The sequence below is a fragment of the Amblyraja radiata genome, chromosome 6 (assembly GCF_010909765.2).
Source record: "Amblyraja radiata isolate CabotCenter1 chromosome 6, sAmbRad1.1.pri, whole genome shotgun sequence".
Taxonomy (NCBI): Eukaryota; Metazoa; Chordata; class Chondrichthyes; order Rajiformes; family Rajidae; genus Amblyraja; species Amblyraja radiata.
The window spans coordinates 9,498,190-9,570,278 of NC_045961.1; the positions used below are offsets into that span (position 1 = coordinate 9,498,190).

The 72,089-nt window shown below is 50.4% G+C and overlaps 1 protein-coding gene across 1 annotated transcript; it reads right to left on the minus strand.

Annotated features, from left to right (window-relative positions):
* Positions 1–30,519: 30,519 nt before the first annotated feature.
* cnga4 (cyclic nucleotide gated channel subunit alpha 4) lies at positions 30,520–52,848 on the minus strand. Its single transcript, XM_033023403.1, has 6 exons — positions 52,594–52,848; positions 50,380–50,396; positions 46,378–46,482; positions 37,015–37,121; positions 35,031–36,107; positions 30,520–31,495 (listed from the first exon to the last, which is right to left on the minus strand). Exons 1-6 carry the CDS (start codon positions 52,846–52,848, stop codon positions 30,912–30,914), a joined length of 2,145 nt encoding a protein of 714 aa, XP_032879294.1. The 3' UTR covers positions 30,520–30,911.
* Between the last annotated feature and the right edge of the window lie 19,241 nt (positions 52,849–72,089).

Here is a 72,089-nt window from a genome sequence, read left to right on the forward strand (position 1 = left end):
AGTTGCTGCCTCACAGCCCCGGAGACCCGGGTCCCATCCCGACTACGGGTGCTGTCTGTACGGAGTTTGTGCGTTCTCCCCGTGGCCTGCGTGGGTTTTCTCCGAGATCTTCGGTTTCCTCCCACACTCCAAAGACGTGCAGGTTTGCAGGTTAATTGGCTTGGTAAATGTAAAAATTGTCCCCAGTGGGTGTAGGATAGTGTTAGTGTGCGGGGATCGCTGGTCGGCGCGGACCGAAGGGCCTGTTTCCGCACTGTATCTCTAAACTAAACTAAACTATAAAATAGAGGGCCTAACTTTAAGGTGAGAGGGGCAAAGTGTAAAGGAGATGTGCGGGGCAAGTGTTTTACACAGAGGGTGGTGGTGGAGGAGGCAGATATGATAGTGGTGTTTAAGAGGCTTTTAGACAGGCACATGGATCTGCAGGGAATGGAGGGATTTGGATCACGTGCAGGCAGAGAGGATTGGTTTCACAGCATCATGTACAGCACAGACATTGTGGGCTGAATGGCCTGAACCTGTACTGTACTGTTCTGTGTTTTATGTTTGTTTTCAGCAAAAAATAGATGACTAAGGTTGTCAGGGATTTGGGGAAAAAGGCAGGAGAATGGGGTTGAGAGGAAAAGTAAGATCAGCCATGATTGAATGGCGGAGTCGACTGGATGGGCCGAATGGTCCGATTATGCTCCTATGACATATTTGTATTCAAGTAAAGTATTATCTGAATTAATCGGAGAGCATGCAAACGGAAGCTTTTCAGTGAACTTCAGCGATCGCGACAATGATAAACGTTAACCCTCCACGCTGACCACCCCGCACCACCCGCACCACCCGCACCACCCCCGCCACCCCCGCCACCCCGCACCACCCCGCGCCACCCCCGACCACCAGCCACCCCACACCACCCACACCACCCCACGCCACCCCACACCACCCTCGACCACCCACACCCACCCAGCCACCCCACACCACCCACATCACCCCGCGCCACCCACACCACCCCCGACCACCCACACCACCCAGCCACCCCGCCCCAAGCCACACCACCCACACCACCCCGCGCCACCCACTCCACTCCCGACCACCACCCACACCACCCACACCACCCACACCACCCCACACCACCCCGCACCACCCACACCACCCCCGACCACCCACCACCACCCCGACCACCCACACCACCCCCGACCACCCCCGACCACCATCGGGAAGAAGGTACAGGAACCTGAGAACCAAGTTCAAGACCAGCTTCTTCCCAGCAACAGTTGAACATGGCACAACACTAACCTCAGCAGCTGTGATCTTCTGTGGACAGTGTCTTTGCCACACAATGCTTTTCTCTTCTCTCTACCTATTGTATTTACATCTCCAACCCGAAACACCACCTATCCATGTTCTCCCGAGATACGCTACAATAGAACTTTATTTATCGCAGGAGGAAATTTGATCTGCCAACAGTCATAGAAACACAAGATACATGAAATTAAAGTGACAAGTGGAAAGGATTGGGGGATGTGCAAAGATTGGGGGGGAGAATCAGTCTCAGTCTATCCCACGACAGAAGGGGGAGGAGTTCTACAGTTTGATAGCCACAGGGAAGAAGGATCTCCTGTGGCGTTCTGTGCTGCATCTTGGTGGAACCAGTCTGTTGCTGAAGGTGCTCCTCAGGTTGGCCAGTGTGTCATGGAGGGGGTGAGCTGTGTTGTCCAGGATGTTCCGCAGTTTGAGGAGCATCCTTCCCTCCAAGACCAAACCTCCCGTGAATCCAACTCCAGCTCCAGCCCCCAGGACGGAGCTGGCCTTCCTGATGAGTCTGTTGACCGTGTTGGCGTCCGCAGCCTTCGCCCTGATGCCCCGGCACACGGCAGTGACGAAGATGGCACTGGCCATTGGTAGAATATCTGCAGCATCTCACTGCAGACGTTGAAGGAGCGGAGCCTTCTCAGAATGTACAGCAGCTCTGTCCCTTCTTGTTCAGGTCCTCAGCGTTCCTGGACCAGTCCAGTTTACTGTCCAGGTAAACGCCCACATATTTGCACTCCCAGGTAAACTGCACATCCACACCATTGATGGAGACAGGGGACAGGCTCGGTGTTCCTCTCCTCCTAAAGTCCACCACCAACTCCTTAGTCTTGTCGTTGTAGAGCTGCAGGTGATTCAGCCCACACCAGTCAACAAAGTGGTTGACGACACCTCTGTATTCAGCTTCCCTCCCCTCACTGATGCAGCCCACAATGGCAGAGTCATCTGAAAACTTCTGCAGGTGGCAGGACACGGAGTTATATCTGGAGTCCGAGGTGTAGATGGTGAACAGGAAGGGAGAGAGGACCGTCCCCTGTGTTGCTCACCACCATGTCCGAGACACAGTTCTGTAGCCTGACGTATTGTGGCCGTCCAGTCAGGTAGTTGGTGATCCGGGACACCAATGGGACATCCACCTGCATCTTCATCAGTTTGCCCAGCAGTGCAGGCCGGATGGTGTTAAAAGCACTGGAGAAGTCAAAAAACACAACTCACAATGCTGCTTCCCGGCTTATCCAGGTGAGCAATGGGACGATGGAGCAGGTGGATGATGGCGGCCTCAATCCCCATCTTTGTTTTGTTTTACAGGGGGTCAAGGTAGAGTTTAACCAGGGGTCGCAGGTGAGTGAGCACCAGCCTCTCCAGGGACTTCATGATGTGTCACGGGTCTGTAGTCATTGGAGAAGTTGGGGAATGTCCCCTTTGGTACAGGAACCAGGCAAGATGTCTTCCACATCACAGGAACCCTCTCCAGGCTCAGGCTTTGACCCGCTGAGTTAACGTCACCTATCCATGTTCCCCACAGATGCTGCCTGACCCGCTGTGTTGCTCCAGCACTCTGTGAAACGTCACCTATCCATGTTCTCCACAGATGCTGCCTGACCCGCTGAGTTACTCCACTTCAGTTGATTATGACTCTTCCAACAACAGCTCAGTCTTCCACCCTACCTCACAGCGAGCCTTGGACTATTTCCTCTGGCTCTGTTACAGTATGCAACAATGCTCTCTATATTCTGCGCCTGATATTTGTGTCTGTCTATGTTCATTCCCACCAGGAAGGAGAATGGCAGATGGCAAGTTCGTGTATAGATGCCGTACATGCACATCTTGCCCAGAGCAGGGGAATCGAGAACTGGAGGACACAGGTTTAAGGTGAGGAGGGGGGGGGGGGGGGGGGGGGGGGGGGGAGATTTAATGGGAACCTGAGGGGCAACCTTTTCACATAGAGGGTGATGGGTGTATGGAACAAGCTGCCAGAGGAGGTAGTTGATGAAAGGACTATCGCAACATTTAACAAATATGTGAAGTAATAACGATCGCCCAACCTCCGCATAGTCTCACCGATGTAAGACGGAAAGTGCCACCCCCTCCCCGGGCACTTTCCGTTGCAACCGCAAGAAATGCAACACCTGCCCCTTCACCTCCCCCCTCGACTCCATTCAAGGACCCAAGCAGTCGTTCCAGGTGCGACAAAGGTTCACCTGTATCTCCTCCAACCTCATCTACTGCATCCGCTGCTCTAGATGTCAGCTGATTTACATCGGTGAGACTAAGCGGAGGTTGGGCGATCGTTTCGCCGAACACCTCCGCTCAGTCCGCAATAACCTACCTGAACTCCCGGTGGCTCAGCACTTCAACTCCCCCTCCCATTCCCAATCCGACCTCTCTGTCCTGGGTCTCCTCCATTGCCAGAGTGAGCAACAGCGGAAATTGGAGGAACAGCACCTCATATTCCGTCTGGGGACCTTGCGTCCGGATGGCATTAACATTGAATTCTCCCAATTTTGCTAGCCCTTGCTGTCTCCTCCCCTTCCTTAACCCTCTAGCTGTCTCCTCCCACCCTCCCATCCGCCCGCCCTCCTCCTCCTCCTCCCCTTTTCCTTCCTTCTCCCCCCCACCCCCCATCAGTCTGAAGAAGGGTTTCGGCCCGAAACGTCGCCGATTTCCTTCGCTCCATAGATGCTGCTGCACCCGCTGAGTTTCCCCAGCAATTTTGTGTACCTTCGATATTCCAGCATCTGCAGTTCCTTCTTGAACATTAAAAGTAGGCATGCAGGTGCAGCAGGCAGTGAAGAAAGTGAATGGTATGTTAGCATTCATAGCAAAAGGATTTGAGTATAGGAGCAGGGAGGTTCTACTGCAGTTGTACAGGGTCTTGGTGAGACCATACCTAGAGTATTGCGTACAGTTTTGGTCTCCTAATCTGAGGAAAGACATTCTTGCCATAGAGGGAGTACAGAGAAGGTTCAATAGACTGATTCGTGGGATGTCAGGACTTTCATATGAAGAAAGACTGGATAGACTTGGCTTGTACTCGCTAGAATTTAGAAAATTGAGGGGGGATCTTATAGAAACATAAAATTCTTCAGGGGTTGGACAGGCTAGATGCAGGAAGATTGTTCCCGATGTTGGGGAAGTCCAGAACAAGGGGTCACAGTTTAAGGATAAGGGGGAAATCTTTTAGGACCGAGATGAGGAAAACATTTTTCACACAGAGAGTAGTGGGTCTCTGGAATTCTCTGCCACAGAAGGTAGTTGAGGCCAGTTCATTGGCTATATTTAAGAGGGAGTTAGATGTGGCCCTTGTGGCTAAAGGGATCAGGGGGTATGGAGAGAAGGCAGGTACGGGATACTGAGTTGGATGATCAGCCATGATCATATTGAATGGCGGTGCAGGCTCGAAGGGCCGAATGGCCTACTCCTGCACCTATTTTCTATGTTTCTATGTTGGTAGGCGTGGGCAAGTTGGGTTGAAGGGCCTGTTTCCCTGCTGTGTCTCTAAACTAAATACACCAGCAGAATGAAACTGGAAACATTCATTAAGATTCACAGAGTCCGTGTTTACAGTTCGATCTTCACCGAATGAGTCAGAGAGTTTTGTAATCAGGTTTAGTCATCATAGAGTCGTGAGTCACACAGCACGGAAACAGGCCCTTCGACCAAACGCATCTATATCGACCATCATGCCCCATCTACATTAGACCCACCTTCCCGCATTTACTTCACATCATTGTAAACCGTTATGTACGTACATTTGGAATATTGGGAGCAATGTTGGATCACATATCTGAGGAAGGATGTGCTGGCTCTGGAGAGGGCCCAGAGGTTTACAAGAATGATCCCAGGAATGAGTGGGTTAACCTATGATGAGTGTATGTCGGCACTGGAGTTTAGAAGAATGAGGGGGAATCTCATTGAAACTTACCCAATAGTGAAAGGCTTGGATAGAGTGGATTTGGAGAGGATGTTTCCACTAGTGGGAGAGTCCAGGACCAGAGGGCACAGCCTCGGAATTCAAGAATGCTCCTTTAGGAAGGAGATGAGGAGTAATCTCTTTAGTCAGAGGGTGGTGAATCTGTGGAATTCTTTGCCACAGACGGCTGTGGGGGCCAAGTCAGTGGATATGTTTAAGGCAGAGATAGATAGATTCTTGATTAGTACCGGTGTCAGGGGTTATGGGGAGAAGGCAGGAGAATGGGGTTAGGAGGGAGAGATAGATCAGCCGTGAGGTGGGGTAAACTTGATGGGCCGAATGGCCTAATTCTGTTCCTATCACTATCACAGCTGTCCAATTGTCTTTTAATGTTATTTTAGTCCTAACCTCAACTACCTCCTCAGGGGGCTCGTTCCATACACCCAGACTGCGTGAAAACATTGCCCCTCAGATTCCTATTAAATCTTTCCCCTCTCACCATGTCCTCTGGTTCATGATTCTCCCTCCCACTCTGGGTAAAATACTGTATTCCTCTCATGATTCTATACATCTTTATAAGATCACCCCCCCCCCCCATCCTCCTGCGCTTCCAGGAATAAAGTCTTCGCCTGCCCCAACCTCTCCCTGTAGCTCAGGCCCCTCGAGTCCCGGCTACATCCTCGTGCATCTACTCCGCACTCTGCCCAGCTTACAAGAGGGAAGTTTGTTGTGTTGATCCGACGAGTGTTTCACTGAGAGCCCCTGAACACTTGGAGTTGAGGATTTATTCCACTCTCAGACCATCTGGTGCGTAGCTCCTTTGTTTCAGGCAGGGGAGTTAAAGAGTCACGTTGCAGTCTGATACTTCATCAATGGTCCAGGGATGATAAGAACCTGTAATTCCTTTAAAGGAGAGATATGTAATTTCCTTAAATTGCCTCTGCACTCATCCACTTCCCCTGGGCGTTTAATAAGAGCAAGATAATTCATTTATAGACACATATTAGCAGGCTGCAATCAAGACAACCACGCACAGTTTAATCTCAATTGGATTTGTATCAGAACCGTGCTGGCATCTTCACCAAGATTTATCTTTCTACTAATCAAAATATTTTAGGATTCCTGAAGGAATTGTCCAGTTCGGGCTGATCCGTGCATCGAGTTAACGGCTCAAGACCAGCCCTTCGACCCTCTGCTCCATGCTGCCCTCTCTGCTTCCCTCCAGTCTCCTTCCATCCCTCCTCGTCTCCCCTGCCCAAAACACCTCCTAACCTTCCCCTCCCCATAAATCTCTCCTCTCCACCTCCCTCATCCCTCCCCGTCTCACCTCCCCTCCCCATCCATCCGCCCATATCACCTCCCCATCCCCCTTCAAATCTCCTTCGCCATCCCCCCCCCTCACCTCCCCATCTACCCGTCATTGTGACGACAGATGGCACAATGGGCTAAGTGTTCGGCTGGCGACCGGAAGGTGGCCGGTTCGAATCCCGCTTGGAGTGCATACTGTCGTTGTGTCCTTGGGCAAGACACTTCACCCACCTTTGCCTGTGTGTGAGTGATTGGTGGTGGTCAGAGGGGCCGTAGGCGCAGATTGGCAGCCACGCTTCCGTCAGTCTGCCCCAGGGCAGCTGTGGCTACAGAAGTAGCTTACCACCACCGAGTGTGACTGAGGAGTGAATGAATAATGCGATGTAAAGCGCCTTGAGTATTAGAAAGGCGCTATATAAAATCCCATCCATTATTATTATTACCCTCCTCCCCTCCCTATCCTCCTGCCCATATCACCTCTCCTTCATCATCTCCCCATCCTCCCATCTCCCCTCCTCACCCCATTCCCCCGCCCCACATCAACCCACCTCTCCATTGTTCCCTCCTCTCCCCCCCCCCGCCCCAATCCTTCTCTTCCGTATGCTTATCTCCCATCTCCGAGTCCCCCATTATCCCTCCTCCTTCCCCTTCCACCGGTCTCCCTCCCTCCAGCTTTACATTTCATTTCCCTCCGCATCTGACGCCCGTTTGTCTCTCTTTTCACCTCCAGCCTTTGTCACTTACTCCACCGCACCTGTACCCACCTATCACTCGACAGGCTTCGTCCCGCACCCACCTCACTTTTCTAGCTTTCTCCCCCCCCCCCCCCCTTACTCCATCAGTCTGAAGAAAGGGCCTGACCCGAAACATCGAGTCCATTCCTTCCACCGACGCTGCCTGACCAGCTGAGTTCCTCCAGCACTTTGTGTTTTGCTCAGGATTCCAGCGTCTGCAGTTCCTTGTGTCTTCTTAGAATAAAGGGGAGGTCATTTAAGACTGAGGTGAGAAAAAACGTTTTCACCCAGAGAGTTGTGAATTTATGGAATTCCCTGCCACAAAGGGCAGCGAAGGCTAAGTCACTGGATGGATTTAAGAGAGAGTTAGATGGAGCTCTAGGGGCCGGTGGAGTCAAGGGATATGGGGAGAAAGCAGGCACGGGTTATTGATAGGGGGCGATCAGCCATGATCACAATGAATGGCGGTGCTGGCTCAAAGGGCCGAATGGCCTCCTCCTGCACCAATTTTCTATGTTTCTTTCCCTGGATCTACCTGGACAGGTTCTACTCCAGGTTCTCCTACACATCCTCCTCTGTCATGCTGACATACTCCTCCATGTCTCTGTCCCCTCCCCTCAACTCACCAGCCCAAATGTCCATCTCCACTGTAAATACAGGTTTCATTCAAGACCTTGCCCATCCCCGCCATCTCCACAGGACCATACTCTCTCTCTCTCTCTCTGTGTGTCTATCCTTGTACACACTCTCTTTGTTTCTCTCCCACCCTCTCATGATGGGAAGAGGGAGAGAGAAAGCAAGGGGGTGAAATAGAGTGTGTGAGACATTTGGAAGAAGACAGAAAGAAAAAGTCAAATAGAGGAGGGCACTGATAGAAAGAATGGGGGCAGAGAGTGAGTGGGAAAGGAGGAGTGTGTACAAGGAAATGGACAGACGACATTTCAGGCCGGAATCCTTCTGTCTATTCCCTCGCCTAGACAATAGGTGCAGGAGTAGGCCATTCGGCCCTTCGAGCCAGCACCGCCATTCAAGCTGATCTGCCTGAGCTCCTCGAGCACTTTGTGTTTCACTCTTAATGTTGTGTTTTAGTGTCGAGGGCACTGACTGTCAGCTCTCCCATGGAAGTGGCCCACCTTGTGGGACCGTGTTTGGACCAAATCCACGATGGGGTCTGGAGGCCGCGATGTCCCGGGAAAGGACAAATGCTCCAGACCGGGGACAGACGCATCTGGCAATACAGCGGCTCGTTGCATGGGGGTTGCATGCTCCAAACATTGGGCAAATGGTGGTTGGATGGAGTGCTGGTGAAGAGAGGTAAGAGAGAAGAAAGGAGAGAGAGAGGACAGATGGGAGAGAAAGAGAGGGAGAAGGAGAGAGAGAGAGAGTGAGAGGAAAGGAGAGAGTCGAGGGGAAGGAGAGAGAGAGAGAGGAAAGGAAAGAATTATAGAGTGGAAAGAAGAAAGTGAAATACAGAGGTTGGGAGAGAGAGAGATAAAGAGAGACAAATCTGATGGAGGAGGAAGAGAGAAAGATTGTGTGGGAGAAAAAGCAACAAAGAGAAATAGAAAGGATTGGAGGGAGAGAGAGAGAGAGAGAAAGATGATGGGAAGGTGAAATAGAGTGCGTAAGAGAGAGAGAGAATGAGATAATAGGGAGGAGAAAGAGAAAGATGAAATGAAATAGAGGACAGAGTAATAATAAGGGGGGCAGTGGCAGAGAGTGATGGAGAGACTGTGTGAATGGAGGAGTGTGTGCAGAGGGCAGAGACCCAGTTGGAGCAGGCTGTAAAGATGTGAGTGGGTGCACACACGTCCTCTCCCCCCCCATCGCCTCCCGCCTCCTCTTCACATTCCTGGCTCATCACACAGCCTGATTCTTCATGGCTTTCAGGTAATAAAAGAGAGAAACTGCTGCCATAAAACAAAGGCACAAACAGCAATCAATCCTGTCAATGTGAGGCGTTGAACAGCAGGGGAGGGAGGGACGGAGGGGGGAGCGGGGGGAACTGTTTATTTATTGTCACGTGTACCGAGGTACAGCGAAAAGCTTTTGTTGCGTGCTGACCAGCCAGCGGGAAGACAACGCATGATTACAGTCGAGCCGTTTACAGATGCACGATAAGGGAATCACCTTTAGTGCAAATTCTGATTAAAGATAGTCCGAGGGTCACCAATGAGGTAGATAGTAGTTCAGGACCGCTTAGTTGTGCAGAAAGGGGAGAGAGTGGGAGTGGGGGATGGAGAGAGAGTGGGAGTGGGGGATGGAGAGAGAGTGGGGATGGAGAGAGAGTGGGAGTGGGGGATGGAGAGAGAGTGGGAGTGGGGGATGGAGAGAGAGTGGGAGCGGGGGATGGAGAGAGAGTGGGAGTGGGGGATGGAGGGAGAGTGGGAGTGGGGGATGGAGAGAGTGTGGGAGCGGGGGATGGAGAGAGTGTGGGAGCGGGGGATGGAGAGAGTGTGGGAGTGGGGGATGGAGGGAGAGTGGGAGTGGGGGATGGAGGGAGAGTGGGAGTGGGGGATGGGGAGAGAGTGGGAGCGGGGGATGGAGAGAGAGGGAGTGGGGGATGGAGAGAGAGAGTGGGAGCGGGGATGGAGAGAGAGTGGGAGTGGGGGATGGAGAGAGAGTGGGAGGGGGGATGGAGAGAGAGTGGGCTTGGGGATGGAGAGAGAAGTGGGAGCGGGCTGGAGAGAGAGTGGGTGGGGGATGGAGGGAGAGTGGGAGGGGGGAACGGAGAGAGTGGGAGCGGGGATGGGGAGAGAGTGGGAGCGGGGGATGGAGAGAGGGAGTGGGAGTGGGGGATGGAGAGAGAGTGGGAGCGGGGGATGGAGAGAGGGAGTGGGGGTGGGGTCTGGAGAGAGTGGGCGGGGGATGGAGAGAGAGTGGGAGCGGGGGATGGGGAGAGAGTGGGAGCGGGGGATGGAGAGAGTGTGGGAGCGGGGGATGGAGAGAGAGTGGGAGTGGGGGATGGAGGAGAGTGGGCGGGGGATGAGATAGTGATGGAGCGGGGGATGGAGAGAGTGTGGGAGTGGGGGATGGAGGGAGAGTGAGAGTGGGGGATGGAGAGAGAGTGGGAGCGGGGGATGGAGAGAGAGAGTGGGAGCGGGGATGGAGAGAGTGGGAGTGGGGGATGGAGAGAGAGTGGGAGTGGGGGATGGAGAGAGAGTGGGAGTGGGGGATGGAGAGAGAGAGTGGGAGCGGGGATGGAGAGAGAGTGGGAGTGGGGGATGGAGGGAGAGTGGGAGCGGGGGAACGGAGAGAGAGTGGGAGTGGGGATGGGGAGAGAGTGGGAGCGGGGGATGGAGAGAGAGTGGGAGCGGGGGATGGAGAGAGAGTGGGAGCGGGGGGGATGGGGGGGGAGTGGGAGGGGGGGATGGAGAGAGAGTGGGAGAGGGGGGGGGATGAGAGAGTGGGAGCGGGGGATGGAGAGAGAGTGGGAGCGGGGGGACGGAGGGAGAGTGGGAGTGGGGGATGGAGAGAGAGTGGGAGTGGGGGATGGAGAGAGAATGGGAGTGGGGAGTGGAAGCAGAGGGGGAGTGGGGAGCAGAGAATGGAGGGATGGTGGAGTTTCTTCCCGGCTGTTATCAGGCAACTGAACCGTCCTCTCACCAAACAGAGAGCGGTCCTGACCTCCCATCTACCTCATTGGAGACCCTAGGACTGAGATGAGGAAAAACGTTTTCACCCAGAGAGTAGCGAATCAGTGGAATTCTCTGCCACTAAAGGCAGTGGAGGCCAATTCACTGGATGTTTTCAAGAGAGTTAGATTTAGCTCTTAGGGCTATGGGAATCAAGGGCAGAGCCGGCCTTAGGAGGTGCGGGGCCCAATTGGGAATTTTTTCCGTAGAGATATAAATAAATAATTATAAATGAGTCACGTGTCGTGAATAACGTGACAATTCGGGGGGGAGAGTTCCTTTCACAGCGTGTGGGGAGTTTAGCCAGGGATAAAGTTGCGGGAGCGTTGAGAAGGAGGGGGTCGGATTCATGCCAGTAACACTCACTCACCGCTGCCGCAGCGCTCCGGGCGCGGAGCCACCGCATTGTGGCCGGAGAGGGCAGGAGCGTTGAGAAGGAGAGGGTCGGGTTCATGCCAATAACACTCACTCACCGCTGCCGCAGCGCTCCGGGCGCGGAGCCACCGCATTGTGGCCGGAGAGTGCAGGAGCGTTGAGAAGGAGAGGGTCGGGTTCATGCCAGTAACACTCAGCTCGCGTGGCTACGAGCGGCTTCCATCACCGGACAGCGGAACCGACTGCCATCTCAGCGCCTTCTGCCGGCCCGCTCACATCTGGCAGTGCTCTCCGTCTGAACAGTGAGGGGACCAGCTCAAGAGCAAAGATCATAGAGCGGAGCGGGTCAGTGGGTGATGGATAGATGTTAGATGAAAGATTTGTTAGATGAAAAGTATTAAAAGTTTACCATTTAAATAATCGTAAACTCTCAATGCGTTTGGAAATCAATTTTACTCAGATGCAAGCTTACGATTATTTAAATGGTAAATGGAGCTGCAGAAGCGTGTTCATTTTGCATGTTAAAATCCACCCGAGAACCATGGGCGATTTTGCAATTTTACTGAAGGATTTCTAACTTTTAAAACTTTTCATATAACAAATGAATAAAGATAAAAAGTAAATAATGCCACTTTTGATGAAATGCAGCGAGCAAACGCGATAATTCCCGATATTTTGGATCTTTAAATCTCCACGACAAATGTCCGCTATCAACTACCGCTGTTTTTGCACCTTCAGCTCCCTCTTGTATTTACCTTAGTTTCTATCTTTTTTTTGGAATGTAAATTTAGGTAGCTGTTCCTCACGGTCACCCCGACTGGCACAGTAAATTGCAGCTCAAAACCTGGCCGTTTTCGATGTTTTTAACGGGTGTGAAAGTGCGTGTTTTCCCATTCACTAACATGTACCGGAAGTGACGCTTGTCCCCCAGTTAATATTTTCGGTCACGTGAGTGGGGATTTACGTTCCAGTGACCTTTCGTGAACTCACCCTATAAGAAGGAACTGTAGATGCTGAAAAATCGAAGGTAGACAAAAATGCTGGAGAAACTCAGCGGGTGAGGCAGCATCTATGGAGCGAAGAAAATAGCCGGGTCTGAAGAAGGGTTTCGACCCGAAACGTCGCCTATTTCCTTCGCTCCATAGATGCTGCCTCACCCGCTAAGTTTCTCCAGCACTTTTGCCTACCGCAAAACGTCAATGATTCTGGGAATGGCGAGAGTTAGAGAGAGAGGTGGGGAACAGGAGAGAGAGAGGAAGGGAGAGACCGAAAGACAGAGAGACACAACGTGGGTTGGTAGGTAAATTGAATGACTAACCTGCTGCAGACCAAGAAAAAGTTCTCACTCATGATGGTGAGTTTTAAGAAATTTTCAATGTGTCATTAATGCATCAATCTACATTCCTCAGTATAATGTAATTATGTTTTGAAAAAGTGCTAATGACGCCGCGTGAATTGTATTCAAAGGAACGCAGCATCATTAACACTTTTTCTAAAACACAATTACACATTTACTGAGGAATGCGGATGCATTGATGACGCATTGGATAACCACTTGTTAACTACTGGCTGTTAACGCAACTGGCTGTTAACGCAAGTGCTACAGTCGCCAACACATCGTTTGTGTCTGATAGCCGTACAGCGCTTGTATTCCATGTACAAAACCATGTACGTTTGTAAAAAAAAAAACGTATTGCGAATGTTTAAAAAAAATCTTTATTTAACAAAACGAATTTGAGTTTCCATATGAAATACGGAAAATTAACACGGGGGGGGGCAATTTGGAAAAACCGGTCCAATCGGCCTAGGGCCGGCCCTGATCAAGGGATATAGGGGGAAAAGCAGGAACGGGGTACTGATTTTAGATGATCAGCCATGGCCTACTCCTACACCTATTTTCTATGTTTCTATATCATTATTCAGGCAAGAGACTAAAACTGAGCAGAGTTTGGCACAAGGTGCTGGAGTAACTCAGCGGGTCAGTCAGCCTGTGCCCTTTTTTTTGTAAACCAGCATCTGCAGTTCCGTGTTCTAAACTGTGCGGTTGCTATATGTAAACCAGCATCTGCAGTTCCTTCCTACACATTGTCTGCTCCACTGCGAAATCGCAAGGTATGATGTAATTATGTATGCCTGCTTTGAAAAAGTTCTCATTTTCTCTCTGACATGAGCTCTGCAACGTCCTCTCTAACCTTTGCAAACCTTGTTTCCCTCCCATCCCACTCTGTCTGATGAAGGGTCTCGACCCGAAACGTCACCTATTCCTTCTCTCCAGAGGTGCTGCCTGACCCGCTGAGTTACGGCAGCGTCTTGTGTCTATCTTTGCTGTACAACGGGAAGATCACCCTTGCTCGACCTCTCCATTTCATACTCGCCCCCACGTGTCCCTCCTTCTCACGCTCCCCTCTCCAGTCTATGCCACTCGTTCCCCTCCCTATCCCCCTCACTCCTCCCCCCCCCCCCCACCACCCTCGCACAATCTGTCCCTCCGCATACTCTGCAGTTTACACACAGACCTGTCAGAACACACGAGACATACACACACTGATAACTCTGGAATGTAAACACTGCTCAGTTAATCTTGAGTTCAACACCTTAAATAATCAGAGAACAGCAATATTTTGAAACACCGAAGATAGAATAAAGGGGTAAGGCATTTAGAACGGAGACGAGGAAACACTTTTTCTCACAGAGAGTGGTGAATCTGTGGAATTCTCTGCCTCAGAGGGCGGTGGAGTCCGGTTCCCTGGATGCTTTCAAGAGAGAGCTAGACTGGGCTCTTAAAGATAGCGGAGTCAGGGGATATGGGGAGAAGGCAGGAACGGGGTACTGATTGGGGATGATCAGCCATGATCACATTGAATGGCGGTGCTGGCTGGAAGGGCCGAATGGCCTACTCCTGCACCTATTGTCTATTGAGATGCTGGAGTAACTCAGTGGGACGGTCAGCATCTCTGGATAGAGGGAACACGTGACGTTTCAGGGTCAAGACCTTTCTTCCAGAGGTCTGAAGATTTGTCTTGGCCCAAAACGTTACCCATTCCTTCTCTCCAGAGACGCTGCCTGTCCCGCTGAGTTATTCCAACATTTTGTGTCTATCTTCAGTGTAAGCTCCTTCCTACGCAATATTTTGGAACAGTTTGCCAACATGAAGCTGTAACGCCCCGATACAGAACAGGCACACAGAATGACTGGGTAGACAAGGGACACTGAGTGACGGTGTGGACATAGTCTTTAGTGCAACCAGACACAGTCCACAGTAGATCACAGTTGCTGAGGTTAGTGGCGTGCAGTGTTCAACAGCCTGATAGTTGCTGGGAAGAAGCTGTTCTTGAACCTGGAGCTCACGGTTTTCAGGCTCCTGTACCTTCTTCCCAACCGTAGTAGTATCGAGATGAGTGTGTGGCCAGGGTGGTATGGGTCTGACGATGCCGGCTGCCTTTTTGAGGCAGCGACTCCTGTAGTTCCCTTGATGGTGGGGAGGTCAGTACCTGTGATGGACTGGGCAGTGTCCACCACTCTCTGTAGATCCCTTCGATGGTAGGGAGGTCAAATTCTTAAGGATTTAGATCGGCTAAATGCTGGAAAAATGTTCCCGATGTTGGCGGAGCCCAGAACAGTTTAAGAATAAGAGGTAGACCATTTAGGACTGAGATGAGGAAAAACTTTTTCACCCAGAGAGATGTGAATCTGTGGAATTCTCTGCCACAGACGGCAGTGGAGGCAAATTCACTGGATGTTTTCAAGAGAGAGTTAGATTTAGCTCTTGGGGCTAAAGGAGTCAGGGGGATATGGGGAAAAAGCAGGAACGGGAACAGAAAAAGCAGTAGGCCAATCAGCCCTTCGAGCCAGCACCGCCATTCAATATGATCATGGCTGATCATCCCCAATCAGTACCCCGTTCCTGCCTTCTCCCCATATCCCCTGACTCTACCTTTAAGAGCCCTATCTAGCTCTCTCTTGAAAGTATCCAGAGAACCGGCCTCCACCTGAAGCAGAGAATTCCAGACTCACAATTCTGTGTGAAAAAGCGTTTCCTCATCTCCGTTTTAAATGGCTTACCCCTTATTCTTAAACTGTGGTCCCTGGTTCTGGACTCTCCCAACATCGGGAACATGTTTCCTGCCTCTAGCATGCATAAATCCTAATAATCTTATATGTTTCAATAAGATACCCTCTCATCCTTCTAAACTCCAGAGTACACAAGCCCAGCCGCTCCATTCTCTCAGCATATGACAGTTCCGCCATCCCGGGAATTAACCTTGTAAACCTACGCTGCATTCCCTCAATAGCAAGTATGCCCTTCCCCAAATTAGGGGACCAAAACTGCACACAATACTCCAGGTGTGGTCTCACTAGGGCCCTGTACAACTGCAGAAGGGCCTCTTTGCTCCTATACTCGACTCTTGTTATGAAGGCCAACATGCCATTGGCTTTCTACACTGCCTGCTGTACCTGCATGCAACCAGTCAGTGTGCTCTCCAACCGGAGAAGTTGGAAAGAGAATTTGTCCATATACAGAATCTTCTCAATCCTTTAATGAAGTGGGGGCATTGATGAGATTGCTTTATGATTGTATCAATTTGCTGGTCCAAGGACAGATTTTCATAAATATGCAGGGCCAGGAACTTGAAGCTGTTGACTCTCTCCACCGCTGTCCCATCAGTGAAGACACGTGCATGGATCCCCGGCTTTCAACAATCAGCTCCTTGGTCTTGCTAACATTGAGAACAAGGTACATCTTCTTTCACCATTCAATGGGATTAACAATCTCTTGGATCTGAAGAAGGGTCTCGATCCGAAACATCACCCATTCCTTCTCTCCAGAGATGCTGCCTGTCCAGCTGAGGTACTCCAGCTTTTTGTATCTATTATCAATATCTCCCCTGTGTTGTAGCACATTATCACACCCATTATTTGTCCAACAACCATGGGATTGTTGATAGATAGATAGATAGATAGATAGATAGATAGATAGATAGATAGATAGATAGATAGATAGATAGATAGATAGATAGATAGATAGATAGATAGATAGATAGATAGATAGATAGATAGATAGATAGATAGATAGATAGATATAATTTATTGCCACACAACCAGGGTTGGTGGAAATTTGGGTTGTCAGCAGCAGTACAATAATAAAGAACACACAATAAAACTGTAACACAAACATCCACCACAGCATTCATCACTGTGGTGGAAGGCACAAAAATTTGGCCAGTCCTCCTCCATTTCCCCCCCGTGTACGGGACCAGAGTCCAGTCAGTCCAGGATCGGCTCTTCCTCACCGGAGACCGCGGCTTTAGATTGTTGTAGGCCGCAGGCCGGCGGTCGAGATTTAAAGTCCCCGCCGCAGCCAGAAGCACCGTAGACTGCAGGGCCGGCGGTCGAAGCTCCCTTCCAGGGGTGATGGTAAGTCCATGCCGCACCCGCGGTAGAAGTTGGCCGCGGGCCGGCAGTGATGGCTTCTTCTTCCCCCGGGTCCCCAACGTGAGATCCCGGGCTGTAGATGATTTAAAGATGGCGTTGGACCTGTATCTGGCTGCAGTCATGGGTACAGCAAGAGTAGAGCACGGACTGAGGACTCAGCTCTGAGGTGCTCCTGTGTTGACGGTTGTTGAGGAGGAAATGTTGAAACATCGAACAGTACAGCACAAGAACAGGCCTTTTGGCCCACAATATCTGTGCCGACTATGATGCCAAGACCATGTCTCATCTACCTGCACGCGATCCATATCCTTCCATTACCTACATATCCATGTGCCAAACTAACCGCCTTTTAAGCACCACTATCGTATCTGCCTCCACCACCACCCCTGGCAACGAGTTCCAGGCATTGTGTAAAACACTTGCCCCGCACATCTCCTTTAAACATTGTCAGTCTCACCTTAAAGCTGTGCCCTCTAGTCTTTGACACCCCCACCCTGGGGACAAGGTTCTGACTGTCTACCCTATCTATGCTTATAATTTTATATACTTCTATCAGGTCTCCCCTCATCCTCCGGCGCTCCAGAGAAAACAAAACAAGTCTGTCCGACCTCTCCCTGTCTAATCCCCTCTAATCCAGGCATCATTCTGGTAAACCTCTGAGACACCCTTTCATAGAAACATAGAAAATAGGTGCAGGAGTAGGCCATTCGGCCCTTCGAGCCTGCACCGCCATTCAATATGATCATGGCTGATCATCCAACTCAGTATCCTGTACCTGCCTTCTCTCCATACCCCCTGATCCCTTTAGCCACAACTAACTCCCTCTTAAATATAGCCAACGAACTGGCCTCAACTACCTTCTGCGGGAGAGAATTCCAGAGATTCACCACTCTCTGTGTGAAAAAAGTTTTCCTCATCTCGGTCCTAAAAGATTTCCCCTTTATCCTTAAACTGTGACCCCTTGTTCTGGACTTCCCCAACATCGGGAACAATCTTCCTGCATCTAGCCTGTCCAACCCCTTAAGAATTTTGTAAGTTTCTATAAGATCCCCCCTCAATCTTCTAAATTCTAGCGAGTACAAGCCGAGTCTATCCAGTCTTTCCTCATATGAAAGTCCTGACATCCCAGGAATCAGTCTGGTGAACCTTCTCTGTACTCCCTCTATGGCAAGAATGTCTTTCCTCAGATTAGGAGACCAAAACTGTACGCAATACTCCAGGTGTGGTCTCACCAAGACCCTGTACAACTGCAGTAGAACCTCCCTGCTCCTATACTCAAGTCCTTTTGCTATGAATGCATTTGCCTTCTTCACTGCCTGCTGCACCTGCATGCCTACTTTTAATGACTGGTGTACCATGACACCTAGGTCTCGTTGCATCTCCCCTTTTCCTAATCGGCCACCATTCAGATAATAATCTACTTTCCTGTTTTTGCCACCAAAGTGGATAACCTCACATTTATCCACATTATACTGCATCTGCCATGCAATTGCCCACTCACCCAGCCTATCCAAGTCACCTTGCAGCCTCCTAGCATCCTCCTCACAGCTAACACTGCCCCCCCAGCTTCGTGTCATCCGCACACTTGGAGATGTTGCATTCAATTCCCTCGTCCAAATCATTAATATATATCGTAAATAGCTGGGGTCCCAGCACTGAGCCTTGCGGTACCCCACTAGTCACTGCCTGCCATTGTGAAAAGGACCCGTTTACTCCTACTCTTTGCTTCCTGTCTGCCAGCCAGTTCTCTATCCACATCAATACAGAACCCCCAATACCGTGTGCTTTAAGTTTGTATACTAACTCTGATGGCGGTCTGTTGAAGATGTTAATGAGGTTCCAGTTGCAGAGCGAGGAGCAGGGACCCAGATCCGAGTTTGATGACAGGTTTGGAGCGGAACCAGCTACAAATGTTCTTATTGTAGAGGTCCAGTGCAAACTGGAGCTAATGAGATTGCATTCACTGTATCGCCCCTCCCATAGAGCTACGCTCCCTCAGTGCTGCCCCCCCCCCCCCCACAGCGCAGCGCTCCCTTACCCCCGCCCCACAGAGTGGCGCCCCGTCACCTCCCCCCCTCCCCCCCCCAGTATGGCTTTATCTCTGGAACTGGTGCGCTACAATGCTGAGAACTATATTTGATAGTGTCAGTATCTTCCCCTTTGTTCTACCTATTCGACAAATCTGACAATTCTATTTATGCTTAGTACATCAGATATTATGCATACCAAAGCATTTCACTGTACCTCAGCAGGACCTTTTTAGGGTGCATTTGAAAGATTGTGTGCAGGTCTGCCCACATTACAGAATTGAATAAGTTTATTGTAGCAATATTACAACATTTTGAGATTTGAAATATCAAGTCGGCAATTTATCCCATCAGATAAAGCATAAAAAGAAGTTTAATTTTACTCCTAATTCACTTTCATATCTTCAATATTAAAACAGTTATGGCCTTTTTCATACTCTGAAATTAACATCTTGTTCCTTATTGCTTTTCCATTGACTTACAGTGGCTTGCAAAAGTATTCATACCCCTTGAACTTTTCCACATTTTGTCACGTTACAACCACAAACGTAAATGTATTTTATTGGGATTTTATGTGACAGACCAACACAAAGTGGTGCATAATTGTGAAGTGGAAGGAAAATGATACATGGTCTTCAAATTTTTTTACAAATAAAAAACTGAAAAGTGTGGCGTGCAAAAGTATTCAGCCCCCCTTACTCTGAAACCCCCAAATAAAATCCAGTGCAACCAATTGCCTTCAGAAGTCACCTAATTAGTAAATAGAGTCCACTTGTGTGTAATCTAATCTCAGTATAAATACAGCTGTTCTGTGAAGGCCTCAGAGGTTTGTTAGAGAACATTAGTGAACAAACAGCATCATGCAGCCCAAGGAACACACCAGACAGGTCAGGGATAAAGTTGTGGAGAAGTTTAAAGCAGGGTTAGGTTATAAAAAAATATCCCAAGCTTTGAACATCTCACGGAGCACTGTTCAATCCATCATCCGAAAATGGAAAGAGTATGGCACAACTGCAAACCTACCAAGACATGGCCGTCCACCTAAACTGACAGGCCGGGCAAGGAGCGCATTGATCAGAGAATACAATATACAATACAATACAATACAATTTATTGTCATTTGGACCCCTTGAGGTCCAAACGAAATGTCGTTTCTGCAGCCATACATTACAAACAAATAGACCCAAGACACAACACAGTTTACACAAACATCCATCACATCGCTGTGATGGAAGGCAAAAAAAACTTATCTCTCCACTGCACTCTCCCCCCCGATGTCAGAGTCAGAGTCAAAGTCAAAGCCCCCGGCTGGCGATGGCGATTGTCCCGCGGCCAATAAAGCCACGCCGGGTGATGCAAGGTCGCACACGGGGTCTTGGTGTTAGAGCCCCCGGCGTGCGCTCGCAAAGTCCCGCGGCCATTACAAGCCGCGCGGGGCGGTGCTGTAAGGTCCCGCTCCAGGTGCTCTTCAACCCTGCAACTCGGGCGGGAGAAATCGCCGTTGCGGAAGCCCCGAAAAGCGGTCACCCAGCAGGGACCCGCGGGCTCCCGGTGCTGCCGTCCGCCAAACCCGCAGTTGTAGCCTCCGAAACTCCGGGGGTCGGGTGGCAGCAGCGCTCCACCACAGCTCTACCCGCTCCGGACTCGGCCAGCCCCGTGACGGTGAGTAGTCGGCAGCTCCGCAACTGGAACCCCAGGTCGTTCCTGTTGGAGGCCGCTCCACGTTGCAGCCCCAACGACAACGGAGACCCGACAAAGAAAAGGTCGGGTCTCCCGTGCAGGGGAAAGATTTTAAAGTTACCCCCTCCCCCCCACACACATACCCCAACAAAAAAAATAACAAAAACTACATAAAAACGAGACAAAAAATAATAAAACACAGACGGACTGCAGAGGCTGCTGCTGACGAGAGTCGTGCCGCCCACCGAGAAGCAGCTAAGAGGCCCATGGTAACTCTGGAGGAGCTGCAGAGATCCACAGCTCAGGTGGGAGAATCTGTCCACAGGACAACTATTAGTCGTGCACTCCACAAATCGGGCCTTTAATGAAGAGTGGCAAGAAGAAAGCCATTGTTGAAAAAAAGCCATAAGAAGTCCCGTTTGCAGTTTGCCACAAGCCATGTGGGGGACACAGCAAACATGTGGAGGAAGGTGCTCTGGCCAGATGAGACCAAAATTGAAGATTGTGGCCTAAATGCAATACGCTATGTGTGGCGGAAAACTAACACTGCACATCACCCTGAACACACCATCCCCACTGTGAAACATGGTGGTGGCAGCATCATGCTGTGGGGATGCTTTTCTTCAGCAGGGACAGCGAAGCTGGTCAGAGTTGATGGGAAGATGGATGGAGCCAAATACAGGGCAATCTTGGAAGAAAACCTGTTAGAGTCTGCAAAAGACTTGAGACTGGGGCGGAGGTTCACCTTCCAGCAGGACAACTACCCTAAACATACAGCCAGAGCTACAATGGAATGGTTTAGATCAAAGCATATTCATGTGTTAGAATGGCCGTCAAAGTCCAGACCTAAATCCAATTGAGAATCTCTGGCAAGACTTGAAAATTGCTGTTCACAGACGCTCTCCATCCAATCTGACTGAGCTTGAGCTATTTTGCAAAGAAGAATGGGCAAAAATTTCAGTCTCTAGATGTGCAAAACTGGTAGAGACGTACCCCAAAAGACTTGCAGCTGTAATTGCAGCGAAAGGTGGTTCTACAAAGTATTGACTCAGGGGGGCTGAATACTTTTGCACGCCACACTTTTCAGTTTTTTATTTGTAAAAAAATTTGAAAACCATGTATCATTTTCCTTCCACTTCACAATTATGCACCACTTTGTGTTGGTCTATCACATAAAATCCCAATAAAATACATTTACGTTTGTGGTTGTAACGTGACAAAATGTGGAAAAGTTCAAGGGGTATGAAAACTTTTGCAAGCCACTGTAACTCGAAAGCTGTGATCGAGGACAGTCAAAAGCCCATAACTTTCTTAAAAATTAGGAGAACTGAATGAATTTTTCAGTTATTATAGATTGAAGCATTCTGAAACAAATATGAAACAATCTTACTTGGATGACCTGAAATTAAAGCATATAATTAGTTAGTTACCTAATTGTAGCTAATTACAAAATTCAATTAATAGATCTAAACATCTATCCATTTCTTAAGAAAAGGTTAACATTTTTAAATAGCCTAAGTGGCCAAATAACATTCACACAAGAATTCACAATATAACATGATTTTTAAATCTCATTGTCATGATTTATAGGCCAAATGGAAGGAATTTAGTGTTTAATTCCAGTAAATTAATGGGCATTTTAATTGTATTGTATTCAAATTTATTGTCATTGTCTCAGTTAGAGACAACGAAATGAATTTCCCTTACAGGCAGTATCATAAAAATAAAAATAAATAAATAATAATAAATAATAAAACATATTAAAAATAAAATAGAATTTTAAAAAAAGCACAAACACTGAAAGTCCACGACACAACATAACACAGTGGCACCAAGGTGAGGAAGGCACCATAGTCCAGCCAGCCTCCCCTCCGTTCTTCCCAGATGTTCACCCGTGGTCGAGGCCTTCCTAGCACCCGCAGTCGCCGCACCGGGTGGCCCGATGTTCAGGCCCTCACGCCGGGCTGGTGGAACGCCGACGCCGAACCCCGACGGTGAACATCCTCCTCCTCAGCGGCCTGGACCCCCTGATCAGCCGCCTCCCGCAGCCGGAGTCCGCAGCTCCCGAGCCGGGCAGAGTCGCAGGACCCCGCGCTGTTGATCAGCGCCGCCCGCGTTGGGAGCCCGCAAACCGCAGCTCCATGATGTCGGTGCCGCAGGTCCAGCACTCCGGGCTCCAGACGGCGACCCCCGGTAAGGCATCGCCAGCCCCGCGATGTTTCAGCGCTGTCCCGCCGCTGCTGAAGCTCTGGTCGATCCCGGCAGGAAAGGCCGCGCCAATCCAGTAGGTAGGCCGCTGGGGGGGGGGGGGTCGGGGGGGGGGGGGGGGGGGGTCGAGGAACCGACTCGAATAATAGTTGCGTCTTCACCAGGAAGCGGCTGAAGGACGGTATCCCCCGCAACGTACCCTCTTCCCCCACATCAAAACACAAAAAAACCACAAAAAAACACACTTTTACATAACTAAATAAACAAAAAAACAAAAAGATACCGGGCTGTAGGTGGAGGCTGCTGGCACCAGCGCCACCGGAAGTACAACAACATCTTGCGAGTGGGTTTTTGTGGAACGCGATCGATTGGAACGTTGCGGTTTGCGGTGAATTTAAACCCCATATCGGCAGGAAAAACACTGCTGGTTCGTAAATTTACATCATGACATTTTCGCCGATGAAATTTTGATTAAAGTAATCCTAAGGAGCAAGTTTGTATGTAAAATAGACGACTTACCTTATGTTTTGTCCCGTACGTGAGATCTGTCCCGTTGTTGGCGTTGACGGCATTAGAAGTCGCTTTTTTATTTTACTCCAGCCAATAAATTGTCCCGCGGTTTGTTTTTATTAAATTCCGAGAACGGCAGTCGGAACGATTATTCAGCATCAGGTAGAAGCACGAGATAAATATATCTCGGACAGGCAGGAGAAAGTGGCATTTGAATCCCGACCCCCCCATAAAGGCGCCAAAGTCGCGCACACGGCCAGTGACAGAACTGCAGCGCCGCTGAAGGTAAGTTTTGTAACATTCCTACTCATTGGCCAAATATTCACATACAATTTGCCTTGGTGCTCCGCCCGCAAGTGACTACATGACATACAGTGAGTTAGGAATGACACATAAAACATTAATAATAAAATTAAATAGGGAGGATGTAGAGGCTTTTAAAGTGTCCAGAGGAGATTCACTAGAATGATGTTTCAATTAGCAGTTATTAGCTACATGGAGAGCCTGAACAAACTGGGAATAAATTACTGGCCTACACAATCTCTCCCTGTAGTTCAGGCCCTTAAGTCGTGACGACATCCTTGTAAATCTCTGCACTCTCTCCAGCTTAACAATATCCTTCCTATAGTAGGGTGAGCAAAACTGAACACAATACTCCAAGTATGGCCTCATCAATGTTCAATTGATTCAGGGTCAGTTCCTGTGGATTATAGGGTAGCTAATGTTATCCCACTTTTCAAGAAAGGAGCGAGAGAGAAAACGGGGAATTACAGACCAGTTAGCCTGACTTCGGTGGTGGGAAAGGTGCTGGAGTCAATTATTAAAGAGGTAATAATGGGGCATTTGGATAGCAGTAAAAGGATTAGTCCAAGTCAACATGGATTAATGAAAGGGAAATCATGCTTGACTAATCTCTTGAGGATGTGACAAGTAAAATGGATGAAGGGGTGCCAGAGGATGTAGTGTATCTAGACTTTCAGAAAGCCTTTGGTGAGACTGGTGACTAAAATTAGAGCACATGGTATTGGGGGTAGGGTGTTGACATGGATAGAAAATTGGTTGGCAGACCGGAAGCAGAGTAGGAGTGAACGGGTCCTTTTCAGAATGGCAGGCAGTGGCGAGTGGAGTGCCGCAAGGCTCGGTGTTGGGGCCGCAACTGTTTACCATATATATTAATGATTTGGAAGAGGAGCAACACTAGCAAATTTGCGAATGACATAAAGCTGGGTGGCAGTGTGAGCTGTGAAGAGGATGTTAGGAGGTTGCAGGGTGACCTGGACAGGTTGTGTGGGCAGATGCGTGGCAGATGCAGTATAATATAGATAAATGTGAGGTTATCCACTTTGGCGGCAAAAACAAGGTCGCAGATTATTATCTCAATGGGGTTAGGTTAGGTAAGGGGGAGGTGCAGCGAGACCTGGGTGTCCTTGTACACCGGTCACTGAAAGTTGGCTTACAGGTACAGCAGGCAGTGAAGAAAGCGAATGGAATGTTGGCCTTCAGAACAAGAGGATTTCAGTATAGGAGTAAAGAGGTTCTCTGCAGTTGTATAGGGCTCTGGAGACCACATCTGGAGTATTGTGTACAGTTTTGGTCTCCTAATTTGAGGAAGGACATCCTTGTGATTGAGGCAGTGCAGCGTAGGTTCACGAGATTGATCCCTTGGATGGCGGGACTGTCATATGAGGAAAGATTGAAAAGACTAGGCTTGTATTCACTGGAGTTTAGAAGGATGAGGGAGGATCTTATAGCAACATATAAAATTATAAAAGGACTGGACAAGCTAGATGCAGGAAAAATGTTCCCAATGTTGGGCGAGTCCAGAACCAGGGGCCACAGTCTTAGAATAAAGGGGAGGTCATTTAAGACTGAGGTGAGAAAAAAACGTTTTCACCCAGAGAGTTGTAAATTTATGGAATTCCCCGCCACAGAGGGCAGTGGAGGCCAAGTCACTGGATGGATTTAAGAGAGAGTTAGATAGAGGTCTAGGGGCGAATGGAGTCAAGGGATATGGGGAGAAGGCAGGCACGGGTTATTGATAGGGGACAATCAGCCATGATCACAATGAATGGCAGTGCTGGCTCGAAGGGCCGAATGGCCTCCTCCTGCACCTATTTTCTATGTTTCTACCAACACCTTGTACAACTGTAACATGACAGCCCAACATTTGGACTCAATACTCTGACTGATGAAGGCCAATGTGCCAAACGTCTCTTGACCACCATATCTAGCTCATCTATTGCATCCGCTGCTTCACATCGGTGAGACCAAGCGCAGGCTTGGCGATCGTTTCATCCAACACCTCCGCTCGGTTCGCAATAATCAACCTGATCTCCCGGTGCCTCAGCACTTCAACTCCCCCTCCCATTACGATCTTTCTGTCCTGGGCCTCCACCATGGCCAGAGTGAGGCCCACGGTAAATTGGTGGAGCAGCACCTCATATTTCACTTGGGTAGTTTACACCCCAAGAACATAGACTTCTCCAATTTCAGGAAGTTCCTGCTTTCTCCTTCTTTCCCCTCCTCTTCCCAGCTCTCCCACAGCCCACTGTCTCTGCCTCTTCCTTTCTTCTTCCCGCCCCCCTCCACCCCCACATCAGTCTGAAGAAGGGTCTCGACCCGAAACGTTGCCTATTTCCTTCGCTCCATAGATGCTGCCTTACCCGTTGAGTTTCTCCAGCATTTGCTCCAGTCTACCTTCGATTTTCCAGCATCTGCAGTTCCTTCTTAAACAACCGTATCTAGCTGTGACACCACTTTCAAGGAACAATGTACCTGCACTCCTAAACTTCTGTGCTCTATAACACTCCCCAGGGCAACCCGGATCTGCATTAAACTCCATCTGCCTACTTTCCCAGCTGATCAAGATCTTGCTGTAATTTTTTATAAATTTCTTCTCTCTCTGATAACACCCACTTCATTGCCATCTGCAAAGTTGCTCATCATCATGCCTTGCACATCCTCATCTAAATACAACTACAGCTTTGCCCTCATCAATCCTGTTGGTGACTTCTTCAAAAAAAAATCAATCAGAATCATGAATCAGAATCTCCCACACACAAAACTATGCTGACTATCCCAAATCACACGCTGTCTTTCCTGATGTGTAGGAAGGATCTGCAGATGCTGGTTTAAACCGAAGAAGCTGGAGTAACTCAGCGGGACAGGCAGCATCTCGGGAGAGAAGGAACGGGTGATGTTTCGGGTCGACACCACTTTCAGGGAACTATGTACCTGCACTCTCAAATCTCTCTGCTCTACAACACTCCCCAGGGGCTGAAGAAGGGTCTCGACCCAAAACGTCACCCATTCGTTCTCCCCAGAGATGCTGCCTGCCCCGCTGAGTTACTGTACGCCAGCTTTGTGTGTCTATCCCGTCTTTCCTAATGCATGTATATCTTATCCCTCAGAATCGTCCCTGTAACGGCACAGTGGCAGAGTTGTTGTCTTACAACTCTTTCAGCACCAGAGACATGGGTTCAATACTGGCTACGGGAGCTTGTCTGCAAGGCCTTTTTGTACCTTCTCCCAGTGACCCACAAGGGTTTTCTCCGGGTGCTCCAGTTTCCTCCTTTGCTCCAAAGTGTACAGGTTTGTAGGTGAATTAGCTTGGTACAAATTGTTAAAATTGTCCCTAGCGTAGGATAGTGTTAATGTGCAGGGGTCGCTGGTCGGTGCGGACTCGTCGGGCCGAAGGGCCTGTTTCCGCTCAGCATCTCTAACCTAAACTAACGTTTGTGAGGAGTGGTTTAAACCAGCATCTGCAGTTCCTTCCTACACTTCCTACCACAGACGTTAGGCACACTGGTTCCCACACTATTCTTTGCAACACTTCTTAAAAAGAGGCACAACATTTGCCACCCTCCAGTCTTCCTGCACTACACCCGTGTCTAATGGTGATTCATATACCTCAGCCAGGGCTCCGAACCTCTGTGTAGGAAGAAGCTGCAGATGCTGGGTTAAACTGAAGATGGACACAAAAAGCTGCAGTAACTCAGCGGGTCAGGCAGCATCTCTGGAGAAAAGGGGGGTCAAGAAGGGAGATTTCAACGCGAAATGTCACCTATTCCTTTTCTCCAGAGATGCTGTCTGTCCCGCTGAGTTACTCCAGCATTTTGTGTCTATCGCTAAACATAGTGTCTATTGCTGGAACATGGAGAAATACTGACCTCTGTGGGAAATATCCAATAATGACACTTCCTGTAACACCCTGTAAATACTGACACACTCTTTTGTCCACTGACTCATGAGGAATGGACAACATTAATTCTGCAGAGTTTATTTAATTGGTGTTTGTGCTGTCAGTGGGTGGCTGTTGTCAAGGCTCTACTACAGGGTGGTCTTTGTCCATGGCAGTACCTGAAGTGGGGAGCATTTTGTGTGGAGGTGTGTGCTGTTCCAGACCCTCCCGAGACCGGGAATGCCTGGCCTGGACCCGCAGAAAGAGGCAGCAGTGGCCATTCCCTCCTCCAGGCCTGTGTCTTGGCCGGCCACTGTAAACGCCCATGGCTAGCCATCCAGTTATTAAACAAGATACAAGATACATTTATTTGTCACAGTGAAATGTAATCACCATACACTAAAAATAAGAGAACACAATATCCCCACACAGCAGAATCAAAGTTTCCCACTGTGAGGGAAGGCACCAAAGTCAGTCCTCTTCTTCTAATGTTCCCCAATGTCCTCCCCGAGTCGGCCACCTCCTACCGGAGTCCACTGGGCGGAGATTCAACGCTGGCGGCCCTCAGCAAAGGGCCCCAGGACTCTGCGATGACGGTCAGCGCCGCCCGCGTTGGAAGCTCTCCCAAACCGCAGCTCCACGATGTTGGAGCAGCGGCCCAAGAGCTCCAAACGGCGATCCAGGTTGGCATCGCCCGCTCCGCGGTGAATTCAGCGCTGTGCCGCCGCTGTTGTCGCTCTGGTCCGGTCCCCGGTCCCCGGTCCCCGGCAGGAAAGCCCGCTCCGATCCAGGTGGTAGGCCGCGAGGAGGGGGGGGCGAGGACGCGACTCGGAGAAATAGTCACGTCCCCTCCAGGAAGCGACTGGGAAACAGTTTCCCCCTCACCCTGCCCCCCTCCCCCACATATAAAAGTCAAAGATCCCCCCCAAAACAAACTTTAAACTGACTAAAAATAAAAACAAAGATTGAAAAACAAACGGGCTGTAGGCAAAGGCTGCCGTCAGTGCAGTGCCTCTAGTAAACACGACAACCTCCAAATACGCTCCAATCAACATGGACTTGGGGACATCAGTTGTGTCTTTTTGCACTACTGTTGTTTGTTTTTATGTGTGGACTAGACTGTGCAGACTCCAACGCAATATTCCACCACTCACGCATAGCCCCCAACTGCGCAGGTGGAGCTAATTTCCCCTCATCCCCCAGCACTCCCTCCCCCTCCTCTTCACCCTCCCTCTTCTTTCCCCTCTCCTCCCCCAATCCCTTCCTCACCTCTCCCTCCCTCTCCTTTCCCCATACCCTCAGTCACTCCCTCCCTCCCTTCATAACTCCTCTCTCCACCTTACCCCCCTCCTATTCCTCTACCCCTCACCTTCCCTACTCCTTACCCTATCACCCCCACTATCCCTCCTCACCTCCCACACTGCCCTCCTCTCCCTCTAATCCCCACTCCCTACTCCCCCCCACCAGACATGAGACAGGAACAAACTGAAAAAAGAGGAAATAGATTTCTCAGTGGATTTTAAAATTCAACGAGGCCCCACCGCCACCGCGAGGCCCCACCGCCACTCCATTGCCACCGCGGTCCCATTGTCGCGAGGCCTCACCGCCGCGGTCAGGATGCCTCCTGGATCGCCGCATAGAACCCCGGCCCGAGTCGGAAGAAGCGGCCGGCGGCGCCCATGGCTGGGCACCATGGAGGCCGTGAAGTGGGCTCGGCCGTTCGTTCGCCCGCCTGCACGGCACCAAGGAGGCGCCTGCAGACGCAGCTCCAGCCGGCGGAGCGTTAGTGATGCTCACTCCACACCTTCAGCTTTATATTCTCCTCACCGGGCGCGGCGGGTGCCACCCGTGACTGACAGCGGACCCGGCCAATCAGTGCAGTGATGGTGCAGGAAGGTGCGTTGCCGTCCTGGCGACTGACACGAGACCAATCTGCGCGTGTGCGGGTTTTAAGATTTTTAAACCTTAATATCTTTTAAAATATACCATCAATCGGAACAAAACTTGTTGCCCTTGTAGCACAGGAGAATGGTGAGTAAGGTGGCGAAAAATCGTAGCGCTATCGTGAACCGTTTTATTGCAAAAAGAAAAAAACGCAAAACCGGAAGAGCACTAGATCAGAGTTTTAGTTATGTAAGATGTATATATAGATATTTCACCCCATCAGCCGTCGCATACAACACATATTCCTCTGACATTTTCACCACCTCCAACGGGATCCCAACACTCATCACATCTTCCCATCTCCACCCCTTTCCGCCTTCCGCAGAGACCGTTCCCTCCACAACTCCCTGGTTAACTCATCCCTTCCCCCCCAAACCACCCCCTCCCCAGGTACCTCCCCTTGTAACCGCAGGAGATGTGACATCTGTCCTTATACCTCCTCCCTCGACTCTGACCCCGACAGTCCTTTTAGGTTTGCAGAGGTTCACTTGCACCTCCTCCAACCTCATCCACTGTACGCGGTGTTCAAGACGTGAACTCTTATACACCGGTGAGACCAAGCATAGACTGGGCGATCGTTTCGTGGAACACCTTCGCTCAGTCCGCCTGAACCAACCTGATCTCCTGGTTGCGGAACACTTTAATTCTTCTTCCCATTCCATAACAGACCTTTCTGTCCTCGGTCTCCTTCATTGTCAGAGTGAGTCTAAATGCATTTTTAGATGAGGAACAGCATCTCATATTTTGCTTGGGCAGCTTACAGCCCAGTAGTGTGAAAGTGGTATGAAATTTGACCTCTAACTTCACGTAACGCCTGCATTCCCTCTCTCTCCACCCCTCCCCCACCCAAGTCACACCAGCTTCTCATTCTCACCCAACAAACAGCTAACAATGGCCTGTTTCCATTATCATTGTTACTTTTTTGCATAACTGATTCATTGTTCTTTATCTCTCTACATCATCTATATCTCTCGTTTCCTCTTCCCTGACTCTCAGTCTGAAGGGACCAGAAACGTCACCCATTACTTCTTTTCAGATGCTGCCTGTCTGGCTGAGTTACTCAAGCATTTTGTGTCCATCTTCAGTTTAAACCAGCATCTCCAGTTCCTTCCTACACTATATATATGTGTGTGTGTGTGTGTGTGCGCGTGTTGTGGTATATATATGTGTGTGTGTGTGTATGCGTGTGTGTGCGTTTATGTATGTATGTAAATGTGTGTATATGTAATTATACACACACTGAACTTATTTTTCTCATTTAATATATTGTTTACAGTATACTAAATTTACACATCTGTTGTGTTGCTACCAGTAAGAATATCATTGCTCTATCTGAGGCATATAACACCAAAACACTCTTGACCTGCACACTCTGGCAGCTCGGTGAGCCGGACATGTCGAGCCCTGGTCACCCTAAACCTGGGCCCAGCCAGTGAACCCCAGGTTCTATCCAACAGAGAGGCTCACACAGTCTGTGATCCTGGGGTTGGGGAGAATGCTTGAAGGAAGTAGGCCTGACTCTGCTCCTGTGACTGCTCGCACCCTGCCCTGGGCCTGCTGCCGGGCTTGGTCCTGTGTCTCAGCCTGGGGCACGGGTGAGGAACCTGGGTCTCGGCATAGAAGTGGAGCTCCCTGTGGTCATGGCCGGGGCTGGGCCTGGGCTCAGGGCTGCCCTGGATCCTCCACTAGGGCCTGGGTCTGGATCTCTCTGTGGCCCAAGACCAGGGCCTTCAGCTGGTTCCATGTTCGTTTCTTGGCTGGGGCCTGTGTCTGCCCGTGGACTGAAGCCTGGGCTTGTTCTGGTTCTGGTTCCTGGGCCTGGTCCTGAGGCTGCCCATGGACCAAGGCCTTGGCCTGTCCCTGGCCCTGGCCCGGTGCCACTGGGCCGGCCTCCTTGTGGGTGTCCAGCCAGCGCTCCAGCCGGCGGAGACGCAGCTTCATTTTGTGCAAGGCGGACTGTCTCTCGCCTATCAGGCGAGCCAGCGAGGTGCGCAGCGAATCCAGGGCCTTGTCCAACCGCTCGGCCTTCTTCAGCAGGCCCTCCCTGTCCACCTCCACCGGGAAGGCCTCCCCCTCCTCCAGCATCCCCATCTTCCTCAGCATCTCCCGGCCCTTCTCCTCCAGGTCCTGCCGAGCCTCGGGGAACTCCTGCAGCACCTCAGCCAGGTCCTCCTTGCTCAGCACCAGCAGGTCCGAGTAGCCGACACTCTGGATAGTCGCTGTCCTCCGGTTCCCCGACTTGTTGCCTACCCCGCCCCAGAGACAAAACGGGCAGCGCGTCATCCTTCCCATTCCAACACTGACCTCTCTGTCCTGGGCCTCCTCCACTGTCAGTGAAGCCCAAAGCAACTTGCATCTCATATTCTGCTTGGCCAGCTTACAACCCAGTGGTATGAATATTGACCTCTAACTTCAAGTAACCCTTGCTTCCACATGCCCTTCCCTCTTTCGCCCACCCCCTCACTTTCCCCATCTTCTCCCTTTCTCTCTCTCTCCATTCCTCCCCCATCCAAGTTGTACCAGCTTCAAAGTTGTCTTGTTGAGTTTCATTGTCTGTAACTCATTTTCACCTAGCCCCCAGCTAACAATGGCCTGGTTCTTTTATCATTGTTACTTTTTTGCACATCTTTCATTCATTGTTCTTTATCTCTCTATATCACCGTCCATATCTCTCGTTTCCCTTTCAGTCTGAAGAAGAGTCTCAACCCGAAACATCACCTATTCCTTTTCTCCAGCGATGCTGTCTGTCCTGCTGAGTTACCCCAGCATTTTGCGTCTACAGTGGGAGGGAGGGGCATGCCCAGCACTGGCATGTTGTCATGTAGGCAGTGGCTGGGGCCTGTCATTATGGGCTTAGCCTGGGGCTTGGAAACGAGGTGAGGGGGAGGGAGTGGGGGTTGGATCTGATGGGAAAGAGGGCACTGGAAGAGGGAAATCAGAGGCATGATTAGACAAAAGAATGTAACCAGGGAGGAAGGTAGAACTGCTCAGGAAGTAGGCCCGCTTGAGGGAGTGCAGTGTAGGTTCACAAGGTTAATTCCCGGGATGGCGGGACTGTCATATGCTGAGAGAATGGAGCGGCTGGGCTTGTACACTCTGGAGTTTAGAAGGATGAGAGGGTATCTTATTGAAATATATAAGATTATTAAGGGTTTGGACATGCTACAGGCGGGAAACATGTTCCCGATGTTGGGGGAGTCCAGAACCAGGGGCCACACAGTTTAAGAATGAGGGGTAAGCCATTTAGAACAGAGATGAAGAAACACTTTTTCACACAGAGAGTTGTGAGTCTGTGGAATTCTCTGCGTCAGAGGGCGGTGGAGGTCGGTTCTCTGGATACTTTCAAGAGAGAGCTTGATATAGCTCTTAAAGATAGTGGAGTCAGGGGATATGGGGAGAAGGCAGGACCGGGGTACTGATTGGGGACGATCAGCCATGATCACATTGAATGGCGGTGCTGGCTCGAAGGGCCGAATGACCTACTCCTGCACCAATTGTCTATTGTCTATTGATAAGGGAGAGAATTTGTGCTTGGAGTCTGGGGATGTAGGCAAGGCACTAAAGGAGTATTTTGCAGCAAGGACATGGGGGACAATGTTATCAGTGTGGAAACAAGGGCAGTTTGAGATCAAGGATGAGGAGGTGTTGGTGCCATTGAAGGACATTGAAGGTATAAATCCCATGGATCTGATGGGATCTATCCCAGTTTATTGAGAGAGGCATGAGAGGAGATTGTGGGTGCTTTGACAAAGCTCTTTGTATATTCTCTAACCACAGGTGAGGTTCCAGAGGACTGGAGAGTAGTTAAAGTGTATTTAAGGATGGAAGTAGAAGGAATTATAAACCAGTGAGCCTTGTGTCAGTGGTAGGGCAAATATTGTAGGGCAACAAAAATCCGCCGGGAACAACATCACGGAGCTGCGGGTCTGAGGAGCGGCCAGCTGCGGGCGGCGGCGCCGAACTGTACACCGGGAGCCTGGGATCTCGCGACGAGATCGCCAGTTGTGGAGCTCCAACCGGCGCGGCCTTGTTGGCTTTGGAAGCCGCGGCCTCCAGTACGGAAGCGGCCGTTCCAGGTGTCCCAAGCCGCTGTGAGGATTCTCCCGACGCCGGAGCACCATCACCCGGCGAGAACGGCCAGGAACATAGAGGCAACTGTGGAGGCCTCAATTGGCTCGATTATGGGTGAACTGGGGTTGGGGACTGGACTTTGTGCCTTCCCTCATGGTGGGAGCCATTGTGGGGGGATGTTCTTTATGTTTAAATCTCTTATTAATGTTATGTCTGTATTCTTTCTTTATGTGCTGCATTGGCAAGAAGCATTTCACTACACCTAGGTGTATGTGACCAATAAATAACCTTTGACTTTGACTTTATTGGCGAGGATTCTTTGGACAGGATTTACTCACATTTGGAAGAGAATTAGCGACAGTCAGACATGGCAAATCTGACCCATTTGCCCACTGTCCCACCCATCTCTCCACCCCTGCAACCTTCCACCTACTGTGTATCCCTCTCCGAGCTTCATATTTCACTCCTCTACTCCCCTTATCAACACTCTTCGTGTTCTTGCTGTCTCCCCACCTATACACACCCACACTCGCTATACACCCACACCTCCACCTCTATCCACCCACTCCTTCCACACCTTTCCCTCCCTCACCTTCCCCATCCTCCCTCCTCCATCAATGCCCACCCCCTCCCTCCACATCCCCTACTTTCCCTTCCGCAACACACCCTCTCCAACCGCTCCGCAACCTTCCCCACCTCCCTTCACCCCGCCCTCTCACCTTCCCCACCCTCCTCCCCTCAATACACCTCACAACCCTACCTCTCCCATTCACTACACCCTCCTCCCCACCTCTATCCCCCCCCCACCCACTCCTTGCCCACCCCACCCTCTCCCTCCTCTATTCACCTTCCCTCCCCTTGCCCGTCCCTCCCTCCATTTGCCCTCCCCTCTCTACACACCCCACCCTCACCCTCACACCCCACCCCTCCCATCCCTTTCTATGTCCCCACCCTCTCGATATGCCTTCCACTCCCTTGGTCCCCACCTCATCTTCCCTCCACCCCACCCTCTTCGTCCACTTGCGTATCCCACCCTCACTTTCCCCACCCCTCCCATTCCACCCCCACCCTCTCAACTTGCCCATCCCTCCCCGGCTTCACACTATCTTCCCAACCCTCACACCTCCCCTCCCCCACCCTCACCCCTCCCCTCCCCACCCTCACCCCTCCCCTCCCCCACCCTCACCCCTCCCCTCCCCCACCCTCACCCCTCCCCTCCCCCACCCTCACCCCTCCCCTCCCCCACCCTCACCCCTCCCCTCCCCACCCTCACACCCCACCCTCACACCTCCCCTCCCCCACCCTCACCCCTCCCCTCCCCCACCCTCACCCCTCCCCTCCCCCACCCTCACCCCTCCCCTCCCCCACCCTCACCCCTCCCCTCCCCCACCCTCCCACCCCACCCTCACACCTCCCCTCCCCCACCCTCACCCCTCCCCTCCCCCACCCTCACACACCCTTCCCCCACCCTCACACCCCTCCCCCACACCTCCCCCTCCACCCTCACACCCTCCCCCACCCTCACACCCACACCCCACCCTCACACCTCCTCCCACACCCCACCCCCACCCTCACACCTCCCCCCACCTCCTCCCCCACCCTCACAAACCTCCCCCACCCTCACAACTCCCCCACCCCCACCCTCACACCTCCCCTCACCCTCACACCCCACCCCCACACCTCCTCCCCCACCCTCACACCTCCCCTCACCTGGGATGTGCAGGACGCTGATCTCCCCGAAGTAGCTGCCTGCGTGCAGGGTGGCGATGGGGAGTCCGTCGGGCCCGATCACGGCGAGGCAGCCGTCGCGGACCAGGTACATGTGCCGGCCCACGTCCCCGCGGCGGCACACCGTGTCCCCAGGCGCCAGGGCCTGAGGCCTGAGGCGAGGCGCCAGGCGCTCCAGTAGGCCGCCGCCGCCGCTCGTGCCCGCGCCCGCGCTCGTGCTCGCCCCGCTCCCGCCGAACAGCCGCACGCGGGCCAGCGCGGGGGCGCGCACGTGGGCGGCCAGGAGCGCGCGCAGCCGCTCGGGCAGCAGGAGCAGCACGCGCTCCTCGTCTACGGCGCGACCGTACGCGCTGACGTGTCGGCACCAGCGCGCCGCGCGTTCCCGCAGGCTGGCGGGGGCCCGCGCGTCGCCCAGCAACCGCCTCAGGCCGCGGGCGTCCGGGTAGGCCCCAAGCCGGGTCTTGGCCGCCTGGCGCACCGCCGACTCCACGCTGCCCACCACCACGGCGATCAGCAGCAGCGCGGCCAGCAGGTCGCCCACCACGAACAGGTACTCCTCCGGGCGCGTGGCCGCCGGCGTGTTCCCGATGGTGGCGAGCACGAGCGTGGAGAAGTGCACGCTGTGGAGGTACTGGCGGGTCAGGCCCAGTCCCGTGGCCCCGGCGGCCGGCGCCACCCAGGCGTCGCTGCCCAGGCCCAGGCGCGACGACAGCGCAAAGTAGGCGCACGCGTTCCAGTGGATGGCCAGCAGCAGTAGGCCCATGGCCGCGGACACGCGCACCAGCGGGGGGTGCGCCGACCGGGTCTCCGCGCGCTCCCGCAGCTCGCGCGCCCGCGACAGCTGCAGCAGCCGGTTGAGGCGCAGGGCGGGCGGGGGCGCGCACACGACAGGGCCCAGGCCTGGGACTAGGCCCAAGCCCGGGGCTAGACCCAGCACCTCGGCCGGCACCAGCGAGCACAGCTCCAGCGCGAAGGTGGCGGAGCGCAGGTAGCGGCGGCCGATGGGCCGGCGGGCCGTCACCAACACGCCCTGCTCCAGGTGGCCTGTAGTGGAGACAGAGAGAGAGTCAGGCGATTAAATTTCAAGACGCAAAAAGCGACGAAAATTCAGGACGCGATAAGGGACGAAAATTCAGGACGCGATAAGGGACGAAAATTCAGGACGCGATAAGGGACGAAAATTCAGGACGCGTAAAGCAACGGAAATTCAAGACGTGAAAAGCAACGGAAATTCCAAACACAAAAATCAACGAAAATTCAGGACGCGATAAGGGACGAAAATTCAGGACGCGAAAAGCGACAACATTTCAGCCCGTCACTGTCTACCCCAGAGCCCAACATCCACACCCTCATCTCACCACCACCCATCCCCCACACCTGTCCTTCATCCTCCACCCTCTCATCTACCCACCACCCCACCCTCCAAACCTGTCCCCCAGCCCACATCCCCCAACCGCATCCCATCCCGCACCCTCCACCCCCACCATCACCCCACCACACTGGACCCCTTCCTCCCACCCCTCCCCCCCCCCCCATCATCTCCAAACCTCTCCCCACCCCACTCATGTCCACAAACTCCCCATGCCCACCCACCTCCTCACCTCACCCCCAGCCAAATCACATCCCCCACCCCTCAGTAAGCCCTCTCCCTTCATCCCATCCCCCTGCTCTCCACCCCTTCATCATCTGTTATCCCAAACCATCATCCCACCACCGTGCAGACCCCACATCGAATCCACTCCTTCCCGCATATGCTCCCATCTGGTAAGCACTCCCCCCCCTCCTCCTCCTCTTCTCTAAAACCACAACCCTACCCACTCTTGAGTCCTCCCTCCCGTCCCGTAAACCCATTCCGGTCCCCTCACCTGAGCCTCCATCACCTCCTCTCCCCTCCCCCGAGCCCCCTACCCTCTCCTGAGCCCCCTCCGGTCCTCCACTCCCCTCCTCCTCTCCCTTTGGCACACACCTGTGTTGAGCCTGACGGCCATATTGAGCAGGTACATGAAGTCGGACAGGTAGTCCAGAACCAGCCAGATGGTCAGGTACCTGCAATGCAGTTCAGTGAAGCTACACCTGGAGAGCAAGCACAGGAAGCAGTGAGTGAATGATGGTACAATGCAGGCTGGGACCGCGTGACTGTGCTGCCATGGGTTCCCTCTGCATCTCTGTCTCTCTGCATACACCTCATCCTCTCATCCGTCTCTGTTCACCTCACCCAATCCAGATCTCTCCAAACCCTCTTACTATACAGGGAGCTCTCTCCCAGCTCCCCCCCCCCCAATAATTCTGAAGAGGGGTCCCATCCCAAAACGTTACTTATCCATGTTCTCCAGAGATGCTGCCTGACCCGCTGAGTTACTCCAGCACTCTGTGAAACGTCACCTATCCATGTTCTCCACAGATGCTGCCTGACCCGCTGAGTTACTCCAGCACTCTGTGAAACTTCACCTATCCATGTTCTCCAGAGATGCTGCCTGACCCGCTGAGTTACTCCAGCACTCTGTGAAACGTCACCTATCCATGTTCTCCACAGATGCTGCCTGACCCGCTGAGTTACTCCAGCACTCTGTGAAACGTCACCTATCCATGTTCCCCACAGATGCTGCCTGACCCGCTGAGTTACTCCAGCACTCTGTGAAACGTCACCTATCCATGTTCTCCACAGATGCTGCCTGACCCGCTGGGTTACTCCAGCACTTTGTATCCATTTGCTATACACCTCCCTTCTCTCCATATATCTCCCTCTCCACCCCTCCTCCCCCCTCCATTCTCTGTACAATCCCTTCTCTGAATGCCTCACCCTCTCCACCTCTCTGTTTGCACACCTCCCCCTTCTGTCTATCTCACCCTCTAACAACCCCTCCCCATCTCTCCTGCTTCCACCTCTGCATCTCGTCTCCCTCTATCAATATACCTTGCCTTCCCTGAATCTCTCCTTCCCCTCGCTGTATACTTCTACCCCCTCTAAATCCCTCCTCCCCTCGTCCGTCCCTCCCTCTGTGGCTCTCACTTCTATCTCTGGTTCTCTCACTTCCCCTATCTCTGGCTCGCTCACTTCCCTAATCTCTGTGACTCTCATCCTCTCTCTCTCTGACTCTCTCACCCACTACCTCTGTGACACTCTCGCCCACTATTCTGTGACATTCTCACCCACTATTCTGTGAGTATATCCATCTGTCGCTGTCACTTCCCGTATCTCTGTGACTCCCATATCTGCGGTTGAAGTCCCACACCACCAGGTTCAGGAGCAGTTACTTTCCTGCAACCATCAGGTTCTTGAACCGACCCGCACGACCCCAATCCCACCTCAGCAACAGAACCCCACAGACCACCTCTTGCATTACTGGAGACTTAGTTTGTTTTCTAATTGAAGAAACTCAGCGGGTGAGGCAGCATCTATGGAGCGAAGGAATGGGCGACGTTTCGGGTCGAGACCCTTCTTCAGACTGATGTGGAGGTGGAGGGGGCGGGAAGAAGAAAGGACGAGGCGGAGACAGTGGGCTGTGGGAGAGCTGGGAAGGGGAGGGGAAGGAGGGAGAAAGCAAGGACTACCTGAAATTGGAGAAGTCAATGTTCATACCGCTGGGGTGTAAACTACCCAAGCGAAATATGAGGTGCTGCTCCTCCAATTTGCGGTGGGACTCACTTGTTTTCTAATTGTGTGTTTTTTGCACCAATGTCTTTTTTCTGCTGGTTTGTTGTGGAATCTTGTAATTTATGCATATGCATGTTGTCTCTCTGCTCGCAATGCGGCTGCAATATTTTCACTGTACCTTTACCTCACCGCACTATGAGAATGGGCATCAAAGGGCATTGCCTCAAATAGGCAGCCGGCATCGTCACAGACCCACACCACCCTGGCCACGCTCTCATCTCACTGCTACCATCGGGAAGATGATGCAGGAGCCTAAAAAATGTGAGCTCCAGGTTCAAGAACAGCTTCCTCCCAGCAATGAATCAGGCTGTTGAACACTGCACAACACTAACCTCAGCAACTGTGATCTACTGTGGACTGTGTCTTTGGTTACGCGACAGACCTCAGTTTTGAATTATGTAATTTTACTTCGGAGTCACGTGAGTGACTACGTGAAGAACCCGCTCAGCGCGCATGCGCGGCATTAACGCCAGCAGTGCAACAGCGGCTGCAGCGGGAGTTAGGCGCTCCCGCTACAGAATGAAACGGACCGTCAGGTGAGTACCCTGAGGTCGGGTTTCTATTACAGGGGAGCCTTTTTCTGCTTGTGTTTTACAGGCAGAGAAAAAGGCTCTGGAACAAAACTGTCCCCCGTTCAAGGAGGAACGTTTTCCCGTCGGGGAGGGGGGCAGCAACAGGCGGTAGGAGCGTTTACCCGGTGTTCAGCTATTCCCCGACACCGTGCCGAGCCCAGCCCGCTAGTACCTGAGCAGCGGGCTGGATGCATAGCCACCCAAAGAGGCATCCGGCAGGTGTTTTTCCCGATTTGGGACGGGACGTCTCTCCACCCGCACGGGGGGAGAGAGAGCCGCCTGAGCCGCTGGAGCGGCTCTCGGAGCAGGTGCCGGCGAGACGCGCTGCTTGAGGGGCGCTCTCGCTTCGACAAGGCACAAAAGCTCTAGAAAAACCTGTCCCCCGCTCGACTCCAGCGGAGGAGCGTTCCATTGCAGGGGGGGCAGCAACAGGCGGTAGGAACAATTACCGGGCGCTCCGCTATCCCCATCATCGCGCCGAGCCCAGTCCCGCTAGTGCCTGAGCTGCGGGCTGGATGTTTAGCCATCCGAAGAGGCATCCGGCCGGTGGCTTCCGACTTGTCGGAGGGGACGTCTCTCCACCCGCATGGGAGAGAGACATCCGCCTGAGCCGCTGGAGCGGCTCCTGGAGCAGGAGCTCCTGCGAGACACGCTACGTGAGGGGCAGTCTCGCTGGAGGGTTCAGGCATACCCTCCACAGTGCCTAGGCACTGCCCATCGCTTCCTCCTTAGTGTGGTTAGCTTTGGGGTGACCAGTGGCTGGGCTGGTCATGAAGAGGGGTCATTGGCTGAACAACATCGGGAGTATGCTTGAGGTACAGGATCAGGAAGAGCTGCTGGGTGTGGCCGCTATGTGGCTCCACCGCTAGTGAGATGGCTTTTCAGTCTCAACTGATGGCCAGCTTACTACCTGTTCTTTTCAAAAATCTCCAAGACAGGTAGTCATGAGGCGTTGGATTTCATCACGCTTCCCCTAAATTGCATTTACTCAAAGTGGCCACCATTATTGGAGGGTACATTGAGCATCGCTTTAAAAAAGCCAAAATATCAAAAAATGAATTTGATATCCCTGACGTCGGCTATCATTTTCGCATGCTCTTTCCAGAGGGTCACGGTAGTATGGCAAAACACCTGACCTACTGTTTGCAGTGCTCCGCAACTTCTCAGGAAGTTACAAAACCTGCCCTCAAAAAACGCCGACCTCACAAAAACTGGACGAAGTGTCCAAAATATCGGCGCAAGAGGGCAGGGTCTGAAATGAGCACCACACGTAAACCAGTCAGCAGTACCTCTAACGCGTCCACCAGGAGGGTCCACCTCATGGTACTGGTGAAAGCTCGGGGCCTGCATGCCAATCCCGTAAGCCTTTCAGGCCAAGGCCCAGAGTAGGCCCCATGGAAAATGCGCCACCCCCAACACCACCACCACGTCAGACAACGTGCAAGACTCGTTGGACCGGCAGTAAACAGAAGAATACCCATAACCATGGAGGTAGGTGGGTCTGGTTCCCACCAACGTATAGAAAATAGGGGCTTAATACTAACAGGGGGGAGATTACACCTGTTTTAAGAAGCACGGGAATCTATCACAAGTGATCAGTATATACTCAATGGCTTTAGTGGATGCAAAATACAATTCATACTAGAAAAATTGCCACCAGTTCAACATTTACCCCAGAGGGTATTTTTCCCTCTCCGTTAAAGAAACGAGAGGGACAAGCTGTACTGGTGAGACTAATTACAAAGGGTATCATGGGAAACATGAACCCTTGGAATTCGTATCAAATATTCGTCACTAAACCCAAAAAGATGGTGGATGTCGCATCATCATTGACTTAACTTCACTAAATATGGTTGTTAAGTATATACATTTCAAAATGGAAACGGTTGTTACTGCCAAACAACTAATTTCCAAAGGATACTTCATGGCAAGCATTGATCTTAAAGATGTTTACTATTTTAGTACAGTACCATTCACAAGGATCATCGCAGATACCTGAAATTTACCTGGATGGGGCAGCTATGGCAATTTAAAGCGTTACCCAATGGGAAAATAGGCAAGACCATGGAATTGACTATGTTAGCTGTATCAGCTACCAAACAGTTATTCGAAACCCTGGGATTGTCTTACATCCAGATAAATCTAAGTTGAAGCCATCCACAATCATGGACTACTTGGGCTTCACAATTAATTCAGTCTACGTGACTGTAACTTTGCCAAGAGACAAAACAGTTGAATTGGCACAATCATGCAACAATTTAATGGTCCACGTACTCCCAACTATTCGACAAGTAACAGAGTAATTGCGAATATGGTAGCAGCATTTCCGGCTACACAATTCAGACCTTTGCACTGTCAAAACTTACAAAGAGCAAAGGTACAGGCACCAAAACGACATAGAGGTTATTATGATCGTGTCATGGAGTCACCCGCTGAAGCAATATCATAACTACAGTGGTGGGCAAAAAATGTTTGGCATAATTTCAACCTATTATCATCACTAACAAGTAGTAGATGGACTAACCCAGAATCATCGTTACCACTTACACTGGGCATTAATTATCTACAGATGTTGGGTGACTTTTATGGTTTAAAAGCATATGCACAAATATGCATCACTTGCATGTACGGTTACAAATAGATAATATTACGGTGGTAGCCTACATTAACCATATGGGCGGCATAAAATCGGTATCATGCGACAAGTTGGTCAATACAATTTGGCAATGGTGTGTCGAAAGACATATTTGGCTATCAGTAACTTACCTGCCACGTAAGCTAAATACAGTGGCAGACACCAGGTCACGTAAATTTAATGACAATGGATGTTAAACCCCAAATAATTTGCAAAAGTTATCATGCAATATGGCACGCCAGATATCGATTTATTTGCATCAAGGCTAAATCACCAGGTACCTATGTATGTCGCTTGGGAACCAGACCCTGAGGCAGCAGCGGTAGATGCGTTCGCGCTGGATTAGGGAAATTCTTCTTCTATGCATTTCCTCCCTTCTGCCTCATCAGTTGGGGACTACGCACAATACAAATGGACTCTGCTTCAGGTATTTTGATAGTACCCGACTGGCCTACACAGCCATGGTTCCCAAAACTCCATGACATGGTTGTTGAAACTCCGATGGTATCCCCAGTGACCCAGAGTTATTAACACCCAGTGTCGGGCACAAGCCACCCGTTCCATGAAAATCAAACTCCTGGGTTGCAGATTCTGCACAAACCACTTCTGGGACTGGGATTATCAGAACAAACCATCGACACCATGTCAGCATCCCTTCGAACATCCACTAAAAAACAGCACTTGTCCAGCATCAAGAAATGGGAGAAGTACTGCTTGGATACAGGGACCACCTACTCAACCGCTACAGTTACCAACGTACTGGAATTCCTGGCGAACCTTCACCACGATGAAGGACTCGGCTACAGAGCCATCAACACAGCTAGAATTGCCCTGCCTGTCTATTTAAAACCAGCTCCAGGACAACAGGCCATGGGGTCCCACCGGCTGGTGGTCAAACTAATGAAGGGTATTTACAACTCTAACCCCCTAGACCAAGGTACACCCATACATGGGATGTCAGTGTGGTCCTGACATACCTCAGGGGATGGCCACCAGCCAGACCCCTTAACCTGGAACAATCTATGCTCAAAACACTCATGTTGATGGCACTTGTATCTGCACAGAGGGTCCAGTCATTACACCTATTGCGACTGGACAACATGATCACAGCTCCAGACCAGATCTGTCGCTATCCAGCGACAGATCAAACAGAGCAGACCAGGAACACCTAGTCCAGTCGTGGAATTCCAGGCTTACCCACCAGAACCACGGTTATGTGCCATGACCCACCTACTATCCTACATAGACACAACCAAAATATTCGAGGGAGATGAAAAGCCTTGTGGGTCAGTCATAAAAAAACCTTATGGTCGGGTGACGAGCCAAACCATTGCGAGATGGCTCAAGCAGGTGCTAAAAACTGCTGGGATAAACACTAACATGTACAAATTTTATTCCGCCAGGGCAGCATCCACGTCGACGGCTAAAAGAATGGACATGCCTATAGACCACATCCTGGCTACAGCAGGATGGTGGGGGGAAAGACCGTTCAGAAATTTTATAATAAGCCGTTGGCAAAACCTGTTTTATTTGCAGTAAAGATTTACGGACTGCAAATATTTAATTTAAGCCCAGGGGAGCAATTTAATTTCTTTGTTGTTATTGTTAAAAAATACCATTGTGTTTTTCATCAAACAGATTCATTGGTTGATTACGATAACACTTCCTCCCTCAAGAACTTCGGCAGTGAGTGAAATAAAACTGTTACACGGTTTGAAATCACAGAGCTTTGAAGTCTTCACGTAGTCACTCACGTGACTCCGAAGTAAAATAGTAAGATTAAACGAGAACTTACCAGTTTGAAGTTTGATCTGTATTTTATGAGGAGTTACGATGAGGGATTACGTGCCCTCCGCTCCCACCCTCATAATATGGGTCAAACTAATAACTGATGTCTCCTTTTCTTTACTATGTTTACTTCAATAACTGTGTCTATCTGTGATTCCACACCGCTGTTTGGAAGTATGCCGCGCATGCGCGCTGAGCGGGTTCTTCACGTAATCCCTCATCGTAACTCCTCATAAAATACAGATCAAACTTCAAACTGGTAAGTTTTCGTTTAATCTTACAATTATACCTGGTATCACTGATTATGAAAATATTTATCTGCGTTTATTGTTTTTACGGGCTTGTGAAGCTGCGGCAAATAAGATTTTTTACTATTATGTTGCGAAACAGATGACAATTAAATATCCTTGACTTGAACATTACGATTCTTGCAATAACAGGGACTGGGTTTTTTTTCTAATTATGTTTGCCCTCAAGCCCTGTTTTTTTGGACAGTCCTTCTTTTATATTCAATTCAATTCAACTTTAATGTTATTGCACAAATACTGAGTATGGGTACAACGAAATGCAGTTTTGTGTCAGTCCGTAGTAGTAGTGCAATATAGAAATTTAAAAAAAATAGAGGATACAGAATAACCAAAAATACTGAATAATTAAACAATGGGGACGGAGGGACCGGAGGAATCTATCGGCGGGACTCCGAGTTCAGCAATGTGATGGTATAATTGTAGAAGCTGTTCCTCATCCTACTGGTACGAGACCTTTGGCTCCTGTACCGCCTCCCTGATGGGAGGAGGGCAAACAGTCCATGGTTGGGGTGGGAGGGGTCTTTAATGATCTTCCCGACCCGTTTCAGACACCGTTTTCGGTGGAGGGCATCCATGGCAGGGAGCGGGGCACCGATGATGTGCTGCGCGGTTTTCACCACCCGTTGTAGTGCCTTCCTGTCCGCAACAGTGCAGCTGCTGTACCATACCGTGAAGCAGGTGGTCAGGATGCTCTCGATTGTACAGCGGTAGAAGTTGGTCAGGGTCTGGGGGGACAGGTGGGCTTTCTTGAGCCTCCTCAGGAAGTAAAGGCGCTGCTGTGCCTTTTTGATCAGCTTGGAGGTGTTGAGGGACCAGGACAAATCCTCCGAGATGTGTACCCCGAGGAATTTGTAGCTGGAGACGCGCTCCACCTCAGTCCCGTTTATGTGGATGGGGGTATGTCTGCCCCCTCTGACCTTCCTGAAGTCGACAATAATTTACTTCGTCTTCTTGGAGTTGAGGACGAGGTTATTGTTGGCACACCAGGTTGTCAGGTGCTGGATCTCCTCTCTGTAGGCTGACTCATCGTTGTCACTGATCAGTCCTACCACCGTGGTGTCGTCAGCAAACTTAATGATGGCTGAAAACTTATAATTTACATTACCTGTGTCTCTGTGCCTGTGATGCTGCAGAATAATTATACCTGTATCCGTACCTGTGCATCTTTAGTTTAGCTTAGAGATACAGCGCAGAAACAGGCCCTTCGGCCCACTGAATCCCCACCGACCTGCGATCCCCGCACACTAACAATATCCTACACACACTGGCGACAATTTTTACATTTACACCAAACCGATTAACCTACAAACCTGCTTGTCTTTGGAGTGCGGGAGGAAACCGGAGCACCCGGAGAAAACCCACGCAAGGCATGGGGAGAATGTGCAAACTCCATACAGACAAGCAGCCTTTGTCAAGATTGAACACAGGTCTCTGGCGCTGTAAGGCAGCAACTGTGGAAAGACATTCTTGCTAATCTGAGGAAAGACATTCTTGCCATAGAGGGAGTACAGAGAAGTTTCACCAGACTGATTCCTGGGATGTCAGGACTTTCATATGAAGAAAGACTGGATAGACTCGGCTTGTACTCGCTAGAATTTAGAAGATTGAGGGGGGATCTTATAGAAACTTACAAAATTCTTAAGGGGTTGGACAGGCTAGATGCAGGAAGATTGTTCCCGATGTTGGGGAAGTCCAGAACAAGGGGTAACAGTTTAAGGATAAGGGGGAAGTCTTTTGGGACAGAGATGAGAAGAAAAAAAATTCACACCGAGAGTGGTGAATCTGTGGAATTCTCTGCCACAGAAAGTAGTTGAGACCAGTTCATTGGCTATATTTAAGAGGGAGTTAGATGTGGTCCTTGTGGCTAAAGGGATCAGGGGGTATGGAGAGCCATGATCATATTGAATGGTGGTGCAGGCTCGAAGGGCCGAATGGCCTACTCCTGCACCTATTTTCTATGTTTCTATGTAACTCTACTGCTGCACTACTGTGCTGCCCAAAGCCAACAATGTCTGATAACTTAGGCACAAAAAGCTGGAGTAACTCAGCGGGACAGGTAGCATCTCTGGAGAGAAGGAATGGATGAGGTTTCAGGTCAAGACCGTCTGAAGAAGGGTCTCGACCCAAAACGCCACCCATTCCTTCTCTCCAGAGATGCTGCCTGTCCCAGTGAGTTACTCCAGCATTCTGTGTCGACAGTTTAAACCAGCATCTGCAGTTCCTGCTTACACATGTCTGATGTCTGATGACATACTTGACCTGGCATCCCATGCAGAACCTCCCGGGAAGAGCAGGGCTGCTGGTGTGGACTAGCGTGGTCCCAGCTCATGAGCTGGCCTCTCCCTGACTGACCAGTGGGCCTGAGTCTCACCTGGCGACCAGCATGATCCAGTTGTAGGCCACGGGGAGACTGGAGATGATGAGCCAGTAGTAGTAAGCATCTCCCATCGGGTCCAGGATCCACGGTGAGCCGATACTGCAGGGACAGGAAGGCAGACCGTCACTGCTCACACCACCATGGCACACAGAACACAGAGAAACCAGGAGCACGCCTCTCGGCCCCTCACAACTGCGGCACCACTCAATCTAATCATGGCTAATCTACCCCAGAACTCACCTCCGTCATTAAATTCATATGTCAGAGTGATACAGTGTGGAAACAGGCCCTTCGGCCCAACTTGCCAACACCTGCCAACATGTCCCAGCTACACTAGTCATAGAGTGATACAGTGTGGAAACAGGCCCTTCGGCCCAACTTGCCAACACCTGCCAACATGTCCCAGCTACACTAGTCATAGAGTGATACAGTGTGGAAACAGGCCCTTCAGCCCAACGTGCCCACACCTGCCAACATGTCCCAGCTACACTAGTCCCACCTGCCTGCGCTTGGTCCATATCTCTCCAAACCTATGGTCCTATCCATGTGCCTGTCTAACTGTTTCTTAAACGTTGGGATAATCCCAGCCTCAACTACCTCCACTGGCAGCTTGTTCGTGATAGCAGAATTAGGGCCATTCGGCCCATCAAGTCTACTCTGCCATTCAATCATGGCTGATCTATCTCTCCCTCCTAACCCCTGCCTTCTCCCCATGACACCTGACACCCGTACTGATCAAATTAAGTACCATGTTTAGTTTATTATTGACACGTGGACCGAGGCACAGTGAAAAACTTTTGTTTGCGTGCTACCCAGTCAAAGAAAAGACGGTACATGCCTACAATCAGGCCGGCCGCAGGGCACAGATAAACAGTACAACATTTAGTGCAAGGTAAAGCCCAATATAGTGTCATTAAGTTGGAGAGGGTGCAGGAGAGATTCACCTGGATGTTACCTGGGCTTGCGGGCTTGAGTTACAGGGAGAGGTTGGATAGGCTGGGACTTTGTCCTTTGGAGCGTAGGGGGCTGAGGGGTGACCTTATTGAGGTGGACAAGATCATGAGGGGCACGGATAAAGTGAACGCTCACAGTCTGTTTCCCAGGGTAGAGGATTCTACAACTAGAGGGCACAGGGTTAAGGTGAGAGGGAAGAGATTTAAGAGGGACCTCAAGGTCAACTTCTACACTCAGAGGGTGGTCTGTATCTGGCACCAGCTGCCAGAGGAAGCTGTACAAGCGGGTACAATTACGACTTTTAAAAGACATTTGGACAGATATATGGATATGAAGGGATTAGAGGGATATGGGCCAAATGCAGGTGAATAAGACTAGCCCAGTATGCCAACTAGGTGGGCTGAAGGGTCTGTTTCTGGCTGTTGAGTTCCCGGTAACCTGATAATACAAATATTAATGTAAATCCATCTGAAATCTACCTGATCCCTCCCTCTGCAACTGGATACTGGACTTTCTAACCAACAGACCACAGTCTGTTAGGTTAGACAAGCACACCTCTTCAACCCTCACCCTGAACACCGCGTTCCACAGGGCTGTGTGCTGAGCCCCCTCCTCTACTCCCTCTTCACCTATGACTGCACACCTGTACATGGTACTAACACCATCATCAAGTATGCAGATGATACAACGGTGATTGGCCTCATCAGCAACAACGATGAGTCGGCCTACAGGGAGGAGGTCCAGCACTTAGCAGCATGGTGCGCTGACAACAACCTGGCCCTTAACTCCAAGAAGACCAAGGAGCTCATTGTAGACTTCAGGAAGTCCAGGGGCGGCACGCACACCCCCATCCACATTAACGGGACGGAGGTGGAACGTGTTACTAGCTTCAGGTTCCTGGGTGTTAACATCTCCGATGACCTCTCTTGGACCCACAATACCTCAACTCTGATCAAGAAGGCTCACCAGCGTCTCTTCTTCCTGAGGAGACTGAAGAAGGTCCATCTGTCTCCTCAGATCCTGGTGAACTTCTACCGCTGCACCATCGAGAGCATCCTTACCAACTGTATCACAGTATGGTATGGCAACTGCTCTGTCTCCGACCGGAAGGCATTGCAGAGGGTGGTGAAAATTGCCCAACGAATCACCGGTTCCTCGCTCCCCTCCATTGAGTCTGTCCAAAGCAAGCGTTGTCTGCGGAGGGCGCTCAGCATCGCCAAGGACTGCTCTCACCCCAACCATGGACTGTTTACCCTCCTACCATCCGGGAGGCGCTACAGGTCTCTCCGTTGCCAGACCAGCAGGTCCAGGAACAGCTTCTTCCCGGCGGCTGTCACTCTACTCAACAACGTACCTCGGTGACTGCCAATCACCCCCCCCCCCCCCCCAGGACACTCCTCCCACAGGAAAAACACTATGTATATATGCTAATGTAAATATTTATTCAAATCATTTGCTATGTCGCTCTTCCAGGGAGATGCTAAATGCATTTTGTTGTCTCTGTACTGTACACGGACAATGACAATTAAAGTTGAATCTGAATCTGAATCTGAATCTGATGATCTGCCTTGAACAAACGGGGGTCAGAAAATTCCAGACATTCCCCGCACTCTGAGAGAAAGGGCAGGAGTAGGGCAGAAGAGAGGGTGCAGTCCCTTGGTTCTTGCCACTTTCATTTCACTGCACATCTCGTATGTGTATGTGACAAATAAACTTGACTTGACTTGGTCTCCAACCACACCACACGGACAACATTCAGTCGCACTGCAAACAGCTGCCACCAGATGGTGCCACTCAACTGATAGAGTAGATAGGCACAAAAAGCTGGAGTAACTCAGCGGGACAGGCAGCATCACTAGGGAAAAGGAATAGGTGGCGTTTCAGGTCGAAACCCTTCTTCAGACTCGACCCGAAACGTCACCCATTCCTTCTCCCCAGGGATGCTGCCTGTCCCGCTGAGTTACTCCAGCATTTTGGGTCTTATCTACAGTGTATAGCCAGCATCTGCAGTTCCTTCCTACACAACTGAGACAGCAGTGTGTGGCATGCAGGCAGCAAACAAAATGCCAGACACACTCAGCAGGCCAGGCAGCGTCTGTGGAGAGAGACGTGGAGTTGACGTTTCAGCAAATTAACTTCCATTAGAGCTGAAAACTTTAAAACTGTGGATAAGCACAAAAAGATGGAGTAACTCAGCAGGTCAGGCAGCATCTCTGGAGAGAAGGAGTAGGTGACGTTTCGGGTCGAGACCCTTCTTCAGACTGGGTGTTTTAAGTTGCAGAGGGCGGAGAGAGGAAAGGGATTTGCTCAGCGCCAGGGTGGAGAGAAGGCCACAGCAGGAATGGTGGAGGTGTTAGATGGAGGGAGAAGGGCTGGAGACCACAGCTGTATGGAGCAGGTGAAAATAAACCCAGATGATTGAGGAAAGAGCGCAGAGGGGAAACAATAGACAATAGGTACAGGAGTAGGCCATTCGTCCCTTCGAGCCAGCCATTCAATGTGATCATGGCTGATCATCCCCAATCAGTACCCCGTTCCTGCCTTCTCCCCGTATCCCCTGACTCCGCTATCTTTAAGAGCCCTATCTAGCTCTCTTGAAAGCATCCAGAGAACTGGCCTCCACCGCCCTCTGAAGCAGAGAATTCCACAGACTCACAACTCTCTGTGAGAAAAAGTGTTTCCTCGTCTCCGTTCTAAATGGCTTACTCCTTATTCTTAAACTGTGGCCCCTGGTTCTGGACTCCCCCAACATCGGGAACATGTTTCCTGCCTCTAGCGTGTCCAAACCCTTAATAATCTTATACGTTTCAATGAGATCCTCTCATCCTTCTAAACTCCAGAGTATACAAGCCCAGCTGCTCCATTCTCTCAGCATATGACAGTCCCGCCATCCCGGGAATTAACCTTGTAAACCTACGCAGCACTCCCTCAATAGCAAGAATGTCCTTCCGAGATAATTGAGGAAAGAGCGCAGAGGGGAAACCAAACTGAGAGGAACAATACTGCAGTACTGGATTAAAAACAAAAAAGTAACGGAAATACTCTAAATCAGGCATCATCTGTGCATGGAGAAACATAAAGTGTAAAATATCAGAATATCATCGGGTGAGGCAGCATCTATGGAGCGAAGGAATAGGTGACGTTTTGGGTCTGGTCTGGTGGAGGCAGGTTCTCTGGATGCTTTCAAGAGAGAGCTAGATAGAACTCTTATAGATAGCGGAGTCAGGGGATATGGGGAGAAGGCAGGAACGGGGTACTGATTGGAGATAATCAGCCATGATCACATTGAATGGCGGTGCTGGCTCGAAGGGCCGAATGGCCTACTCCTGCACCTATTGTCTATTGTCCATTGTCTAAAGAAGGGTCTCGACCCGAAATGTCACACATTCCTTTACTCCATAGATGCTGCCTCACCCGCTGAGTTTCTCCAGCATTTCTATCTCCCTTAGATTTTTCCAGCATCTGCAGTTCCTCCTCAAACATTAAGCGTACTGTATGTAATGTTATATGGTTACAATTACAGAGATAGTACATGGCAATGAAGTAGGTTGCAGATTGGGACTACACCCTATGTAAGGGCATTTAATAATCTGATAACAGTGGGGAAGAAACTGTTCCTGAACCCAAGCTTCTGTCTGATAGAAGAGTGAGGAAGAGGGAATGACCGAGGTGTGAGTGGCCTTTGATGATGTCGGCTGCTTTCCCGAGGCAGCGTGAAGTGTAGATTGATTTAATGGTGGGGAGTGTGGTCTGTGTGATGGACTGGGCTACATCTACAATGGTGGGGAGTGTGGTCTGTGTGATGGACTGGGCTACATCTACAATGGGTGGGGAGTGTGGTCTGTGTGATGGACTGGGCTACATCTACAATGGTGGGGAGTGTGGTCTGTGTGATGGACTGGGCTACATCTACAATGGGTGGGGAGTGTGGTTTGTGTGATGGACTGGGCTACATCTACAATGGGTGGGGAGTGTGGTCTGTGTGATGGACTGGGCTACATCTACAATGGTGGGGAGTGTGGTCTGTGTGATGGACTGGGCTACATCTACAATGGTGGGGAGTGTGGTCTGTGTGATGGACTGGGCTACATCTACAATGGTGAGGAGTGTGGTCTGTGTGATGGACTGGGCTACATCTACAATGGTGGGGAGTGTGGTCTGTGTGACGGACTGGGCTACATCTACAATGGTGGGGAGTGTGGTCTGTGTGATGGACTGGGCTACATCTACATCACTTGGCAGTTTCCTGCGGTGTTGGACAGAGCTGTTCCAGAGGATGATTGCACTCTGGAGCAGACTGCCTGATGGGGTGGTGAGGGAGACAGTCTCCCAACATCAAATGGCCAAGAAGTCGAAAAGAACAGCAGATGCTGGCCTACACCAAAGATAGACACAAAACGCTGGAATAACTCAGCAGGTCAGGGTGCATCTGTGGAGCATATGTTCTGAAGAAAGGTTCGGACCCAAAACGTCACCTATTCCTTTTCTCCAGAGATGCTGCCTGACCCGCTGAGTTACTCCAGCTTTTTGTGTCTATAACGGGTGGCATGGTGGCACAGAGGTAGAGTTGCTGCCTTACAACGCCAGAGACCCGGGTTCGATCCTGACTGCGGGTGCTGTGTGTACGGAGTTCGTACGTTCTCCCCGTGACAGTGTGTGTTTTCTCCGGGATCTCTGGTTTCCACTGCAAAGATGTACAGGTTTGTAGGTTAATTCGCAGGGTATAAATGTAAATTGTCCCCAGCGTGTGCAGAATAGTGTTAGTGTGCAGGGATCGCTGGTCGGTGCGGACTCGGTGGGCCGAAGGGCCTGTTTTTACATTATAGCTCTAAACTAAACAGTGGGGTTAGTGTAGATGGATACTCGAGGGTTATAGACAATAGACAATAGGTGCAGGAGCAGGCCATTCGGCCCTTCGAGCCAGCACCGCCATTCAATGTGATCATGGCTGATCATCCCCAATCAGTACCCCGTTCCTGCCTTCTCCCCATATCCCCTGACTCCGCTATCTTTAAGAGCCCTATCCAGCTCTCTCTTGAAAGCATCCAGAGAACCTGCCTCCACCGCCCTCTGAGGCAGAGAATTCCACAGACTCACCACTCTCTGTGAGAAAAAGTGTTTCCCCGTCTCCGTTCTAAATGGCTTACCCCTTATTCTTAAACTGTGTGGCCCCTGGTTCTGGACTTCCCCCAATGTCAGGGGCATGTCAGGCTGAAGGGTGTGTGGGACTCTGACTCCCTGGGTCGGCTGGCTTACCTGCCTCTGGCCGCTTGCCTCACGCGGGCGCTGGCCCGAGCGGCGACGGTCCCACAGGTGGTTGTGACCCTTGCTGTGAGCAGGTGCACCTGCCCTGCCCACCGCTGCATGGTTCCAGCCCAGCTTCTCACTGGCTTCCTCACTCTGCACGGCTGCAGCAGCATCTAAACCAGAGTCGCCTGTAGCCTCCCCCGCGAAGCCAGGCGGCGGGGCCCCGGGGGAGCGCTGCAGGTGAGCGGCTCTTAGCAACAGCATCAAGGCTTCACACTCAGCATCGTCAGTGATCCTCTGCAGAGTCAGCCTGGCGCAACCCCTGGGAGAGGAGCAGAGATGGGGGAGAGAGTGTGGGAGAGAGAGAGGTGAGGGAGAAAGGGCGAGTGAAAACACACACAGATTCAGGGACAGTTTCTTCCCACCTGCTATCAGGCAACGTAGCCGTCATAGACAATAGACAATAGACAATAGACAATAGGTGCAGGAGTAGGCCATTCGGCCCTTCGAGCCAGCACCGCCATTCAATCTGATCCTGGCTGATCATCCCCAATCAGTACCCCGTTCCTGCCTTCTCCCCATATCCCCGGACTCCGCTGTTTTTAAGAGCCCTATCTAGCTCTCTCTTGAAAGCATCCAGAGAACCTCCCTCCACTGCCCTCTGAGGCAGAGAATTCCACACACACAACTCTCTGTGAGAAAAAGTGTTTCCTCGTCTACGTTCTAAATGGATACTCCTTATTCTTAAACTGTGGCCCCTGGTTCTGGAACCTACCACAACCGGAGAGCAGTGCTGAAATACTATCTACCTCTTTGGTGATCCTCGGACTATTCTTGATTGGACTTTGCTGGCATTATGTTGCGCTAAATGTTATTCCCGTATCATGTATCTGTACACTGCAAACAGCTCGATTGTAATCATGTATTGTCTTACCACTGACTGGTTAGCACGCAACAAAAGCTTTTCACTGTACCTCGGTACACGTGACAATAAACTCAACTGAAAGGAGAGAAAGAGAGAGGAGGGAGGGAGAGCGAGCGAGGGAGAGACAGGTATGATGAAAGGGAGAACTAGCGAGGGGGAGAGAGGAGAGACATGGGGAGAAAGGGAAAGCAAGGAAGAGAGAGGTGGGGAGAAAGTGATCGGAGTGCATTGGGGCGGAAAGGGAGACGAAGGAGATAGGTGGGCGAGAAAGGAAGAGGAGGAGAGGGAGGAGTGGTGGGGAAGACAGAGAGAGGCAAGGAGAGGAGGAGAAAAGGAGGAAGTGCGACAGAGGGAATTGAGTATAGAAGTTGGGATGATATGTTGCAGTGGTGCAAGGAATTGGTGAGGTTGCACTTGGAGTATTGTATTCAGTTTCGGCCCAACTCATCAATGCTGACCAGGATGCCTCGTGTAAGCAAGTCCCATTTGCTCACGGATGGGCCTTAAACCATTTTTATCCACGTACACTGTTTACAGTTTAAGAATAAGGAGTAAGCCATTTAGAACGGAGACGAGGAAACACTTTTTCTCACAGAGAATGGTGTGTCTGTGGAATTCTCTGCCTTAGAGGGCGGTGGAGGCAGGTTCGCTGGATGATTTCAAGAGAGAGCTCGATAGGGCTCTTAAAAATAGCAGAGTGATATGGGGAGAAGGCAGGAACGGGGTACTGATTGGGATGATCAGCCATGATCATATTGAATGGCGGTGCTGGCTCGTAGGGCCGAATGGCCTACTCCTGCACCTATTGTCCACTGTCTATTGTACCTGTCCAAATGTCTTTTAAATATTGATACAAGGAACTGCAGGTGTTGGTTTATATAATTAGACACAAAGTGTTGGAGTAACTCAGCAGGTAAGGCAGCATCTCTGGAGAACATGATGTTTTGGGTCAGAACCCTTCTTCAGACTCAACCCCCTCGCCTGTATCTGCACATCACTCACCAGGCTTTGTCCCTCCTCCACCTGTCTTCCATGAGAGGAACAGATTGGGTAAATGCACAGTCTCCAGAGGAGGGGAATCGAGACCAAGGACAGAAGTTTAATATGAGGGGGGAAATATTTAATAGTTAACCTGAGGGGTAACTTTTTTTAAACAGAATGTGGTGGGTGTATGGAATGAGCTGCCGGAGGAGGTAGTTGAGGCAGGTACTATCACAATGTTTGAGAAACATTTAGACAGGTACATGGATAGGATAGGTTTAGAGGGATATGGGCCAAATGCAAGCAGGTGGGACTAGTGTAGCATGTTGGTTGGTGTGACCTCGTTGGGTAGAAGGGTCTATTTCCACACTGTGTGTCTCTGTGACTCTAAACATGTCAAGTGTGATTAGCTTTAATGGAGCATCCACGTCTGAAGAAGGGTCTCAACCCGTAACGTCACCTGTTCCTTCTCTCCAGAGATGATGTCTGACCAGCTGAGTTACTCCAGCTTTTTGTGTGTGTCATCTAGGTTGGTATGGGCAAGTTGGGCCGAAGGGCCTGGTTGACTCTATGACTCTCCACCTGCTTTCTCCCCCATCTCCAGAGATGCTGCCTGTCCTGTTGAGTTACTGCATCAACTGGTGTGTGTGGCCATCACCTGGCGTGTGTGGACCATCACCTGGCGTGTGTGGACCATCACCTGGCGTGTGTGGACCATCACCTGGCGTGTGTGGACCATCACCTGGCGTGTGTGGACCATCACCTGGCGTGTGTGACCACCTGCCGCCCAGGTGTAGACATGAGGCGAGGGCGGGACCTGCAGGTGGGCGAGGACCGGGCCTTGATTGGCCGGTGTGGGGGGGCCGGCCTCCGATTGGTCCGCCCGGGCGTCAGTCAGGGGACGGGGCGGAGCTTGTCCCGGCTGACGCAGTGCGGCGCGGTGACGTCACGTGTTGTCAATGGCGGCGCTGCGGCCCGGGGCGACGGAGGGTGAGTGAGTGAGTGAGTGAGGGGCCCGGGGAGTGAGGGGCCCGGGGAGTGAGGGGCCCGGGGAGTGAGGGAGAGAGCGCGGGGAGTGAGGGAGCGCGGGGCCCGGGGAGTGAGGGGCCCGGGGAGTGAGGGGCCCGGGGAGTGAGGGAGAGAGCGCGGGGAGTGAGGGAGCGCGGGGCCCGGGGAGTGAGGGAGCGCCCGAGGGGTGAGGGGGGTCAGGGCAGTGAGGGAGCGCCGGGGGGGAGTGAGGGAGCGTCTGGTTCCCGGGTAGACAGACGGTGGGTGACTGAGAGATCCCAGACACTGATCCCAGTCATGTCCTTCAACCCAGACTCCTGAGCCCATTCCCAGATCCCAGTCTCTGATCCTGGATCATTGATCCCAGTCTCTGATCCTGGCCCCACATCTCGAAGGGCCAAATGGCCTACTCCTGCATCTATTGTCTTGTCTATCCTCATCCCATGCTGGGATCCCCATCCCTGTCCTTGTGACCCCGGATCATTGCTTCTAATCTCAGACCCTGGTCACAGATCCCTGATCCAGGACTGATCCCAGCCCCGCACTCGTATCCCGTGCTGAGATCCCATTCCTCGGATCCTGTCCTTGATTCCGAATCCCCTTCCTATTCCCGGCTACAGGTTCCGGATCCTTATCCAATTCTGTGATCCCAGTCAATGGACAATAGGTGCAGGAGTAGGCCATTTGGCCCCTCGAGCCAGCACCGCCATTCAATGTGATCATGGCTGATCATCCCCAGTCAGTACCCCGTTCCTGCCTTCTCCCCATATCCCCTGACTCCGCTATCTTTAAGAGCCCTATCTAGCTCTCTCTTGAAAGTATCCAGAGAACCGGCCTCCACCAGGCAGAGAATTCCACAGACTCACAACTCTCTGTGTGAAAAAATGTTTCCTTGTCTCCGTTCTAAATGGCTTATTCCTTATTCTTAAACTGTGGTCCCTGTCCCGAATCCCGATCCCAATCTCTGATCCCATTCCCAGATTATTGATCCTCTCCTGGATCATTGGTTCCAGTCCCAGATCCCAATCCCGGTCCCAGAACCTGATCCCACTCTGTGATCCTGGTCCCAATCCAATCAATGTCCCAGGTCTCCGATCCCAATTCTGGTCCCCCATTCTAACACCTTAACCTATTCAGTATTTCCTTTCCTTGATCCCACACCCTGACCCCACCCTGATCCTTGTCAATGGTCCAAGATACTGAACCCAGACTTTGAACCCAGAACCTGATCCACATTCCTGAACCCAAGCTCTGATCCCTGTATCCAATCCCAGATCCCAACGTCAATCCTCTGATCTTTACCCTCACTGTCACCACCAGACTCAGGAACAGCTTCTTCCCCGCTGTTATCAGGCTACTGAGTCGGGGTCCTTCCATAAGCTAGGGTACTGTCCCATTCATCTCTACCCCATTGCGGACATTGGACTTTGTCTCTGGAACTGATGCGCTACAATGCTGTGAACTATATTCTGCACTCTGTATCTTCCCCTTTGCTTGACCTGTTGTACTTGTGTTTGGACTGATTGTTTTTACGTGTGGTATATTTGATATTTGGATAGCATGCTAAACAAAGCTTTTCACTGTACTTTGGGTGTATTTTACTAATTAACCAAAACATAGACCCTAATCCCAGTACTTTTTCCCGAGACATAGAGTCATACAACATGGAAACAGGCCCTTCGGCCCAACCTACTCATGCTGACCAACATGCCCCAACTACACTAGTCCCACCTGTCTGCGTTTGACACATATCCTTCTAAACCTGTCCTATAAAGGAGCAAAGAGGTCCTTCTGCAGTTGTACAGGGCCCTAGTGAGACCACACCTGGAGTATTGTGTGCAGTTTTGGTCCCCTAATTTGAGGAAGGACATTCTTGCTATTGAGGGAGTGCAGCGTAGGTTTACAAGGTTAATTCCCGGGATGGCGGGATTGTCATATGCTGAGAGAATGGAGCAACTGGGCTTGTATACTCTGGAGTTTAGGATGAAAGGGAATCTTGTTGAAATAAGATTATTAAGGGTTTGGACACGCTAGAAGCAGGAAACATGTTCCCGATGTTGGGGGAGTCCAGAACTAGGGGCCACAGTTTAAGAATAAGGAGTAAGCCATTTAGAACGGAGACGACAAAACACATTTTCACACGGAGAGAGTTGTGGGTCTATGGAATTCCCTGCCTCAGAGGGCGGTGGAGGTCGGTTCTCTGGATACTTTGAAGAGAGAGATAGATAGGGCTCTTAAAGATAGCGGTCAGGGGATATGGGGAGAAGGCAGGAACGGGGTACTGATTGGGGAGGATCAGCCATGATCACATTGAATGGCGGTGCTGGCTCGAAGGGCCGAATGGCCTACTCCTGCACCTATTGTCTACTGTCTATCCATGTACCTGTGCAAACGTTGCTTAAACATTGTTTAAACTCCTGATCCAGTGCGTGTTACTCGACCCTGATGCCTGTTGTCAAACCTAGCCGTCTCCCAGTTGCTGACCCCAGCCTCCTATCCCGATCCGGCACGTCAAGTTGGGTTTATTGTCCTTGACGTCAGTCCTGGATTCTGGAGCACCCCATCTCCCCCTTGCTGATCTTAGCCAGGTTCCGAGCCTGTGATCCCAATTCCCCAAAAATTCAGTCCATATCCCATTTCCTGATCCCACCCTGTAACCCATGCTAGGAGCTTGTTTCCTGATCTGAGCACATATCTCAGATTGCAGACCAAAATCCCAACTCAAATTCCAGACCATCAGCCTTGTCTCTGAAATCAGATCCTGATCGGAAGTCCTGATCCATATCCTTGGCTCCCTATTACTGCTCCAGATCCCAGTGGGAATGCATTTCTCTGGGTTCTGCCTGGTGGGTTGTGTCGGTGTTGTGCAGTGGTTTCCTGTGTGGACTATTTCCCTCTTGAGATCACACCTTCCTCAGCAAAACAATGGACCTACCAGGCTGGGATCATTTATGTCCGACCCTGATCGATCTTGGTCTTTTCTCACCTCCAGCTTTTCAACAGCCCCACCCCTACTTTCTGTCTGAACAAAGGTCTCACCCCGAAACGTCACCCATTCATTTTCTCCAGAGATGCTGCATGACCCGCTGAGTTATTCCAGCACTGCGTCCATCTGTGGGCTGTGGGTGTATGTGATGCTGCTTGACCCACTGAGTTACTCCAGCACTCTGTGTCCATCTTTGGGCTGTGGCCGTTTGTGATCACACTGCCAGGCCTCAGGAGGATTCTCAACTGCTCAAGCCTTAGGAAGTAGACAAAACATGCTGGGGCAACTCAGCGGGTCAGGCAGCATCCATGGAGAAAAGGAATAGGTGACGTTTCTTCAGATCTTCGGGGGTGGTTCTAAGAGTAAATTCCCATTATGCCCACCACCCTCTTCTCCATGTTTGACATGGACACGCTAGAGGCAGGAAACATGTTCCCAGTGTTGGGGGAGTCCAGAACCAGGGGCCACAGTTTAAGAACAAGGGGTGAGCCATTTAGAACGGAGATGAGGAAACACTTTTTCACACAGAGAGTTGTGAGTCTGTGGAATTCTCTGCCTCAAAGGGCGGTGGAGGCCAGTTCTCTGGATACTTTCAAGAGAGAGCTAGATAGGGCTCTTAAAGATTATTACACAACGTTGCAACTTGTTACGCATTGTTGATCATTGTAGTACATTATGGCTCATTGTCGCAAATTGTTGCCCATTGTTACATATTGGTACACATTATTACACATTGTTGCACATTTTTACACATTGATGCACATTAATGCACATTGTTGCACATTGTTACTCATTGTTGAGCATTGTTACTCATTGTGGCACGCTCTTGCAAATTGTTACACATTATTTAGAACGGAGCCATTTAGAACGGAGACGAGGAAACACTTTTTCTCACAGAGAGTTGTGAGTGTGGAATTCTCTGCCTCAGAGGGCGGTGGAGTCATGGTTCTCTGGATGCTTTCAAGAGAGATCTAGATAGGGCTCTTAAAAATAGCAGAGTCCGGGGATATGAAGAGAAGGCAGGAACGGGGTACTGATTGGGGATGATCAGCCATGATCACATTGAATGGCGGTGCTGGGTCGAAGGGCCGAGTGGCCTACTCCTGCACCTATTGTCTATTGTCTATTCTATTGAACTCTAACATTTCCCACTTTGATGAAGGGTCGCTGACTGTTCCTCTCTTCGCAGATGCTGCCTGACCTGTAGAACACTTCCAGCATTTTCTGTTTCAATGCCCATTTCCAACATCTTACTTTCTGAAGCTGCTCGGATCTGCATATCAATGTCAGATCCATGAAAAGATCTAGGAGATGCTGTCCATTGACCTTGTGGAGACTCGAGCAGAAGGAACACCTCTGGATTTATGCCAAATTAGACTGGAAAATGCTGGCAATCTTCAGCAAGTCAGGCAGCAGCTGTGCTGGGTGTCATAGTCACGGAAACAGGCCATTCGGCCCACCTTGTGCATGCCGTCCAAGTTGGCCTACTGAGCCAATCCCATTTGCCTGCATTTGGCCCATATCCCTCTCAATCCTTCCATCCATGTATCTTTCTGTCCAAATGTCTTTTTAAGAAAGGTTGTTGGCTAGAAATGGACTTAACGCTCGAGGTCTAACTACTTTCTACCATTTTTTCACACATCACGAATCAAACCCGGACTAGCTTAGATGGGGCATCTTGGTCAGCATGGACGAGTTGGGCTGAAGGGCCTGTTTCTGTGCTGTATTGCTATGATTAGAGGGTATAGGTTTAAGATGAGAGGGGAAAGAATTGAAGGAGTTCTGAGGGAGAACTGTTTCACAGAGGGTGGCGGCTATGTGAAAGGAGCTGCCGGAGGAGGTCACGGTGGCACAGCGGTAGAGTTTCTGCCTTACAGCGAATGCAGCGCCGGAGACCCGGGTTCCATCCTGACTATGGGTGCTGTCTGTATGGAGTTTGTACGTTCTCCCCGTGACCTGCGTAGGTTTTCGTCGAGATCTTCGGTTTCCTCCCACACTCCAAAGACGTACAGGTCTGTAGGCTAATTGGCTTGGTAAATGTAAATTGTCCCGAGTGTGTGTAGGATAGTGTTAATGTGCGGGGATCGCTGGTCGGCGCGGACACGGTGGGCTGAAGGGTCTGTTTCTGCGCTATATCTCAAAACTAAACTAAACTAAAAAGGAGGTAGTTGAGGCAGGTAATGTAATAACATTTAAAAGACATTTAGACAGATATATAGGTAGGAAAAGTTTAGAGGGATATGAGCCAAAGTCAGGCAAATATGACTAGCTTAGGTGGGACATGTTGGATAGCATGGTTGAGTTGGGCTGAAGGGCCTTTTTGGCATGCTGTATGCCTATGATTCCATGCAAGATCATTTGGCTATTCACAGCTGTGCTGGTTCTCTTGGGCAATTGTTCTCATGACTCAGAGGGCGGTGGAGGCCGGTTCACTGGATACTTTCAAGAGAGAGCTAGATAGGGTTCTTAAAGATAGCGGAGTCAGGGGATATGGGGAGACGGCAGGAACGGGGAACTGATTGTGGATGATCAGCCATGATCATATTGAATGGGGGTGCTGGCTCGAAGGGCCGAATGGCCTACTCCTGCACCTATTGCCTATTCTCTAATTCCATCTGTCCCGTTTATTCCCCTGTGACCAATTGTCTCGTCGCCATTGCCTCTAACACTTCCCACCATTCTCCCAACACCCAAGTACACTGAGAGCAATGTTTAGCAGGAAAATAACCCGCCCGTCTGTGGATGTGGGAGGAAACCGGAGCACCCAGGTGGGGGCTCACTCACTCACTCACGAGCTCACCGAGAAGGTGCAACTCCACACAGACAGCACCCGGGGTCAGGATGGAACCCGTGTCTCTGGTGCCGTGAGGCAGCTGCACTACCCGCCACACCACAATGCCACTCACAATTACTCCTCTCTCCACAGCTGCTGTCTGAGCCCCTGAGAATTACAATTCCTCTTTTAATTTAGCATTTCCAGCACCAGCACTGTTTAGCTAATGCATTTAAATGCCCTCAGGATATTGCAGCTGATTATAATTGGGGGATAGAATCTAAAGTGCGCGTCTACTGTGGCAAACCAGGCAGCAGTACTGCTCACAGTAAACTCTCACAAGGCGGTGATGGAATAATGGCCATGTAATCTGCCTCAGCAAACAAAAACCTGCTCTTGCAAGCTGCAGACAATCAGAGTGATCTTTCCAACCCATCTCACAATTAGACTGTGGATGGGAACCTCAATTTAATACAGTCAACCATCGCAACGTGCACAGAACGCCCTCTTCCCTGTGGCTATCAAATTGTACAACTTGTCTCCCTTCTGCTCTGGGGTAGACTGACTCTTCTTCCACCCCTACCCCCCTCCCACCCCCCCAATCTTTGCACATCCCCAATCATGGACTTTCCACTCGTCACTTTAATGTTTCATGTACCTTGTTGTGTTTTATGACTGTTGGCAGCTCAATTTCCCTTCTGAGGTAGACAATAGGTGCAGGAGTAGGCCATTCGGCCCTTCGAGCCAGTACCGCCATTCAATGTGATCATGGCTGATCATCCCCAATCAGATAAATAAAGTTTGATCGTATTGTTTCATAACGGGCCTCTATAGTACGGATTTGTGTTATAGCGGACTGAGGGTCCCGTTGTAACCCCCCCGTCCCACCCCTGCCGGTTACCCAGTGACCACGTGACGGGCGCTACTGGTTGCGGGAGTGGAGAGAGCGTGTGGCATGAAGGCGGCGTGGGTACTTGTAGCGCACCCTGTGTGGGGCTGGGAGCTCTGTGGCTCCCCACACTGAATTCCCACTGGTTTCCCCCCCCCCACCGAGAGACTAGAACTAGAGGTCACAGCTTCAGAGTTCATAGACGGAAGGAGATTAGAAATTTCCTTGGCCAGAGGTTGGTGAATCTGTGGAATTCTTTACCACAGGTGGCTGTGGAGGCCAAGTCGGTGGATATCTTTAAGGTAGAGATAGATACAGTGCCCTCCATAGTTTGGGACAAAGATCCGTCATTTATTTATTTGCCTCTGTACTCCACAATTTGAGATTTGTAATCGAAAAAAATCACATGTGGTTAAAATGCTCAATGTCAGATTTTAATAAAGGCCAGACAAAATTGCTGGAGAAACTCAGCGGGTGAGGCAGCATCTATGGAGCGAAGGAAATAGGCAATGTGTCGGGCCGAAACCCTTCTTCAGATAATAAAGGCCATTTTTATACATTTTGTGTTTTCATGTAAAAATTACAGCAGTGTTTATACATAGTCAGTGGGTGGTGAATCTGTGGAATTCTTTGCCACAGACAGCTGTGGAGGCCACAAGTCAGTGGATATTTTTAAGGCAGAGATAGATAGATTCTTGATCAGTACGGGTGCCAGGGGTTATGGGGAGAAGGCAGGAGAATGGGGTTAGGAGGGAGAGATAGATCAGCTATGATTGAATGGCAGAGTAGACTTGATGGGCCGAATGGCCTAATTCTTCTCCTATCACTTATAACCTTATGAATGCCCCGCTGGCGTGGTGTAGCTCGGTCTCAGACTGGGAGTGTTGGCTTGGGTTTGTATGTTGACATCAGTGGGGTGAGTCTTGCAGCGAGTGTATTCCAGTTACACCATCTGTTCAGCACAGTCATGCCTGAGCTTGCAGAGTGTTCCTCCTGCACCCGCCCTTGGCTCGAGCTTCTTCACTGGCTCTCCCTCAGCCCCACAGAGGTCGGCATGTTGGGACACGTCTAATAGACAATAGATGCAGGAGTAGGCCATTCGGCCCATCGAGCCAGCACCGACATTCAATGTGATCATGGCTGATCATCCCCAATCAGTACCCCGTTCCTGCCTTCTCCCCATATCCCCTGACTCCACTATCTTTAAGAGCCCTATCTAGCTCTCTCCTGAAAGCATCCAGAGAACCGGCCTCCACCGCCCTCTGAGGCAGAGAATTCCACAGACTCACAACTCTCTGTGAGAAAACGTGTTTCCTCATCTCCGTTCTAAATGGCTTACCCCTTATTCTTAAACTGTGGCTCCTGGTTCTGGACTCCCCCAACATCAGGAACATGTTTCCTGCCTCTAGCGTGTCCAAAACTTTAATAATCTTATATGTTTCAATAAGATACCCTCTCATCCTTCCAAATTCTATAGTCCACAGATGAGATAGAGTCATTCAGCATGAAAACAGGCCCATCGGCCCAACTAGTCCATGCTGATCAAGGTGCCCCTCTATGCTAGTCCCATTTCAGCCACATCCCTGTTCCTATCCATAATAAGAAGAGAATGTTGTTGGTTCTCCTGGATGTTCCATTTCATCAGTATCTTCTGAATTTTAAAGATATAATTGTGTACATTTCCTCAAAACTATTGCGTGGTTCTTCAGTGTTGGAGGCTGGGGAGGGAAGGGTCACTGAGTGTAGGAAGGAACTGCAGATGTTGGTTTACACCGAAGATAGACCAAAAATGCTGGAGTAACTCAGCCGGACAGGCAGCATCTCTGGATGGAAGGAATGGGTGATGTTTCAGGTCCCGCTGAGTTACCCCAGCATTTTGTTTCTATGAGGGTCACGGTGTGGGGTATAGGTTGGTTTACTCCACAGTGTGTGTGGGGCAGGTCACCGTGCGGTCAGAGGGAAGGTTTGCTCAGTGGGTCAGGCACTATCTGTGGAGGGAATGGACAGATGATGTTGAACCAGGACTCTTCTTCAGATGGGGGGGAACCTCCTCTGCCCCCTCGATATCCTTCCTGTAACGGGGGCGACCAGAACTGCCCACAATACTATTGAGGGAGTGCTGCGTAGGTTTACACGGTTAATTCCCGGGATGGCTGGACTGTCATGTGCTGAGAGAATGGAGCGGCTGGGTTTGTACACTCTGGAGTTTAGAAGGATGAGAGGTGATCTCATTGAAACATATAAGATTGTTAAGGGCTTGGACACATTAGAGGCAGGAAACATGTTCCCGATGTTGGGGGAGTCCAGAACCAGGGGCCACAGTTTAAGAATAAGGGGTAAGCCATTTAGAACGGAGACGAGGAAACACTTTTTCTCACAGAGAGTTGTGAGTCTGTGGAATTCTCTGCCTCAGAGGGCGGAAGCGGGTTCTCTGGATGCTTTCAAGAGGGAGCTAGATAGGGCTCTTAAAAATAGCGGAGTCAGGGGATATGGGGAGAAGGCAGGATGATTGGGGATGATCAGCCATGATCACATTGAAATGGCCTACTCCTGCACCTAATGTCTATTGTCTAATGTCTATTGCCCACAATACTCAACATGACCTCCAAAACTGTGATGAAGGAAAACATATTATATGCCTTAGACCAAGGGTTCCCAACCCAGGGGGTAAATGTCACCTAGCTAGGGTTGTTCATTGTGGACTTGTACATATTGTTCTCATTGACTGATTGTGTTTGGTTCTGCTATACGGTATCTGTTCATCATTAGTTGTTCATAAATAAGTGAAATAACATTGTTATGTGCTGTTATAGTTGCCAGGGGTAAACGGGACGAACAAGCTTGGGGACCCCTGCCTTAGGCAGACACAAAAATGTGGAGTATCTCAGTGGGTCAGACACCATCTCTGGAGATAAGGAATAGGCGATGTTTCGGGTCGAGACCCTTCTTCAGAGGTCACCTATTTCTTTTCTCCAGAGTTGCTGGCCTACCCGCTGAGTTACTCCACCTTTTTGCTTCTATCATGGGTTTAAACAAGCATCTGGAGTTCCTTCCTCTACATATCATGTGTCTTTTTCTGTCACTCTATCTAATTGTATAAGAAGGAACTGCAGATGCTAGTTTAACTAATTGTGTTGCCTTCATCGTGAGATGAAGAGCAGGCAGTTAGAACGGGTTTAGATGGGGCTTCTTGTTGCTGCAGTCGAGTTGGGCTGCTTGATTCACACACTCGACTGGGAATAATTTGCGAGGTTAATTAATTGGGAAATGTACGTGTGGAGAGGAGACAGGGAGTGGCTGTGGGATCCTTCTTGCTTTATAATCTGTTGATTCTATTGGCTGAATGCTGTTCTGCCGTCAGCCTTGCCCTGTGTCTCACCCAGGGGTTTAGTTCAGTGTTTAGTTTAGAGATACAACATGGAAATAGGCCCTTCGGCCCACTCAGTCCGCACCGACCAGTGATCCTCGCAAATTGTCCTACACCAGGGACAATTTTTACATATACACCAAGCCAATTAATCTACAAACCTGTAGGTCTTTGGAGTGTGGGAGGAAGCCGAAGTACCTGCTGAAAACCCACACGGTCATGGGGAGAGCGTACAAACTCCGTACAGACAGCGCCCGTAGTTAGGATGGAACCCGGGTCTCAGGCGATGCAGGTGCTGTAAGGCAGCAACTCTACTGCTGCGCCACCGTGCCTGCCTGTGTTTCACCCAGAGCTGTCTGGTATCCTTTGCCTGGATAGGAAGGAACTGCAGATGCTGGTTTAAACTGAAGATAGACACAAAAAGCTGGAGTAACTCAGCGTCACCGATTCCTTCTCTCCAGAGATGCTGCATGTCCTGCTGAGTTACTCTAGCTTTTTGTGTCTATCTTTAGTATCGTTTCCAGTTGCATCTGTAGCCTGGCACTGCAGGCTGGCACCAACCTGGCCCCCTCCTGCAGTATTGCTGGGATTAGGAAGAGGAACCTAACCGTGACTGTGGCAGACGGCTGCAGAGGACCCGAGCGAGATTGGTTAATCTAGTGAGACCACACCTGGAGTATTGTGCGCAGGTTTGGTCCCCACATTTGAGGAAGGACATTCTTGCTACTGAGGGAGTGCAGTGTAGGTTTACAAGGTTCATTCCCAGGATGGCGGGACTGTCATATGCTGCGAGAATGGAGCGGCTGGGCTTGTATACTCTGGAGTTTAGAAGGATGAGAGGAGATCTTATTGAAACATATAGGATTATTAAGGGTTTGGACACGCTGGAGGCAGGAAACATGTTCCCGATGTTGGGGGAGTCCAGAACCAGGGGCCACATTTTAAGAATTAAGGGTAAGCCATTTAGAACAGAGATGAAGAAACACTTTTTCTCACAGAGAGTGATGAGTCTGTGGAATTCTCTGCCTCAGAGGGCGGTGGAGGCCGGTTCTCTGGATGCTTTCAAGAGAGAGCTAGATAGGGCTCTTAAAAATAGCGGAGTCAGGGGATATGGGGAGAAGGCAGGAACGGGGTACTGATTGCGGATGATCAGCCATGATCACATTGAATAGCGGTGTTGGCACGAAGGGCCGAATGGCCTACTCCTGCACCTATTGTCTATTGTTAACTAGAGGGATTACCCAGTGAAAATGAGGGTGCTCATGTCAGGAGCAGACTGAGGTCAACTCACTGACCAACAGGATGAAGGGGAACTAGTTATCCAGATACTGAGGGGAACCATGTTATAGGAAGGATGTTGTCAAGATGGAAAGGGTACAGAGAAGATTTATGAGGATATTGCCATGACTCGAGGGACTGTGCGATGGGGAGAAGTTGATCAGGCTAGGACTCCTTGGAACACAGGAGGATGAGGGGTGATCTTATAGAGGTGTACAAAATCATGAGAGGAATAGATCGGGTAGATGCACAGAGTCTCTTGCCCAGAGTAAGGGAATCGAGAACCAGAGGTTTAAGGTGAGGAGAGAAAGATTTAATAGGAACATGAGGGGGTAACCTTTTTACACAAGGGTGGTGGGCGTATGGAACGAGCTGCCTGGGTAGGTAGTTGAGGCAGGTACTATCGCAACATTTAAGAAACATTTAGACAGGTACATGGATAGGTTTAGAGGGATATGCGCCAAACGTAGGCAAGTGGGATCTGTAGATAGAGCCCTGGAAACAGGCCCTTCGGCCTACTTCGTCGACCTACTTGTCCCATCTATGCTACTTCCACCTGCCCGCATTTGGCCCATATCCCTCTAAACCTGTCCGTGTATCTAAATGTTGCGATAATACCTGCCTCACCTACCTCCTCTGCAAGCTTGTTCCATACACCCACCACCCTTTGTCTGAATAGGTTTCTGATTCCTATTAAATCTTTCACCCACTCACCTTAAACCTATGTCCTCTGGTTCTTGATAGATAGTTAGTGTTGGTCAGCCTGTGAAAGTTTGGCTGGAGGATCTGTATCCATGCTGTATGACTCTAGGACTAAAGGATGTTCCCACTGGTGGGAGAGTCTAGGACCAGAGAATTAAAGGGCGCTCTTTTAGAAAGGTGAGGAGGAACTTTGTTAGTCAGAGTGAGTTAGTCAAGTGAGTTTATTGTCATGTGTCCCAGATAGGAGAGAGGAGTGGAGGCCAGGTCAGTGGATATTTCTTAAGGCAGAGATAGACAAATTCTTGATTAGAACGGGTGTCAAGGGTTATGGGGAGAAGGCAGGAAAATAGGATTAGGAGGCAGAGATCAGCCATGATTGAATGGCGAGTGGATTCGAGCCTACTATAACATGTGAGCTTGTGACTAGCTGCAAAACATGGTTTGGTCCTTTTCGGTCCTTTACAAAACGAAACTTACAACATTTTTAAGGGGTTGGACAGGCTAGATGCAGGAAGATTGTTCCCGATGTTGGGGAAGTCCAGAACAAGGGGTCACAGTTTAAGGATAAGGGGGAAGTCTTTTAGGACCGAGATGAGAAAAACATTTTTCACACAGAGAGTGGTGAATCTGTGGAATTCTCTGCCACAGAAGGTAGTTGAGGCCAGTTCATTGGCTATATTTAAGAGGGAGTTAGATGTGGCCCTTGTGGCTAAAGGGATCAGGGGGTATGGAGAGAAGGCAGGTACAGGATACTGAGTTGGATGATCAGCCATGATCATATTGAATGGCAGTGCAGGCTCGAAGGGCCGAATGGCCTACTCCTGCACCTATTTTCTATGTTTCTATGTTAGTCAAGACGGGGCAGGGAGGGGTCTGCTACAGCACTCAGACATTCCCAGCTAATGACAGAAATGCGGAAATGTGATTTATATCTGTACCAGTGTAGGGAGTGCGGGGGGAAGTCCCGAGCAGCCTCCCAGGCTGGGCTGAAGTGGTTTACTGTGATATAAAGTGTGGTGGAGTTGTTGCAAAGTTTATTCACATTCATCTCACCTGTGGGAGGATTTCAACTGAAAAATCCCTGCACACAATGCATGCAGTCAGCCGTGGCCTGTGCCAGTGAAGGACAAGGAAATGTCAACACGATCGGAATGAGATTACGGTTGTCCCAACTGTATGCACAGGTGTGGTGACCTCAGGTGGACAGGTGACCTTCAGGTGATTAAGAAGGAACTGCAGATGCTGGAAAATCGAAGGTAGACAAAAATGCTGGAGAAACTCAGCGGGTGCAGCAGCATCGGAAGATGCTGCTGCACCCGCTGAGTTTCTCCAGCATTTTTGTCTACCTTTGACCTTCAGGTGAGGCAGGACTGAGCTGACTGTGATCTCTGCTGCTGGTGGGAGGGAAGCAGTAAATGGACACTGGTTTTAAACTGTAGAAACTCTCTGATCAACCTTCTTAATGAAAGAAGGAGGTCATAGAATCATAGAGTGATACAGCATGGAAACAGGCCCAACTTGCCCACACTGGCCAACAAGTCCCAGCTACACTAGTCCCACCTGCCTGCGCTTGGTCCATATCCCTCCAAACCTGTCCTATCCATGTAGCTGTCTAACTCTTTCGTAAATGTTGGGATAGTCCCAGCCTCAGCTACCTCCTCCAGCAGCTTGTTCCATACACCCACCACCCTTTGTGTGAAAAAGTTACCCCTCAGATTCCTATTAAATCTTTTCCCCTTCACCTTAAACCTATGTCCTCTGGTCCTCGATTCCCCTACTCTGGGCAAGAGACTCTGTGCATCTACCCGATCTATTCCTCTCATGATTTTATACTCGGTTATACACGCTCACGAGGTGAGTCAAGAGTGATCAATTGTCATACGTACTGGTAACAGAAAAATTAAATTGTTGCTGCTTTATAGGCTGGTTAATACATCACACAAATAAATATAGTGTAGCGGAACCAACTGTGGTGAACAAACAGTTGCTTTATTCAGATATTACATGGTTGTTTGGTCCTCTAACATATTGTCACTGCTGCTGCTGAGTGAGGGTGTTGTCTCGAGCTCATCTACCTGTACACTGATGATCTCCAGGTGAGATCTGCTTAAGTACTGGGTCACTCCCATTAACCCATGACGTCACGTGACAGCCCTCGTAACCATTGGCGAGGGTTCGACTGTAAGTGGTCCGACCATCAGGTGATGACACAGGATCCCCCCCAGAACCAGAGGAAGGAAAACGAGCAGGGCAACGAGACACACGGCAGCCAAAACTCATAACCACTGATGAGGGTTCGACCGTAAGTGGTCCGACCATCAGGTGACGGTACAATAGACTAATTAGTAATACAATAAACGAATAATCAGTAATACCAGGTAACCAGACCAAAACACAAGTTTTGTAAAAAAAATATGCAACCAAATGTTTTAGAATTTAGAAGGATGAGAGGGTATCTCATTGAAACTTATAAGATTGTTAAGGGTTTGGACACGCTAGAGGCAGGAAACATGTTCCCGATGTTGGGGGAGTCCAGAACCAGGGGCCACAGTTTAAGAATAAGGAGTAAGCCATTTAGAACGGAGACGAGGAAACACTTTTTCTCACAGAGAGTGGTGAGTCTGTGGAATTCTCTGCCTCAGAGGGCGGTGGAGGCAGGTTCTCTGGATGCGTTAGAGAGAGAGCTAGATAGGGCTCTTAAAAATAGCGGAGTCGGGGGATATGGGGAGAAGACAGGAACGGGGTACTGATTGGGGATGATCAGCCATGATCACAGTGAATGGCGGTGCTGGCTCGAAGGGCCGAATGGCCTACTCCTGCACCTATTGTCTATTGTCAAAACAAATCTGTCCATGGTAGATCATGTGTAGGGAGGAACTGCAGATGCTGGTTTACACCGAAGATAGTCACAAAAAGCTGGAGTAACTCAGCGGGACAGGCAGCATCTCTGGAGAGAAACATAGAAAATAGGTGCAGGAGTAGGCCATTCGGCCCTTCGAGCCTGCACTGCCATCCAATATGATCATGGCTGATCATCCAACTCAGCATCCTGTACCTGCCTTCTCTCCATACCCCCGATCCCTTTGCCACAAGGGCCACATCTAACTCCCTCTTAAATATAGCCAATGAACTGGCCTCAACTACATTCTGTGGCACAGAATTCCAGAGATTCACCACTCTCTGTGTGAAAAATGTTTTTCTCATCTCGATCCTAAAAGATTTCCCCCTTATCCTTAAACTGTGACCCCTTGTTCTGGACTTCCCCAACATCGGGAACAATCTTCCTGCATCTAGCCTGTCCAACCCCTTAAGAATGTTGTAAGTTTCTATAAAATTCTTAAGGGGTTGGACAGGCTAGATGCAGGAAGTAATGGGCGACGTTTCTGGGTCGAGATCCTTCTTCAGACCCTGGTTTGAACTTGATGGTCACAGTTTCATGGCTTCTGTATCTTCTTACGGATGGATGGTGGTCATTTATCCTGGTCTGAGTGCATTTTATCGTTCGTGTGGTCTTTGGTTACACATGGTAGGCTGATTCACACTTGTTACTGATAGAAGAAAGAGGGTTGAGGTGGAAGGATGATATTCAGGCTGGATGTCTGTGACCAGTGGAGTTCTGCAGCAATCTCTGCTAGGACCTTGTTTAAGAAGGAACTGCAGATGCTGGAAAATCCAAGGAAGACAAAAATGCTGGAGCAACTCAGCGGGTGAGGCAGCATCCATGGAGCGAAGGAAAAAGGCGACATTTCGAGTTGAGACCAAGGGTCTATTTCCTTCGCTCCTCACCCGCTGGGTTTCTACAGCATTTTTGTCTACCTTCTGCTAGGACTCTTGTTGTTTGTGAAATGTATAAATGACTTGGGTGGATGGGTTGGTTAGTAAGTTTGCAGATGACACCAAGAGTGCTGGAGTAGCAAACAGAGAGGAGGCTGTAAAAGCAGAGAGTGAGATAAGATTGGCTACAGAAATGGGCGGAGAAGTGTCAGAGAGAGTTTAACTGAGACACGATCCTTAACAGCATTGATACAGAGATTGTACAGAGATATCTTGAGTTCTAAGTCCACATCTCGCTGTAAGTGGTTACACAAGTGGATTGAGTTGTAAAGGAGGAGTATGATATGCTGGCCTTCATCGGTCAGGGCATTGAGTGTAAGAGTCTAGAAGTCATGCTGCAGCAGACAAACACGCCCCACCACCCTGATGATCACCTTTGTGAAGGCCGGAGTGCAGCTGCCAAGAATCACAGCAGCCAGGGAATCTGTCAGGAATCCTGGCGACTGCGCAGGACTGGCAGCTTTCTGTAGACCTGGTGTAACAGCTGAAGTTCCCATAGCACATTGCCACGACCACCCTGAGGCCAGATATCCTCCTGGTCTCAGAGGCGACCAAAAACATCATTTTAGACAATAGATAATAGACAATAGACAATAGGTGCAGGAGTAGGCCATTTGGCCCTTCGAGCCAGCACTGTCATTCAATGTGATCATGGCTGATCATCCACAATCAGTACCCCATTCCTGCCTTCTCTCCTTATCCCCTGACTCCGCTATTTTTAAGAGCCTTATCTAGCTCTCTCTTGAAAGCATCCAGAGAACC

Bases quoted from the DNA above. Each gene is read 5' to 3' on its own strand.
- cnga4 (XM_033023403.1), bottom strand. From the start codon at position 52,848: ATGCTGTTGCTAAGAGCCGCTCACCTGCAGCGCTCCCCCGGGGCCCCG. The intron at 36,108-37,014 runs GTGTGTGCCAAA...CTGACTCTCTCT, and splicing joins GGCCGTCAGGCTCAACACAG to CTGTCTCCACTACAGGCCAC. The intron at 31,496-35,030 runs GTGAGGGGAGGT...GGGGCGGGGTAG, and splicing joins CAGCGTCCTGCACATCCCAG to GCAACAAGTCGGGGAACCGG.